Here is a 72,089-nt window from a genome sequence, read left to right on the forward strand (position 1 = left end):
AAATATAAACTCACTGCTTGCTAATCCACGTGAAAACCGGCAAGTAACTAATCCTGGTTCGCCTCTGGAGCGCGAACAATAGACGGGTCTAGACAAATAAAATAATTATTAAAACAGACCCTAACTCTAGAGAGTACTAGACACCACATATGACTAGCACAATTAACACGTAGTAAATAAACAATCCAAAGTAACACAAATATATCCAAAAGATAATAAAGCCCAATTAATATAAGTCTATTGAGTTCTCGCCTATAATTCAATTTAAAAATATTATTTAATAATTTTAAATAATAAATAATTTCCAAATAGTGGGTTAGCCGAGTTACCAATAACTACCAAGCTAACCTCACTTGTCGGGTGACCCAAGTCTAACCCTATTCAAAACGTTTATCAAATATAAACCCGAGTTTATATTTATAAAATAATTCCATAAAATAATAAGCCATTTTAAAAGCGGAACTCAATAACTTTAATTCAAAGTAACCCAAGTTACAACCCCAAAAACTTAGGTTTAATAAATCAAATAAAAGTTCAGGGACCAATTTGCACTTTAACCAATTAGGGACCAAGTTGTACTTTTGCCAATTAGGGACTAAATTGTACTTTAGTCAATTTGATTTCCAAAAATCAAATTAATTACTTTTATTTATAATTAAAACCAACTATAAAGTTATCAACCAAAAATCCACTTAATTAAGTTATAAAATAAGTTTAGGGGCTAAATTGTAATTTAGCCAACTTTTGACAAAACGACATTTGAAAGCAAATATAACCACCCGAGTAATTATATTAGCTAAAATTATAATTAATTATTGTTTTCATTATTCAATTAGTAAATCAAAAGGGATCCAAGTTATTAGGTAAAGTTAAACTTTGAGTATTTATTTGATTTAGCTAAAACATTTTGGTGACCTAGATGGCAATTTGGCCATCTCTTACCTTTTAAATTTAGAATCCCTCCAAGACTCCATTTTCTTCATGAATGAGTTACAGAAATCATTGATCATGATTTAAAAGAAACTTCAAACAATAATCTTTACAAACTCTTAATGATTTAACCCAATAATTACTTAGTTTCGATATGCCACAAACATGAATTCAAAACAAACTCAAAACGTCATCAATCCACCGTGATGATTTGTTCCAAACGATGAACAAAGGTTTCTGGAAACGATTAAACGATTCCAAACCGAGTCTAAACAACTAGCAACTAACATACCAAGCGATTTATAACAACTAAATGAATGAATTGAAGCTAAACATTAAGAAAGGGATCGGCAGCAACCCAAAACAGAACACCAAGATTCAAACATCAAACGTTACTGCCGAACCCAACCTTCAACACGAACATGGAGAACAGAAAGATAACTCCATGAAATCATAAACTAACAACAACCCAAGAATCTATAACTTCCAAACAATCAAGAACAAGGCAAAATGAAAAGAACTCCACGGCAGTAACCCATGCCAAACAAGACAGAATCTAACAAACTTAGAAAACGGAAACCGTACGGCGAATGGAACGAGATCAACGGCGTACCGTTCAGCGAAACTGAGATAGGGAGACGTAGGGAATTGAGTCCAGAACGTCTGAGATCAAGCGGAATCAATTTCGATCTAGAAACGAAAGAGAACGAACCAAATTACGTAATGTCGTTCATAAGCAAAATCTGGAAATCCAAGGAATCAGAAAGCTTACCAGAACAGCGACTTTGAAAGAAGATTACGGCTTCGTTTCTCAGCGAAAGAACGAAAGAAAAGTGGCTAGGGCTACCTTGCAGCGTGATCTAGGTTTTTCATTTAGAAGTCGACTTTAAATAACGAAGGGAAGTGAGCCGTAAATGAGATCGAAAAGGGCCACACGGAAGGGTCCATGGGCTGTTATGATTCCCGAACGGGAATGGCCTTTCAGGCCATGATTCCCGTTCGGGAATGCCTGGTCTCGAACGAGACCAGGCAAAAAAAATGAGATTCCCGAACGGGAATGAATGAAATATTTTTTTTTTTATTTTTTGATTTAAAAAAATATAATTGGTTAACCCAATAAATCACACCCAAACCAAACAACTCGAACCAAGCCACTAATATCGAAATTACTTCAAAACGACCGGGAAAAATGTCGGAATTTAAATGAAATAAAATGTAAAATTTTACGGGGTATTACATTCTCCCCAACTAATTAAAAATTCGTCCTCGAATTTAAATAAAACTATCGACATACCACAGAACATAAAGTTACACATCCAGTTAAACAAAAAGTACAAAGCCGATAAGAAAACACATCCACAAGATACCTATCGTAAATTAGGACAACAAAATATAACGAAACTGCACACGACCTCTGTCATTAAATAACAGATCAAAACCAAGAAACCAATCCACTGTCGTTGATGGTATTCCATGTCCAACGGCATACGCACGCGCGTAAGCAAAATTTAACAGGTTGCCCCTCAAAACACTTCAAAACCTTCAGTTGCAAAAACTGAACACATTCAAAGGTCACCAAAGTACTAACACAACTTCCACTAGGCATAACGATAACATAACTCTAGGGCAGTTCAACTAAGATACAACAAGCTCTACTACCCAACCCTCGGCTAATATACTAGGATAATTAAGATCCAATCTCCAATCGCATAACCGACACTGGCTCGCAATATAAGCGATCACAACACACTTATGCACCAAATCCTGTTTCTAGCAGTAGATGCTCCAACTCATAATAACACAATTTTCAACTGAGAGTCACCATTTCTATACCGGAGTGGTTTCCAAAACCAGCTCGAAACTCATCTATTACAAAATCTCCAATATCAATACATGGTTAAGCGTTAAGTTCAACTATAGCTCTACAACTCCAAACTCTTTTGCCTTAAACAAAACAATAACATTGCAATATAGTTGATAAAATCTATCGTTCCTAAACCCTTACTTCCTTTTACTTATAGCATCTCTACTTCAAAATGACCGATAACAAACCCAATAACTTCAGAAAATATTTCGGTTCCAAAACAAACATGATAATAATCATCTAATCCTAACGATTGGTACCAGCTCGATAATACTATAAACTTGTGAATCCACAACACAAAAACTCATAACGCAATTCAAGGAAAAGCGAATATCTCTCATGAATACAAAATAAATTTTATATCAATTATAAACAATATCCATCATAATGATTCTTCCAATCTCTCAGAAACATAACGCCATGACTACTCTGAACATTGACTGCATCTGACAACATAAAATTTGTCACCCTTACCAAGGGTTCAACAAATGACTCAACGATAACCATTATTACGATAATACCCTCTATAGCAAAATCAATCAACCTATTTTAGTTGTCGAAACCTATTAACCGCGATTTCGATCTTTAAATTAACTACCTCATATAACAAAATCGAATTCAAATCCTCAAAATTATTCAATCAATTGACTACAGCCTCGTATACAACGAGAGATCAATACGATCAGATTGTTAGTTATGCTCAAAACCAACTCCTGTGGGTATAAAATCTTTTAATATCAAATATTTTATACACAAAAGAATTTCCACTTTGATTAAAAGACTCTACGTCTTACACCTCCTTTTCATTCGAAATCAAAATACCCTTACCGTTAAAAAACCATCGGTTTTGCAAACCCTTGAAAAATTTCAAGACCTCCACATTTAAATCCGAAATTTCCTATTACTTTCCAATACATTTTGCAAATCTATAAAACAGTTCAATTGACAAAGATTTATGTTCTTTTTAATTCAAACTTACTAATATACTTTTTAATAATTTATACTTAAAAAAAAAACAACTGTGGCCGAATTTTCCGTATTCAAATACACATTGATGTTTCAAGCATCCAAAAATTTTTAAGTCGCTTCTAAATTTTTTTCAAACAAAAACAAAATTGAAGAAATCGCTCAAGCGAAAAATTTATTATCCCTTTTTGAATCAATTTTGACAAAAATTCTCCATTTCCTCAGAAAGATAAAATCACCAATGTAAATTTCTTGTTTATAAACATTTCTTATATCAATACACCAAAATTCTTTGGACAATCTCAAATTTGGAAAGATAACGTTTCGTTTAAAACAAAAATATAGTGTAAATACACACATGGAGCAAAATCAACATCCTTAATCCACAAATCCTTAATTATCATGAAGCTTACTATTCTAAAATACACTATACCGCACATAGCACAACTATATCTCGAATCTCAAAATCATTCTTACTCATAACCACAAGATTCTAATTCTACAGACCAATATCTTACAACATAAACGTCCAATACCCATCACCATCATCACAGAGTATTTGTCTAGCTACCTTTCGGTAACAGTTTAAAATCATTTGAAATCCAACAACTTTATAAATAAATATATCACAATGTGACTCGCGAGTTTGTTTCAAAACATCTTCCTCAAAACAATTTATCGATAAAATCCATTTTACATAATTGTGCGCCAGGGTGATGACATCTCTCATCCCCAAAGAGTTGCATCCAACCCTAATAATTTCTATGCACGTGATGCATGTACTATTATGCATGTATCAATTATTATCTTATCTTATATTTGGAGAACATACTCTGTGTTCAATGCAAATCTATTCGTGACATTCAAAATGCATGTTCATGATATGTCTGGGCACAATTACGTGTTGAAAATATTTCAAATATTTCGGTAAATCAATCTTTAAAATCCATTTCTCAATAAACATTTGCTAGACGTTACACTCTGTGAGATGCACTCGATGACCTCAAAATATTTCTCAAAAATTCCTTACTTGCACCTAGCAACATTCGATGCTATACAACAATTCCTCATAACAACTTCATTACAACTCTATTATAAAAAGTAACTAACTAACCTCAATCCAGACTGAGCATATAACCAAAGAAAATAGCACATAAAATATGTTCCTATAAAATTTACCGCCAGCTCCCGCATCGCATCATCAGACTTGATGGAAACACCAGTGTATTAATACATCGATCTATCTTTTCGGTTCAGAGTTTGCAATACCCATCCTAGGATAATCAGAAATCATCAACCAATCCAAAGGAAGTACCTCCCTTGTATTCCTCGATATCGAAACCCAAGGGTTTCGATCCACAAAACAGAAATAGTAAAACCCCGCGCAACCCAAAACCGAAACAAAAGGGAAACAAGATTTAAAAGAAGATCTTACTCAAAGGTCAAAACTATACATCAAGGTAAGCCAACCATAACCACATGATTAGATCATCTCACGTGCTACAGCGCACGAAGAGACAAAACTAAAACAATCAACTTAGTCCAACAGACAAGCGAGTTAATAAACACAAATTCTGTTCACAAGATAACAAATCTGTAAATCGCAAACCACGTAACCATGCCATTGAACACCATTAACTCAAGCATACTTAAAACAAATCAGGATATGCCACAACATTTCCTTGAAATCTCATTACAAATTTACCATGTAATTATATCGTCCTTTGATAGTACGCTTCAAAATTCGTTTTAAAATTAAAAATAAATACGAAAATTTTCAAATTTTGCTGAGCCCCAAGGTTAAAACAAAATCACATTTTGTAAAAATCTCTTCTTATTAATCAGTTGCTTTAAAACGGATACCCAAGAATTTCAGACAATAAAATTATCGAGCTAGCCGAGTCATTACAACTATCAAGCTCAACTCCTAAATTTTGGTGACCCAAGTCGAACCCAAAACAATCGTTTATAAAACGTATTTAAAATATTTATAAATCCGGAAAAGTATTTTAATAAAATTTCCATCCCTTCAAATTTTGGGAGCTCAATTTAAACCAACCGCTAAACGGTAATTTAAAACTCAAGTGAGAAATCTTTGATTTCAAACATCTATTCTGTAAATCCCAAAAATTTAAAATGCTGCCATACTACAGCATGATAAAATAACTTCAACGTTAAATTCTTAAAACAATGACTTATCTCATAAAACATCATTTGAAACCATCGCTAGTTAACACCAGACCAAACATAATATTTCAAAATATTTACTGGCAACTCAACCAAAAACCATCTTTTTAAGAATTTAGAATTAAACTTCTCTTATAATTCTATATCGAAATACAAATCGGATAAAACAATATTCTCGATAAAAATCTCTAAATCAACATGTGGTCAAACAATGCATGACCATCAAACACGTTTTAAGGTTTAACCCAAAATCTCTTTAATTGAAAAAATAAGGCTAACGTCCAACATACGATCACATTTAACATCAACAATTGAGGCCAAAGCCAAGATGTACTTTATTAACAAGGCAAAAGCAGTTCAACGCATCACGTAAAATAACTGTAACATTACCATAAATTCTAAATCGTTTTAGGCATAAACGACAAGTTTTATCAAACATCATACCCAAGTATGAGTCTTTAGGAAAATTTACCAACCTATGATTTCCCGAGAAATCAATAGTAATTATAATCACCCAAGTGAAATAATCTCTACATGATAAAACACAGCAATTAACATCCAAGTGAAATAAATTGTCAATCAAAGCATCAATACCAAATAAGGACTGACAGACATCACCTATAGGATGTAGGCTGAAGGTTTGAAAACAAATGATGACGTTTAAAAGACAAGACACGAATCCTAATTCCGCAGTAGTTCCTAAGACACAACAATACTTAACAGAGTAAACACATAGCAAGCAATGGCCTTGGTTTGAAACCAAAGCTCTGATACCAAGTTTGTCACGACCCATTTTCATGAATCGCGACCGGCGCTAGGGTATGGGTAATGTAGTACCGAAACCCGTAGCTAGCCTTTCGTTTATCACATAAACACATAAACCTGCAGAAAACCAATGCTCGGGGGCAACCGAGACTTCAGCCTAAAACTAGCAGTTATAATATTCAACAGTTAATGTAACATGCTTAATCAAATCCGAGTCTAAAATAGATTTATCATGAATTAATGTAAATAATACAGCATGCCAGAGCAATATAACCAGTCGAACCAATCCGAAAAAATAATAATAATAATAAAGACGTCTAGTTACTACTGCGGTCTATGAATAAAACAGTTTTACAGTTCTACTAAAACAAATGGAACCTCCGAGGAAAAGTAAAAGCAGCGATCACCAGACTCTCTCAGATCATAACCCTGGGGAAAATTGGGAAAACAACGGGGTCAGATATACTGAGATGAGTTCATACCACTATCTACATTTATTAAGTGGAAAACCTTTAAAACGTTTAAAGCATTTAATAACAATATTACGAATAATAGTTGGAACCCTAATCCACAATTCTACATAAATAACATAATCCAATAGGTCTGGTCCCGAGAGCTGAGCTACACCGAGTTACCACTGACCACACTTATACCAGAGTCCCGAGAGCCGAGCTACACCGAGTTACTCTACTTGGTCCCGAGAGCTATGCTCACACCGAGTTACCACATTACCATAATTACCTTTTCCAGATCTTTACCGGTGCGCACGCAGTCCTAATGATGCCCATTAGGTAGCATGTTCCAACTAAGAGCCATAATATAAAAACAGTTCGAAATATACGTACAGTATATATATTTAATATTAAAATAACAATTTACTTAATAAAGCGGTAAATAGTAAATATAAACTCACTGCTTGCTAATCCACGTGAAAACCGGCAAGCAACTAATCCTGGTTCGCCTCTGGAGCGCGAACAATAGACGGGTCTAGACAAATAAAATAATTATTAAAACAGACCCTAACTCTAGAGAGTACTAGACACCACATATGACTAGCACAATTAACACGTAGTAAATAAACAATCCAAAGTAACACAAATATATCCAAAAGATAATAAAGCCCAATTAATATAAGTCTATTGAGTTCTCGCCTATAATTCAATTTAAAAATATTATTTAATAATTTTAAATAATAAATAATTTCCAAATAGTGGGTTAGCCGAGTTACCAATAACTACCAAGCTAACCTCACTTGTCGGGTGACCCAAGTCTAACCCTATTCAAAACGTTTATCAAATATAAACCCGAGTTTATATTTATAAAATAATTCCATAAAATAATAAGCCATTTTAAAAGCGGAACTCAATAACTTTAATTCAAAGTAACCCAAGTTACAACCCCAAAAACTTAGGTTTAATAAATCAAATAAAAGTTCAGGGACCAATTTGCACTTTAACCAATTAGGGACCAAGTTGTACTTTTGCCAATTAGGGACTAAATTGTACTTTAGTCAATTTGATTTCCAAAAATCAAATTAATTACTTTTATTTATAATTAAAACCAACTATAAAGTTATCAACCAAAAATCCACTTAATTAAGTTATAAAATAAGTTTAGGGGCTAAATTGTAATTTAGCCAACTTTTGACAAAACGACATTTGAAAGCAAATATAACCACCCGAGTAATTATATTAGCTAAAATTATAATTAATTATTGTTTTCATTATTCAATTAGTAAATCAAAAGGGATCCAAGTTATTAGGTAAAGTTAAACTTTGAGTATTTATTTGATTTAGCTAAAACATTTTGGTGACCTAGATGGCAATTTGGCCATCTCTTACCTTTTAAATTTAGAATCCCTCCAAGACTCCATTTTCTTCATGAATGAGTTACAGAAATCATTGATCATGATTTAAAAGAAACTTCAAACAATAATCTTTACAAACTCTTAATGATTTAACCCAATAATTACTTAGTTTCGATATGCCACAAACATGAATTCAAAACAAACTCAAAACGTCATCAATCCACCGTGATGATTTGTTCCAAACGATGAACAAAGGTTTCTGGAAACGATTAAACGATTCCAAACCGAGTCTAAACAACTAGCAACTAACATACCAAGCGATTTATAACAACTAAATGAATGAATTAAAGCTAAACATTAAGAAAGGGATCGGCAGCAACCCAAAACAGAACACCAAGATTCAAACATCAAACGTTACTGCCGAACCCAACCTTCAACACGAACATGGAGAACAGAAAGATAACTCCATGAAATCATAAACTAACAACAACCCAAGAATCTATAACTTCCAAACAATCAAGAACAAGGCAAAATGAAAAGAACTCCACGGCAGTAACCCATGCCAAACAAGACAGAATCTAACAAACTTAGAAAACGGAAACCGTACGGCGAATGGAACGAGATCAACGGCGTACCGTTCAGCGAAACTGAGATAGGGAGACGTAGGGAATTGAGTCCAGAACGTCTGAGATCAAGCGGAATCAATTTCGATCTAGAAACGAAAGAGAACGAACCAAATTACGTAATGTCGTTCATAAGCAAAATCTGGAAATCCAAGGAATCAGAAAGCTTACCAGAACAGCGACTTTGAAAGAAGATTACGGCTTCGTTTCTCAGCGAAAGAACGAAAGAAAAGTGGCTAGGGCTACCTTGCAGCGTGATCTAGGTTTTTCATTTAGAAGTCGACTTTAAATAACGAAGGGAAGTGAGCCGTAAATGAGATCGAAAAGGGCCACACGGAAGGGTCCATGGGCTGTTATGATTCCCGAACGGGAATGGCCTTTCAGGCCATGATTCCCGTTCGGGAATGCCTGGTCTCGAACGAGACCAGGCAAAAAAAATGAGATTCCCGAACGGGAATGAATGAAATATTTTTTTTTTATTTTTTGATTTAAAAAAATATAATTGGTTAACCCAATAAATCACACCCAAACCAAACAACTCGAACCAAGCCACTAATATCGAAATTACTTCAAAACGACCGGGAAAAATGTCGGAATTTAAATGAAATAAAATGTAAAATTTTACGGGGTATTACATTCTCCCCAACTAATTAAAAATTCGTCCTCGAATTTAAATAAAACTATCGACATACCACAGAACATAAAGTTACACATCCAGTTAAACAAAAAGTACAAAGCCGATAAGAAAACACATCCACAAGATACCTATCGTAAATTAGGACAACAAAATATAACGAAACTGCACACGACCTCTGTCATTAAATAACAGATCAAAACCAAGAAACCAATCCACTGTCGTTGATGGTATTCCATGTCCAACGGCATACGCACGCGCGTAAGCAAAATTTAACAGGCTGCCCCTCAAAACACTTCAAAACCTTCAGTTGCAAAAACTGAACACATTCAAAGGTCACCAAAGTACTAACACAACTTCCACTAGGCATAACGATAACATAACTCTAGGGCAGTTCAACTAAGATACAACAAGCTCTACTACCCAACCCTCGGCTAATATACTAGGATAATTAAGATCCAATCTCCAATCGCATAACCGACACTGGCTCGCAATATAAGCGATCACAACACACTTATGCACCAAATCCTGTTTCTAGCAGTAGATGCTCCAACTCATAATAACACAATTTTCAACTGAGAGTCACCATTTCTATACCGGAGTGGTTTCCAAAACCAGCTCGAAACTCATCTATTACAAAATCTCCAATATCAATACATGGTTAAGCGTTAAGTTCAACTATAGCTCTACAACTCCAAACTCTTTTGCCTTAAACAAAACAATAACATTGCAATATAGTTGATAAAATCTATCGTTCCTAAACCCTTACTTCCTTTTACTTATAGCATCTCTACTTCAAAATGACCGATAACAAACCCAATAACTTCAGAAAATATTTCGGTTCCAAAACAAACATGATAATAATCATCTAATCCTAACGATTGGTACCAGCTCGATAATACTATAAACTTGTGAATCCACAACACAAAAACTCATAACGCAATTCAAGGAAAAGCGAATATCTCTCATGAATACAAAATAAATTTTATATCAATTATAAACAATATCCATCATAATGATTCTTCCAATCTCTCAGAAACATAACGCCATGACTACTCTGAACATTGACTGCATCTGACAACATAAAATTTGTCACCCTTACCAAGGGTTCAACAAATGACTCAACGATAACCATTATTACGATAATACCCTCTATAGCAAAATCAATCAACCTATTTTAGTTGTCGAAACCTATTAACCGCGATTTCGATCTTTAAATTAACTACCTCATATAACAAAATCAAATTCAAATCCTCAAAATTATTCAATCAATTGACTACAGCCTCGTATACAACGAGAGATCAATACGATCAGATTGTTAGTTATGCTCAAAACCAACTCCTGTGGGTATAAAATCTTTTAATATCAAATATTTTATACACAAAAGAATTTCCACTTTGATTAAAAGACTCTACGTCTTACACCTCCTTTTCATTCGAAATCAAAATACCCTTACCGTTAAAAAACCATCGGTTTTGCAAACCCTTGAAAAATTTCAAGACCTCCACATTTAAATCCGAAATTTCCTATTACTTTCCAATACATTTTGCAAATCTATAAAACAGTTCAATTGACAAAGATTTATGTTCTTTTTAATTCAAACTTACTAATATACTTTTTAATAATTTATACTTAAAAAAAAAACAACTGTGGCCGAATTTTCCGTATTCAAATACACATTGATGTTTCAAGCATCCAAAAATTTTTAAGTCGCTTCTAAATTTTTTTCAAACAAAAACAAAATTGAAGAAATCGCTCAAGCGAAAAATTTATTATCCCTTTTTGAATCAATTTTGACAAAAATTCTCCATTTCCTCAGAAAGATAAAATCACCAATGTAAATTTCTTGTTTATAAACATTTCTTATATCAATACACCAAAATTCTTTGGACAATCTCAAATTTGGAAAGATAGCGTTTCGTTTAAAACAAAAATATAGTGTAAATACACACATGGAGCAAAATCAACATCCTTAATCCACAAATCCTTAATTATCATGAAGCTTACTATTCTAAAATACACTATACCGCACATAGCACAACTATATCTCGAATCTCAAAATCATTCTTACTCATAACCACAAGATTCTAATTCTACAGACCAATATCTTACAACATAAACGTCCAATACCCATCACCATCATCACAGAGTATTTGTCTAGCTACCTTTCGGTAACAGTTTAAAATCATTTGAAATCCAACAACTTTATAAATAAATATATCACAATGTGACTCGCGAGTTTGTTTCAAAACATCTTCCTCAAAACAATTTATCGATAAAATCCATTTTACATAATTGTGCGCCAGGGTGATGACATCTCTCATCCCCAAAGAGTTGCATCCAACCCTAATAATTTCTATGCACGTGATGCATGTACTATTATGCATGTATCAATTATTATCTTATCTTATATTTGGAGAACATACTCTGTGTTCAATGCAAATCTATTCGTGACATTCAAAATGCATGTTCATGATATGTCTGGGCACAATTACGTGTTGAAAATATTTCAAATATTTCGGTAAATCAATCTTTAAAATCCATTTCTCAATAAACATTTGCTAGACGTTACACTCTGTGAGATGCACTCGATGACCTCAAAATATTTCTCAAAAATTCCTTACTTGCACCTAGCAACATTCGATGCTATACAACAATTCCTCATAACAACTTCATTACAACTCTATTATAAAAAGTAACTAACTAACCTCAATCCAGACTGAGCATATAACCAAAGAAAATAGCACATAAAATATGTTCCTATAAAATTTACCGCCAGCTCCCGCATCGCATCATCAGACTTGATGGAAACACCAGTGTATTAATACATCGATCTATCTTTTCGGTTCAGAGTTTTCAATACCCATCCTAGGATAATCAGAAATCATCAACCAATCCAAAGGAAGTACCTCCCTTGTATTCCTCGATATCGAAACCCAAGGGTTTCGATCCACAAAACAGAAATAGTAAAACCCCGCGCAACCCAAAACCGAAACAAAAGGGAAACAAGATTTAAAAGAAGATCTTACTCAAAGGTCAAAACTATACATCAAGGTAAGCCAACCATAACCACATGATTAGATCATCTCACGTGCTACAGCGCACGAAGAGACAAAACTAAAACAATCAACTTAGTCCAACAGACAAGCGAGTTAATAAACACAAATTCTGTTCACAAGATAACAAATCTGTAAATCGCAAACCACGTAACCATGCCATTGAACACCATTAACTCAAGCATACTTAAAACAAATCAGGATATGCCACAACATTTCCTTGAAATCTCATTACAAATTTACCATGTAATTATATCGTCCTTTAATAGTACGCTTCAAAATTCGTTTTAAAATTAAAAATAAATACGAAAATTTTCAAATTTTGCTGAGCCCCAAGGTTAAAACAAAATCACATTTTGTAAAAATCTCTTCTTATTAATCAGTTGCTTTAAAACGGATACCCAAGAATTTCAGACAATAAAATTATCGAGCTAGCCGAGTCATTACAACTATCAAGCTCAACTCCTAAATTTTGGTGACCCAAGTCGAACCCAAAACAATCGTTTATAAAACGTATTTAAAATATTTATAAATCCGGAAAAGTATTTTAATAAAATTTCCATCCCTTCAAATTTTGGGAGCTCAATTTAAACCAACCGCTAAACGGTAATTTAAAACTCAAGTGAGAAATCTTTGATTTCAAACATCTATTCTGTAAATCCCAAAAATTTAAAATGCTGCCATACTACAGCATGATAAAATAACTTCAACGTTAAATTCTTAAAACAATGACTTATCTCATAAAACATCATTTGAAACCATCGCTAGTTAACACCAGACCAAACATAATATTTCAAAATATTTACTGGCAACTCAACCAAAAACCATCTTTTTAAGAATTTAGAATTAAACTTCTCTTATAATTCTATATCGAAATACAAATCGGATAAAACAATATTCTCGATAAAAATCTCTAAATCAACATGTGGTCAAACAATGCATGACCATCAAACACGTTTTAAGGTTTAACCCAAAATCTCTTTAATTGAAAAAATAAGGCTAACGTCCAACATACGATCACATTTAACATCAACAATTGAGGCCAAAGCCAAGATGTACTTTATTAACAAGGCAAAAGCAGTTCAACGCATCACGTAAAATAACTGTAACATTACCATAAATTCTAAATCGTTTTAGGCATAAACGACAAGTTTTATCAAACATCATACCCAAGTATGAGTCTTTAGGAAAATTTACCAACCTATGATTTCCCGAGAAATCAATAGTAATTATAATCACCCAAGTGAAATAATCTCTACATGATAAAACACAGCAATTAACATCCAAGTGAAATAAATTGTCAATCAAAGCATCAATACCAAATAAGGACTGACAGACATCACCTATAGGATGTAGGCTGAAGGTTTGAAAACAAATGATGACGTTTAAAAGACAAGACACGAATCCTAATTCCGCAGTAGTTCCTAAGACACAACAATACTTAACAGAGTAAACACATAGCAAGCAATGGCCTTGGTTTGAAACCAAAGCTCTGATACCAAGTTTGTCACGACCCATTTTCATGAATCGCGACCGGCGCTAGGGTATGGGTAATGTAGTACCGAAACCCGTAGCTAGCCTTTCGTTTATCACATAAACACATAAACCTGCAGAAAACCAATGCTCGGGGGCAACCGAGACTTCAGCCTAAAACTAGCAGTTATAATATTCAACAGTTAATGTAACATGCTTAATCAAATCCGAGTCTAAAATAGATTTATCATGAATTAATGTAAATAATACAGCATGCCAGAGCAATATAACCAGTCGAACCAATCCGAAAAAATAATAATAATAATAAAGACGTCTAGTTACTACTGCGGTCTATGAATAAAACAGTTTTACAGTTCTACTAAAACAAATGGAACCTCCGAGGAAAAGTAAAAGCAGCGATCACCAGACTCTCTCAGATCATAACCCTGGGGAAAATTGGGAAAACAACGGGGTCAGATATACTGAGATGAGTTCATACCACTATCTACATTTATTAAGTGGAAAACCTTTAAAACGTTTAAAGCATTTAATAACAATATTACGAATAATAGTTGGAACCCTAATCCACAATTCTACATAAATAACATAATCCAATAGGTCTGGTCCCGAGAGCTGAGCTACACCGAGTTACCACTGACCACACTTATACCAGAGTCCCGAGAGCCGAGCTACACCGAGTTACTCTACTTGGTCCCGAGAGCTATGCTCACACCGAGTTACCACATTACCATAATTACCTTTTCCAGATCTTTACCGGTGCGCACGCAGTCCTAATGATGCCCATTAGGTAGCATGTTCCAACTAAGAGCCATAATATAAAAACAGTTCGAAATATACGTACAGTATATATATTTAATATTAAAATAACAATTTACTTAATAAAGCGGTAAATAGTAAATATAAACTCACTGCTTGCTAATCCACGTGAAAACCGGCAAGCAACTAATCCTGGTTCGCCTCTGGAGCGCGAACAATAGACGGGTCTAGACAAATAAAATAATTATTAAAACAGACCCTAACTCTAGAGAGTACTAGACACCACATATGACTAGCACAATTAACACGTAGTAAATAAACAATCCAAAGTAACACAAATATATCCAAAAGATAATAAAGCCCAATTAATATAAGTCTATTGAGTTCTCGCCTATAATTCAATTTAAAAATATTATTTAATAATTTTAAATAATAAATAATTTCCAAATAGTGGGTTAGCCGAGTTACCAATAACTACCAAGCTAACCTCACTTGTCGGGTGACCCAAGTCTAACCCTATTCAAAACGTTTATCAAATATAAACCCGAGTTTATATTTATAAAATAATTCCATAAAATAATAAGCCATTTTAAAAGCGGAACTCAATAACTTTAATTCAAAGTAACCCAAGTTACAACCCCAAAAACTTAGGTTTAATAAATCAAATAAAAGTTCAGGGACCAATTTGCACTTTAACCAATTAGGGACCAAGTTGTACTTTTGCCAATTAGGGACTAAATTGTACTTTAGTCAATTTGATTTCCAAAAATCAAATTAATTACTTTTATTTATAATTAAAACCAACTATAAAGTTATCAACCAAAAATCCACTTAATTAAGTTATAAAATAAGTTTAGGGGCTAAATTGTAATTTAGCCAACTTTTGACAAAACGACATTTGAAAGCAAATATAACCACCCGAGTAATTATATTAGCTAAAATTATAATTAATTATTGTTTTCATTATTCAATTAGTAAATCAAAAGGGATCCAAGTTATTAGGTAAAGTTAAACTTTGAGTATTTATTTGATTTAGCTAAAACATTTTGGTGACCTAGATGGCAATTTGGCCATCTCTTACCTTTTAAATTTAGAATCCCTCCAAGACTCCATTTTCTTCATGAATGAGTTACAGAAATCATTGATCATGATTTAAAAGAAACTTCAAACAATAATCTTTACAAACTCTTAATGATTTAACCCAATAATTACTTAGTTTCGATATGCCACAAACATGAATTCAAAACAAACTCAAAACGTCATCAATCCACCGTGATGATTTGTTCCAAACGATGAACAAAGGTTTCTGGAAACGATTAAACGATTCCAAACCGAGTCTAAACAACTAGCAACTAACATACCAAGCGATTTATAACAACTAAATGAATGAATTAAAGCTAAACATTAAGAAAGGGATCGGCAGCAACCCAAAACAGAACACCAAGATTCAAACATCAAACGTTACTGCCGAACCCAACCTTCAACACGAACATGGAGAACAGAAAGATAACTCCATGAAATCATAAACTAACAACAACCCAAGAATCTATAACTTCCAAACAATCAAGAACAAGGCAAAATGAAAAGAACTCCACGGCAGTAACCCATGCCAAACAAGACAGAATCTAACAAACTTAGAAAACGGAAACCGTACGGCGAATGGAACGAGATCAACGGCGTACCGTTCAGCGAAACTGAGATAGGGAGACGTAGGGAATTGAGTCCAGAACGTCTGAGATCAAGCGGAATCAATTTCGATCTAGAAACGAAAGAGAACGAACCAAATTACGTAATGTCGTTCATAAGCAAAATCTGGAAATCCAAGGAATCAGAAAGCTTACCAGAACAGCGACTTTGAAAGAAGATTACGGCTTCGTTTCTCAGCGAAAGAACGAAAGAAAAGTGGCTAGGGCTACCTTGCAGCGTGATCTAGGTTTTTCATTTAGAAGTCGACTTTAAATAACGAAGGGAAGTGAGCCGTAAATGAGATCGAAAAGGGCCACACGGAAGGGTCCATGGGCTGTTATGATTCCCGAACGGGAATGGCCTTTCAGGCCATGATTCCCGTTCGGGAATGCCTGGTCTCGAACGAGACCAGGCAAAAAAAATGAGATTCCCGTTCGGGAATACCAATTCCCGAACGGGAATGAATGAAATATTTTTTTTTTTTATTTTTTGATTTAAAAAAATATAATTGGTTAACCCAATAAATCACACCCAAACCAAACAACTCGAACCAAGCCACTAATATCGAAATTACTTCAAAACGACCGGGAAAAATGTCGGAATTTAAATGAAATAAAATGTAAAATTTTACGGGGTATTACAGCTGCGCAGCCAAAAGAAGTTTTAAAATCGTTTTGTTCAGTAAGTAAACTCGGATGTAAAGCCCTGCGACAAATAGTAAAAGATTCTTAATAAATAAGAATAAAAATTGTAAAAGAACCTCCAATAACAGAATAAAGCCATATTAATAATTTTTGCAGCAAGGCTAATAAAGTTAAAGGAGAATGTGAATAAGGAATTATCGCCGGAAAGTATACGCAGATAAGCTGCGATGCACTAGCAATATTTTAAGGATATAGTATTTATCCTTATGCAAGAGTAAAGGGTGAAATGACAGAGAGTCGTGTTAGGCTAAAGAAATGTAACAAGTACATAAGGATGGTATATGATTATTCTTATGTGGAAATAGATGAAGTGACAATCTGAAGTTATAATTGGAGGAGAGAGATTAACAGTAAGGAGAATGGGAAGATGGTAGTATGAATGATGAACATTAAGTGATATTTTAAGGATATATAACCTTATTAGAATCAGTGTTCAAAGACACAGAAATAGAAAAGGAAGGAATATGAAACGACGAAGCAGACGATTTTGCAAAACGTGAAGGTTTAAGGTTTGATAGAATAAGAGAGATGATGATGCTATATGACTGCTATTAAGTAAAGTTACTAATATCATCATTAAGAGTTAGAAGTTGTGTTAACAAAAAGGGAGAAAGATTAAGCGTAAAATTCTAACATAAGGAAAAGACACACGTATAGGCATACGTATCAGTAAATGTAAGAATGATGAAATATATGAAAGAAAGTATAATGAGGAAACTCATATACCCTCAAAATTTTACAAGATGATTAGAGATATGAAAAGTTTTAGAGATATGCAAGAAGGATTATCGGAAGAAAGCAGCAGTATTAGAGCTATTATAGATAGAAGAAGGACGTAATGAATACAGTAAGTAAAGAATTAAGTGATACTTCATTGTTATTGGATAGACGGGAGTGAACTGTATCTAAGGAGTCGCGATGATATACGAATGAGAGGTGGTGTTAGTATAAAGAAATTAAGTTATTAAGGATCTACTGAGTATATTAAGGATGAAAGTTAAAGATGAAGTTAATTAAAGGTTAAAGATAAGTCAATAGAAGATTCGAGGCGAACCTCAAAGGAGCAACTAAAGAGAAGAGAACAGAATAAGAATATGAGTTGTACTAAAAGGCAACTGTACAAGTCATACGACTAAAAGTAACGTAAAATAAAACGTTTAAGACAATGGTAAGGGATGAAGAATCATGACCGACAAAACGACGTGAAGTTCATAATAGATTAGAGGAGCAAATGAAAGAGAAATGGAAGATAGTGATAAATGTATCAAGTTTAGCTACGTTAAGAGAAAGTGAAAATATTTAAAATAATGCAAGTCGAGAAAGATTAATAATGCGAAATGAGATGTCAGATAATGATAGAAAGGAGTAAGAAATGACAAGGACCAGTAAGAAAGGACAGTGATAATTACAGATGATAATAAAGATCATAACTGCAGGTTGTGATTGCGAGACAAGATATTCATAGTAATATGAACAAAGTAAGTATGTCAGTAAGGATGGAAATGGCGCGTCGTGACCATTTACGTAGAAAGAAGACTAGTAGCAACCTATAGCTACTAAGAATGAAATGAGGAAACGAGAGAACATTAAATTGTGATTAGCGACAACTAGGTAGCAATGATGCAAGGACTACAATATCAAGAATACGTCCAAGGATCATATTGTTTCGGGAAAGATAATAGATAAGGCGAAGGTACCAGTAAGAGAATTCTCGACGATGTGATGGCAAGCAACTATACAAAGACAGAAAGTTATGAGAAGAGAAATAAAAGTTAAAGTACAAGAAAAGATACAACTAATATGTATTAATGGACGCTAAGGAGGCAATAAGGATAAGTTAAGATCTCAACAAGATTTATGAAAATTCGAGGACGAATTTTTATAAGGGGGAAGAATGTAATACCCCAAATTTTTTAAATTATCTAATTGGACCACGTGTCCAGTTTGGATTCGTCAGAGTGGCATTATCGGAAAGTTTTCCGATAAATAAGTTTTAGCAGGTCGGTTTTAGAAAAGATTATTGCGGAGAAAATTTATATTATATTTCAATTCTAAAGTTAGAATTGGAATTAAAAGGAAAAATGGCAAGAAAAGTCCAAAAATAAGTACAGGGACCAAAGTGGTAATTTAGCCACTTTGTATCGAAAATAGAAATATTGGATTTTGACGGGAAAGTGTTAATATCGAGCATTGTATTATTTATCGGATATAAATAATACGTATAAGTCGTAATAAAAGAGTTTATCGATTTAGCTATGGATTAAATTGTAAGAAAGATAAATTGTAACAAGGAAAGGAAGAAAGGACCAAAACAGACTTTTAGCCATTTAATATAAGGATTATCATTTGAATGAAGGAAGGCATCAGAGAGTGAGGATCCAGAAGCTTCGTTTTCCATCGATTAACTTCGTTTCTTTACGGTTTCTTCGTTCGACGTCCGATTCAAGCGATTTTTGCGTCGATCTCTTCGGAATTGAAAGCTTTATCGATCTCTAGCTTCAAATCAAGGTAAGATTTCGAGAATTGGTGCCAAATTCGGGTTTTGTGGGCTGTTTTAGTTTATAATTGAAAATTGATGATTTTGGCTCGGTTTGAGCGTTTTGGTGAAAATGAAATGATGGGTTTGGTGTGATATGAAGTTTTTGATATATGTAGTAGGTCGGGGTTTGGCGGAACGGCCCGAAAACAGAGTTTACGGGGCCGTGCATAGCGGCAGCTATGCGCCCGCATAGCAGAAGCTATGCGAGCGCATAGCCAGGCTATGCGCCCGCATAGCCAGGCTATGCGCCCGCATAGTAGCCTCGGCTATGCGGGCGCATAGCCCAGCTATGCGCCCGCATAGCCAAGCAAGGCTATGCGAGCGCATAGCCAAGCTATGCGCCCGCATAGCCCAGTCAATGCGTGCGCATAGCCGAGCCGTGCACCGCTCGCACGACGGTTTCCGTATAGGACTAAAATGGACTTTTAGCCGAGGGACCAAAGTGGACTTTTAGCCAAAAAGAAACAAGATTTCAATATTTTGAATATTAAACCCTAATAATAATTAAAGACCTAGATAAGTCAAAAAGTGAGACTTAGCTCGACGTTTTACGCGAGTAACGATAATGAAAAACGTAAAGGAAATTATATTATTCTCGAATACAAGGAATAGTATTCGATAAGTCGTGGATACGACTAAGAATTTCTGGATACGTGAATAACACTAGAATGAAACCAATACTTAAATTATGAAAGTATTATACTTATAAACATTTGAATTGCGTCTGACTATTAAACGTTAATTAATATGTATCAGACGTACGACCAGGCAGTGAGGGCACTAGAGGTGTACTAGTACGGGCATATTACCATATCGATCTTGTTGTAGAGTGGATAGCGGTCACTGTGAGTTGCATTTTACTTTTGTGTATTATATATTAAAGTTATTTTATATAAATATATATATATACTGTTTCACGCATCGCATTATATATAGTTGATTGAATGTTATATGTTTATGTAAGTTACATATACGAGAACTAGTATGCGATCCGAAGAAACTAGCTACCTATTGGGTGTCAATAGGCTGTATCATCACCAGTATCGAGTCAGTCTAGTATATTTTGCATTTGAGAAATGATTTGACACAGCTGGGAGCTGATGATGATTATGAAATTTATGTGGCTGGGCCACCAGCGAGTTAGACTCGCGATTGATATTTACGATTGGGTTTTTGATACTAGTGAGTACTCGGCTACGGTGTAGTCTAGAGTCCCCGTATCTAGTGGCTGGGCCACTAGCGAGTTAGACTCGCGATTGATATTTACGATTGGGTTAAATGATAATGATTATTCGAGAAATGTGTCGCATGCTAGGATATTAGTTTCGTACGGATCAAATACATGTTTATATGTTTTATATTATTATTTCTTGAAATGCGATGCTATGTTTTTATGATAATACCGTTAGTAAATGCACACTCACTCAGTATTTTCCCAAATACTGCCCCTCACCTTTGATGCCATACAGGTGCTTAGCTTGGGGACTTAGCTAGAGACCAATTTTGAAGTCCAGAAGTCAGCTGTATATGTTAGTTTCTGACTTCTGTGAAAGCTGCAGTAGTGGTCCTTCGTTGATAGTATAGTAACCTAGACAGCAGTTCATTTTGATTGTATATATTAACTGCTGTTATTGTTTTATATGCATTTTGATAGGCTATGTGTTTAGTATATGATCCACGGCCCCAGATGCCGGTGAGATGTTTGAAACACTAACTGATGTATATAGTACCGCGAGGCCAGTTCGTACAGGGTACGGTAACTAGAGCCCGCGAGGTTTTGAAACAGTTAGTGTAAACGTATGATTATATGTGACAGATGTATATTTGCTTCCGTTGTTTGATATTTTTTATTTGATATTATATTTGCGAAAAATTTATTATGATTTTAGGCTTGCTACGGGTTCCGGAGCTACCACTCCCGTTCCCTAGCGCCGGTTGCGGCTCAATATTTTGGGTCGTGACAATTTCGTAAAGTTTGTAAACGTTTGGCTTAAATAGCTAAAAAGGTGAAACAATAGGATTTGTTTCGTAACATTTTAAACATTTGGCTTAAATCGCTAAAAAGGGGAAATGTTTGGATTTGTTTCGTATCGTTTTAAACGTTTGGATTGGTTTCATAACGTTTCAAAATTTTGGCTTAAATTGTTAGAAAGATGAAACGTTTGGATTTGTTTCGTAACATTTTAAACGTTTGGCTTAAATCGCTGAAAAGTTGGAACATTTGGATTTTTTTCGTAATGTTTGTAAACGTTTGGCTTAAATCGCTAAAAAGGGGAACCGTTTGGATTTGTTTCGTAACGTTTTAAACATTTGGCTTATATCTCAAAAAAGGTGAAACATTTGGATTGTTTCGTAACATTTGGCTTAAATCGCTAAAAAGGTGAAACGTTTGGATTTGTTTTCTAATGTCTTAAAATTTTGGATTGTTTTTCGTAACTTTTTAAACGTTTGGCTTAAATGGCTAAAAAGTGAAACGTTTGGATTTGTCTTGCAACGTTTGTAAACGTTTGGCTTAAATCACTAAAAAGGTGGAATGTTAGGATTTCTTTCTTAACGTTTTAAATGTTTGGCTTAAATCGCTAAAAAGGGAATCATTTGGATTTATTTCGTAACGTTTTAAACGTTTGGATAAGTTTCGTAAAGTTTCAAACATTTGGCTTAAATTGTTAAAAAGGTGAAACGTTTGGATTTGTTTTGTTACATTTGTAAACGTTTGACTTAAATTGCTAAAAAGGTGAAATGTTTGGATTTGTTTAATAACGGTTGTAAACATTTGGCTTAAATCGTTAAAAAGGTGAAACATTTAGATTTGTTTCATAACGTTTTAAACGTTTGGATTGGTTTCGTAACGTTTTAAAGGTTTGGCTTAAATCGCTAAAAGGTGAAACGTTTGGATTTGTTTTGTAATGTTTGGCTTCACCTTTTTAGCAATATAAGCCAAATGTTACGAAACAAATCCAAACGTTTCACCTTTTTAGCGATTTAATCCAAAGGTTTAAAGCGTTACGAAACAAATCTAAATGTTTAAAACGTTAAGAAACAAATCCAAACGTTTAAAACGTTGCGAAACAAATCCAAACGTTTCACCTTTTTAGCTATTTAAGTCAAACATTTACAAACGATATGAAACAAATCAAAATGTTCCACCTTTTTTGTGATTTAAGCCAAACGTTATAACCGTTACGAAACCAATCCAAACGTTTACAAATGTTACGAAACAAATCCAAATGTTTCACCTTTTAAACGATTTAAGACAAACGTTTGAAATGTTACAAAACCAATCCAAATGTTTAAAACGTTGCGAAATAAATCCAAATTATTTCCCTTTTTAGTGATTTAAGCCAAACGTTTAAAACGTTACGAAATGAATCCTAACATTCCACCTTTTTAGCGATTTAAGCCAAACGTTTACAAACGTTACGAAAAAAACCAAATGTTTCACTTTTTTAGCGATTTAAGAAAAGGGTTAAATGCAAATTCATACACCAACTTTGACCTAATTTGCAATTACAACATAAACTTTTAAACTTGGCAATGTCGGTAATGAACTTTGCACTTTTGGCAAATCGATACATCGATATTCTTCCGGGACATTTCAGCTGAGTTGGAAGTCGGAATTGCCACGTAGGCTGACAAGTTAGACAATAAACGGTGTTTCAATTTGCCAAAAAATAAAAATTGATGCTTGTTTTTGTTAAAACTTTAAAATTAGTGTTGCAATTGCAAATTACGCTAAAGTTTGTGATTTCATTTGCAAACGTGGCAAATACTGAAATCCATTGTGTCAGTATACGTGTTCTTTCCGGCTTCCAACTCAGCAAAATTGTCCTGGAAAATAATCGGTGAATCGATTTGCCAAAAGGGTAAAGTTCATTACTGACATTGCCAAGTTTAAAAGTTTATGTTGTAATTGCAAATTAGGTCAAAGTTGGTGTATAAATTTGCATTTAACCCTTAAGACAAACGTATAAAACATTATGAAAACAATCCAAACGTTTCAAACGTTACAAAGCAAATCCAAATATTTAACCTTTTTAGCAATTTAAGCCAAACGTTTACAAAAGTTACGATACAAATCCAAATATTTCCCCTTTTTAGGATTTATGCCAAACATTTAAAACATTGCAAAACCAGTCCAAACATTTATAACGTTACAAAATAAATCCAAACGTTTAACGTTTTTTCGATTTAAGCCAAATGTTTACAAATGTTACGACATAAATCCAAACGTTTCACCTTTTTAGCGATTTATAAATTTAAGCCAAACGTTTAAAACGTTACGATAACATTCCAAACGTTTAATGTTACGAAACAAATCCACATGTATCACCTTTTTAGCGATTGAAGCCAAACGTTTACAAACATTACGAAACAAATCCAAACGTTTCACCTTTTTAGCGATTTAAGCCAAACATTTAAAACGTCACGAAACTAATCCAAACGTTTAAAACATTACGAAACATATCCAAACATTTCACTTTTTTTTAGCTATTAAGCCAAACTTTTACCAAACCTTTTTTTGCGATTTAGGCCAAACGTTTAAAACATTACGAAACCAATGCGAAAGTTTAAAACGTTAGAAAACAAATTTTAAAGTTTCACCATTTTAGCGATTTAACCCAAACGTTTAAACATTTCGAAACAAATTCAAACATTTCACCTTTTTAGCGATTTAAGCCAAATGTTTAAAACGTTATGAAAAAAATCCAAATGTTTCACCTTTTTAGTTATTTAAGCCAAATATTTACAAAAATTACGAAACTAATCCAAACGTTTATAACATTACGAAATATATCCAAACATTTCACCTTTTTAGTGATTTAAGCCAAGCATTTAAAACGTTGCGAAACTAATCCAAACATTTATAACGTTACAAAACAAATCCAAACGTTTTACCTTTTTTGCGATTTAAGCCAAATATTTGCAAGTGTTAAAAACAAATCTAAACGATTCACCTTTTTATCAGTTTAAGAAAAATGTTCAAAACGTTAAGAAACCAGTCCAAAATAAAATGTTACGAAACAAATCCAAATGTTTCACCTTTTTAGCGATTTAAGCCAAACGTTTCTAAACGTTGCGAAACAAATTCAAACGTTTCACATTTTTAGTGAATTAAGTCAGACGTTTACAAACGTTATAAAACAAATCCAAACGGTTTACGTTTTAGCGATTTAAGCCAAACGTTTATAACGTTACGAAACAAATCATAACGTTTCACCTTTTTAGAGATTAAAGCCAAACGTTTAAAACGTTACGAAACAAATCCAAACTTTTCGCATTTTTAACGATCTAAGCCAAACGATTAAAAGATTTCGAAACAAATCCAAACGTTTCACCTTTTTCGGGATTTAAGCTAAACGTTTAAAACGTTACGAAAACAATCGAAATGTTTAAAACGTTATGAAACAAATCCAAAAGTTTCACCTTTTTAGCGATTTAAGCCAAACGTTTACAAACGTTACAAAACAAATCCAAACATTTCATCTTTTTAGCCATTTAAGCCAAACATTCAAAACGTTACGAAACTAATTCAAATGTTTAAAACGTTACGAAAAAATCCAAACGTTTTACCTTTTTAGAGATTTGTGCCAAATATATACAAACATTACAAAACAAATACAAACGTTTCACCTATTTATCTATTTAATACAAATGTTGAAAACGTTACAAAACCAATCTAAACATTTAAAATGTTACGAAACAAATCCACACGTTTCACCTTTTTAGCGATTTAAGCCAAACATTTACAAACATTACGAAACAAATCCAAATGTTTCCCTTTTTTTAGCGATTTAAGCCAAACGTTTAAAACACTACGAGACCAATCCAAACCTTTAAAACGTTACGAAACAAATCCAAGCGTTTCACCTTTTTAGCAATTTAAACCAAACGTTTAAAAACATTACGAAACCAATCCATACGTTTCATCTTTTTAGGGATTTAAGCCAAATATTTACAAACGTTACGAAAAAATCTAAACGTTTCACCTTTTTATCAATTTAAGCCAAACGTTTAAAATGTTACAAAACCAATCCAAACGTTTAAATGTTACGATACAAATCCACACGTTTCACCTTTTTAGCGATTTAAGCCAAATGTTTACAACGATACAAAACAAATCCAAATGTTTCATCTTTTTAGCTATTTAAGCCAAACGTTTAGAGAAGTTACGAAACAAATCCAAACGTTTGACCTTTTTAGCGATTTAAGCGAAACGCTTAAAACGTACGAAACTAATCCAAACGTTTAAAACGTTACGAAACAAATTCAAACGTTTAAAACGTTGCGAAACAAATCCACATGAATCACCTTTTTAGGAATTTAAGCCAAACGTTCACAAATATTACGAAAAAAATCCAAACGTTTCACGTTTTTAGTGATTTATGCCAAAAGTTTGGAAACATTACGAAACAAATTTAAATGTTTCACCTTTTTAGTGATTTAAGCCAAACGTTTAAAACCTATGAAACCAATTCAAACATTTAAAATGTAACGAAGCAAATCCAAACGTTTCACCTTTTTAGTGATTTAAGCCAAACGTTTACAAACGTTACGAAATAAATCTAAATGTTTCTTCTTTTTAGCAATTTAAGCGAAACGTTTAAAATGTTATGAAACCAATCCAAGCGTTTAAAACATTATGAAACAAATCCAAACATTTCACCTTTTTAGTGATTTAAGCCAGACATTTACAAACGTTACGAAACAAATCGAAACATTTCACCTTTTTATTGATTTAAGCCAAACGTTTAAAACATTACGAAACCAATCCACACGTTTAAAACGTTACGAAACAAATCCAAATGTTTCACCTTTTTAGCGATTTAAGCCAAACGTTTACAATGTTACGAAATAAATCAAAACGTTTCACATTTTTAGCGATTTATGCCAAATGTTTAAAACGTTACGAAACCAATCTAAATATTTAAAACGTTACGAAACAAATCCAAACGTTTCCCCTTTTTAGCGATTTAAGCCAAACATTTTAAAAGTTATGAGACCAATCCAAACGATTGAAACGTTACGAAAAAAATCCAAACGTTACACCTTTTTAGCGATTTAAGTCAAACGTTTACAAACGTTACGAAACAAATCCAAACGTTTCCCCTTTTTAAGGATTTAAGCAAACATTTAAAACGTTATTGTAATATCCCGTAAAATTTTAGATTTTATTTTTGTAATTTCTGACGTGGTTCCGGGTGTGTTTTGAGGAGGATTTTAAGTTTTGTAAATAGTTCATGGTTCGATTCATTTTAGGTTCGGTTTCAAAAAAAAAAGGAATTCACCTTTGGACTCGTGGTTCAACCAATTGGTTGAACCACTGCCGTGTGACTCAGGTCTCAAACGAGACCTGAGAATCACGTTTGTTCCCGTTCGAGAATTCAAGAATTCTCGAACGGGAACCTCGTTCAGTGCCTGGTCTCGTACGAGACCACGCATTCTCGAACGAGAACAAGGCCATTTGGCCGTTCTCGTTCGAGAAATGAACCATGCCAATTGAGCCGTTCATTACTCGCGAAATTGCAGCGAATCTCAAATGATTTTCCTCCCTTATATATCAATCTTTAAAACCAAATTCATTCACTACAAATCCAGCAAACCCTAGCAACCATCTACTTCGTTTTCCTCTAAGAAATTCACTCCCAAATCCTCCTCCAAACTCAGCTATCCATTGGTAAGTTTTCCTAAACTTTAATTTCAGATTTGGGCTTAAAGAGAAACTTCGTTAATTGATTCGTTTGTATTCGTTTCTAGATCAAAATTGATTCTGTTTGATCCCAGAGATTCTAGACTCGCGTATCTACGTTTCCCCATCTCGACTTCGCAAAACGGTACGTGATCGATCTCGTTTCAATCGCCGTACGGTTCACCGTTTTGAAACTTTGTATAACCTGTTTCTAATGTATATTGTTGCTGCCGAATTTCCCTTACCTATATGGCCATGATTTTACTTGATTTATGGTTATGAATCTCTTGGGATGTTAGTTGTTCATCAATTGAAGCGTCCGTTTCGGTTTCGTACCTCTGTAAATCAATGTTTCCGGATACCATGAATTCTATTCCTTGTTTGTTTGTTACTGTTATATGGATATTGTTTGGAGTTTATTGTTAGATTATATTTAATGACTTAGGTTGATTGTGTAGCTTGATCAATTGATAAGTTTTGAGAGTTGAATCCAAGTTAAGGGTTATACAGTAGCTAAGATGGAATTTTGCTTTGTGAATCCTTAGGCTTGGGCGGGGAATGTGTTTTTTAAATTGAAGATGGTGGTTAAATGTTCTTATTGGTCATCTAAATTTTTTGGTTAAATCAAGTGGATCTTTAAAGTTAACTTTAACTAATAAATTGGATTTTATTTTCATTTACAAATTAAATATTAAAAACGATAATTAATTATAAATTAGTTAATAAAATTACTCGGGTAATTCTATTTCATTAAGAATATCAATTTTGCATGAAATTGGCTAAATTACAATTTAGCCCCTAAACTTATTTTATAACTTAATTAAGTGGATCGTTGGTTGGTTATTTTATATTTTGATTTAAATATAAATAAAAGCAATTAAATTTGATTTTAAATATCAAATTGTCTAAAGTACAATTTAGTCCCTAATTGGAAAAAGTGCAGTTTAGTCCCTAATTGGCTAAAGTACAATTTAGTCCCTAAACTTTTATAAGATTTATTTAATTAAGTTTTTGGGTTGTATCTTGGGTTACTTGAAATTGAAGTTATTGAGTTCCGCTTTTAAAATGGTTTATTATTTTATGGAATTATTTTATAAATATAAACTCGGGTTTATATTTGATAAACGTTTTGAGTCGGGTTAGACTTGGGTCACCCGACAAGTGAGGTTAGCTTGGTAGTTAATGATAACTCGGCTAACCCACTATTTGGAAAATTAATTATTATTTAAAGATTATTAAATAATATTTATAAATTGGATTTTAAGCGAGAACTCAATAAACTTATATTAACTGGACTTTATTACATATTGGGTATATTTGTGTTGCTTTGGATTGTTTATTCCCAACGTGTTATTTGTGCTAGTCCTATGTGGTGTCTAGTACTCTCTAGAGTTAGGGTCTGTTTTAATAATTATTTTATTTGTCTAGACCCGTCTACTGTTCGTGATTCAGAGGCGAACCAGGATTAGTTGCTTGCCGGTATTCACGTGGATTAGCAAGCAGTGAGTTTGTACTTACTATTTACCGCTTTATTAAGTAAATTGTTATTTTAATATTAAATATATAAACTGTACGTATATTTCGAACTGTTTCTATATTATGGCTCTTAGTTGGAACATGCTACCTAATGGGCATCATTAGGACTGCGTGCGCACCGGTATTGATTTGGGTAAGTTATATATGGAAAGGTGGTAACTCGGTGTGAGCATAGCTCTCGGGACCAGGTAGAGTAACTCGGTGTAGCTCAGCTCTCGGGACTCTGGTATAAGTGTGGTCAGTGGTAACTCGGTGTAGCTCAGCTCTCGGGACCAGACCTATTGGATTATGTTTATTATTTAGAATTGTGGATTAGGGTTCTAACTATTATTCGTAATATCATTATTAAATATTTTAAACGGTTTTAAAGGTTTTCCACTTAATAAATGTAGATAGTGGTATAAACTCATCTCAGTATAGCTGACCCTGTTGTTTTTCCAATTTTCCCAGGGTTATGATATGAGAGAGTCTGGTGATCTCCGCATTTACTTTTTCATCGGAGGTTTCATTTATTTTTAATAAACTGTAAAACTGTTTTATTCTTAGCAATAGTAGTAACTAGACGTCTTTATTATTATTCTAGTTTTGTCAGATTGGTCTGACTGGTTATTTACTGCTCTGGCATGTTAAACGATTATTCAGAATTATTTATGTTAAGCCGAATTAATATTATTATTGGAAAGCATGTTATTTTAATTGTTGAATATTATAACTGCTAGATTTAGGCTGAAGTCTCGGTTGCCCCCGAGCATTGGTTTTCTGCATGTTAAAGTGTTTATATGTTAAATGAAAGGCTAGCTACGGGTTTTGGTACTACATTACCCATACCCTAGCGCCGGTCGCGATTCATGAAAATGGGTCGTGACAGTTATGAATCCAATCCAAACGTTTAAAACGATACGAAACAAATCTAAACGTTTCATCTTTTAAGTGAATTAAGCAAAAGGTTTATCAATGTTACGAAACAAATCAAAATGTTTTACCTTTTTAGCGATTTAAGCAAAACATTTATAACGTTATGAAACCAATCCAAACGTTTAAAATATTACAAAACAAATCCAAACGTTTCCCCTTTTTAGCGATTTAAGCCAAACATTTACAAATCTTAGGAAACAAATTCAAACGTTTCTCCTTTTTATCAATTTAAGCAAAACGTTTCAAACGTTACGAAACCAATCCAAACATTTAAAACGTTAAGTAACAAATCCTAAAGTTTCACCTTCTTAGCGATTTAAGTCAAACATTTACAAACGTTATGAAATAAATCTAAACGTTTCACCTTTTTATCAATTTAAGCCAACATTTGTAACGTTACGAAACAAATCAAACGTCTAAAATGTTACGAAACAAATCCAAACGTTTCACCTTTTTAGCGATTTAAGCCAAACGTTTACAAACGTTACGAAATAAATGCAAACATTTCACCTTTTTAATGATATAAGCCAAATACTTAAAACGTTACCAAACCAATCAAAACGATTAAAACGTTACGATACAGAGATAGCGTCATCAGCCTCATCATTTTGCTGAGCGCAGCACGAGTACGGGTATTCATTTCTAAGAATGAAACAAAAATCTTTAATACAAATAAAAATTTAACCATATAATCACAACATGGCGAATCATCCAACAAGTAATCACCCAAGTGAAAACAATCATATAATAAGCAATAAAGCAAATAAATTCACAGGACTAACTCACGACATTCCTATAGGAGTAGGCAGAAAGTTTTGAAAACAAAAGATGACGTTTCAAAGACAAGACTCGAATCCTAATTCCGCAGTAGTTCCTAAAACAATTTAATCACTTAACATGCCAAAATAATTAACACTTAACAAATAAAAGGTCTTGGTTTCAAACCAAAGCTCTGATACCAAGTTTGTCACGACCCATTTTTGTGAATCATGACCGGCGCTAGGGTATGGGTATGGTCGTACCCAAACCCGTAGCAAGCCTTGCGGATAACAGATAAATATTAGAAACAACTATGTACCTTCATAAAACGACATGCTCGAGGCAACCGAGACTCCAACCTCGTCTAGCAGTACATATAAGCAACATATATTCAAAATATACTTAATCTCAATTTAAACTCCAACGGCATGGCAAATAATATATAATACCAAATTATTAGTGTAGTCATGCCAAAGCTGATAAAATAATAGTTAGCCTATACCAACAAATGATAGTCTAAAACAATAAGCATAAGACTAAGTCATAAATAATCTGATACTACTACTGCGGTCTAAGAGTTTAAAACAGTTCGACTCTTTTATTCTGAAAATAAAATAAAGAACCTCCGAGAATGAAGAAACGGAGATCAACCAATGCTCAAATCATAAACTTGGAAAATTTGGAAAAACAACTGGGTTAGATTTACTGATTAGAGTTTATACAACCATTTACATTTATTAACTTAAAAACCTTTAAAACATTTAATAAAACATTTTCATTATGGATTATCAATAAAACTCTAAACCACAATTCTAAATCCATTGTCGTGTCGGTGAGACGTATCTCAATAACCGATCCCCGACTATCACTTAATAAATAATGAGACCAGGAGACGTATCTTCCACCGGTGCTGTCACGATCCAATTTCATGAATCGTGACCGGCGCTAGGGTATGGGTATGGTTGTACCAAAACCCGTAGCAAGCCTTGCGGAAATCAATTAAGCATTTAAACCTGCAGAAAACTGCTCGGGGGCAACCGAGACTCCAACCTAGGTCTAGCAATTTATATTACAGTTCTAATATAAATAACTTAAATATCTTAAATATTCCACTGCATGCCTTAAATATAACAATGTCGTCATCCAGAGTAATCATGCCAAATATAAATAATCGAATATATCGACAATTCCAAAGTGTAATATCAAATGAAATAAATAAACTAGTTCTACTGCGGTCTAAGAGTTCGAAAACAGAAACTAGTTTAATAACATAAAAACCTCCGAGGAATCAAAAGAATCGGAGTGGACCAGCTTTCAAATCATAAACCTGGAAAATTTGGGAAAACAACGGGGTCAAATATACTAAGATGAGTTCGCAATACTATTTACATTTATTAAGTTTAAAACCCTTAAATCAAAACATTTTTATACTAATATAATATGATTATGGAAAACAGTATTGAAATGATCCCAGCGTAAGTATGACATAGCATACCGATAAACCCAGAGTGGACGGGAACAAATCCTCGTCATATATTTATACCAGCGTAAGTAAGACATTAGTCTGCCGATCCCGGAGTACTTACCGGTGCACACAGTCTCGATAAAAGCCTATCAAGTAGCTCGTTTCAATCCAGATCCATAATCGCTTAAAACAGTTCAAAAGTATTTATAATACTAAAATAAATTGCGGTACTTAATAAAGCGGTAAATAGCACTACAAACTCACTGCTTGCTTATCCACGTGATCTTGGCAAACAGCTAACCCTGCGTAGACTCCGAAGCACGAGCAGTCGACGGGTCTAAAATAATAAATAGGTTAATATCCGTACGACCCCTAACTCTAAGATCACTAGACACCACGTAGGACTAGCACAATTAAATAACCAGATAAATCACAGAGAAACATAATCTCGAATAAATTATATTACCGTAATTAAATCAAGCCTATTGGGTTCATATTTAAAATCACCCGAAAATATTAATTAAATAATATTTAATTAATAAATAAAATCCTTTCCTTAAATAGTGGGGTAGCCGAGTTTCTTAAAACTACCAAACTAATCCCACATGTCGGGTGATCCAAGTCTAACCCAACCCAACCATAAAACCAGAGTTATAAACCACAGTTTATAATTTAATATTTAATAAAATATTAATCGACATTAAAATAGAACTCAATAGCTTGAACCCCAAGTAATTAATTATTACCGGCAAATCTCTCAAATAATTAAATAACAAAATAAAATTAAAATATCACTTTCGCCAGCAAAGCCAAGATCTCAAATTACTAATTAAATAACAATTAATTATAATTATTAATTTAATTTTTAAATAACTCAAGTATTATTTTTAGGTCCAAAAATAAATATGACTATTTTGACAACTTTTAAATTAACTGAAATCCCCGATTCTCATTTAATATTGTCACTTATAAAATCATATATATAATCTATACTAAATATAATATTAATTTAAATTAAAATATTAATGCCTAAAGTAAATTTCAATTTATAAAATAATAATATTTAAACCGCTAAATAAATAAGTCGAAATCAATTTCATAATTTAATATTTAAAATCAATATAAAATAGTTAATTAAGTAACTTAAAGTATTAAATAAATTAGAATCAAATAACCTTGTGGCCTAAGAGAACATTTAACCAAAACTAAATCCTAGAAGCCAATCATCTATTGCCACCAAGTCATCTTCTACATTTGCAACTACATAAGCAACCCAAAATATGCAGAGAAAAGAAACGAAATGCAGAAACCAAATTTAAACAATCTTAATGATTAAACTTCATATTTCTTTATAATTCAAACTACCCAAGATATAATATCAACTCCAACAATTGCAAGAACCCGATAACCACTGAAACAAGATTAACAAAATCAAGAACTCATAAGCCGAAACCAAGAACAACGAAGAGTAATTCAAACCGAACCCTCAAAACACCAATTAACATATTCCAACTGATAAGCCCAATTATAACAGCCCTAAAACCTCAAACTCAATCAATGAAACAAAAAGATGAATGGCAGTAGTAATTCCAAAACAAAAACAGTTTATAATCAATGAAATTCAATAAGACGGCGGCGATTGATACGGGTTCGTTTACGTACCGTTTGACGAACGAAAGGTGTAGAAACGTAGATGCGTGAGTCTACTTTCACGGGAAACAAACGGAATTGATTTCGACCTCCGAACGGCTGCCAAACGAATCAAATTTCAGAAGGGTCGAATTAAAATTAAAACAGAAATTTCCAGAAAACGGTAAAACGGCGGCGATTGGTACGGGTTTGTTTACGTACCGTTTGACGAAACAAAAATTGGGATTTGTAGATACACGAGTCTTCTATCTCTGGAAGAAATCGGAACCTATTTCGGTTCAGAAACGAGAGAGCAATCAGTAATGAACGGAGATGTCGTTTTTTAACAAAACTGAAATTTAAAACTAAAAACTTACCGATGACAGTGTGAGTTTGAGTGATGATTGAGAGATGGATTCTCAATGAAAACGAGAGAGGAAAGCGGCTAGGGTTTGTGCGTAGAGTGGTGAAGATTTTTGATTTAGAAAACGGGTTTTAAAACGCAAGGAATTCCGAGAAATCAGGGGGCAAAACTGCCCCCTTGATTCCCGTTAGCAGGTCTCGTACGAGACCTGCTAACAAAGAACGGGTCTCGTACGAGACCGGGTCTCGGTTCAACGAGACCTGGTCCAACCAATTCTGGTTGGACCGAAACTCAACCCGAACCTTTTTTTTTTTAAATAAATATTTTCAAAACCCGGACTTTAATTTATCCGTTTTTAAACCCGGATTAAAATTAACCCATTTTCGAATCCAATCACAAAACGAGTCTAATTTACGTAAACTATTAAAATGTTATCGGAAAATTTTACGGGATATTACATTCTCCCGAAATTATTAAAAATTCGTCCTCGAATTTAACACAATAAACACATTGCACTTAAGATAACACAAACACAAATAAATCTTACAAAAATTTCACACAACAATTAATTTTCGTACCTCAAGGAAAAAAAAAGGATAGTCATTCCGCATATCCAACTCGGTCTCCCACGTGCACTCCTCAACAGAATGGTTCCGCCAAAGAACCTTGACCATCAGAATCTCCTTGTTCCGTAACTTACGAACCTGTGTATCAACAATCTCTACAGGCTGCTCCTCGTAAGATAACTCATGGTCAATCTCAACACTCTGCGGTACTATCACGTGAGAAGGATCAGAAATACACTTCCTCAACATGGAAATGTGAAACACTGGGTGAACCAACGACATATCTGGTGGCAATGCTAACTTGTACGCCACTGCTCCAATGCGCTCAATGATTTCATACGGACCAACATACCTCGGTGCTTTCCCCTTAACACCGAAACGCACAACGACCTTCATAGGCGAAACCCGAAGAAACACGAAATCTCCAACCCGAAACTCCATGTCTTTTCTCTTCGGATTAGCATAACTCTTATGCCGACTAAAAGCTGTCTCCAATCTCCGCTTGATCAATGGTACCTTTTCTGAGGTAATCTGAATAATCTCTACTCCCGAGAGCTTGCGCTCGCCAACCTCCTCCCAACAGATAGGAGATCGACACTTGCGCCCGTACAAAGCCTCATAAGGTGCCATCTCGATACTAGCGTGGTAACTGTTGTTGTAGGAAAACTCAATCAAAGGCAAATGAGTATCCCAGCTACCCTGAAAATCTAGAACACACATCCTGAGCATATCCTCCAAAGTCTGAATAGTCCTCTCAGACTGACCATCAGTCTGAGGATGAAAAGCAGTACTGAAATCCAATCTCGTATCTAAAGATTCCTGCATCGCCTTCCAAAACAGAGAGGTGAAAACTGAACCTCTGTCCGAAACTATCGACACTGGTACACCATGGAGACTCACAATCCGATCGATGTACAACTGTGCCAACTTCGAAGCCTGATAAGTAATCTTGATCGGTAAGAAGTGAGCTGACTTGGTCAAACGGTCAACTATCACCCAAATCGAATCATACCTCTGTCGGGTACGTGGCAAACCAACCACAAAGTCCATAGCGATTCGCTCCCATTTCCACTCTGGAATAGGTAGCGGTTGCAGATATCCAAACGGTCTCTGATGCTCTAACTTTACCTGCTGGCAAGTCAAACACTTAGACACAAACTCTGCAACATCCTTTTTCATTCCGCTCCACCAGTACGTACCCTTGAGGTCATGGTACATCTTGGTAGAACCCGGATGAACACTGTAAGTTGACTTGTGCGCTTCCTCCAGAATCTGGTCTCTCAAACCATCCGAATCCGGAACACACAGTCGAGAACTGTACCTGAGAACTCCATCCGCTAGAATAAACTCAGAATTTCCATCCAGATGGATCTCATCCATAATTCGTTTCAATTGTGGATCCTCAGCTTGTGAAGCTTTGATCCTATCAATCAACACTGGTTGCACCTGCAACTGTGCCAATAAACAACCTCTCTACGAAACCTGAAAATCCGTATCCCGAAGCTAACAGACTATGCCACTCACGAACCATGGGTCTCCTCCCAACCTCAGAAATATGGGCCAAACTGCCCGAAGACTTGCGACTCAACGCATCGGCTACCACATTAGCCTTACCCAGATGGTACTGAATAGAACAATCGTAGTCTTTCAGTAACTCCAACCATCTCCGCTGTCTCAGATTCAGCTCACGCTGATCAAAAATGTACTTCAGACTCTTATGATCAGTGAAGATCTCGCAAGTCGCACCGTACAAATAGTGCCTCCAAATCTTGAGAGCAAAAACCACAGCTGCTAACTCCAGATCATGAGTAGGATAATTCACCTCATGCTTCTTTAGCTGGCGAGAAGCATAGGCAATCACCTTACCATGTTGCATCAGAACGCAACCCAAACCGATACGGGAAGCATCATAATACACAGTGAATCCCTCGATGCCAGATGGCAAAGCCAACACAGGAGTTGTAGTCAAAATCTCTTTGAGCTTCTCAAAGCTCGCCTCGCACTTGTCAGTCCACTCAAACTTAACACCCTTCTGTGTCATTTTAGTCATCGGTGCAGATATTCTGGAAAAATCCTGCACGAACCGACGATAGTAGCCAGCTAACCCCAGAAAATTTCTGATCTCGGTAACTGACCTTGGCCTCTGCCAATCCATAACCGCCTCAATCTTCGTCGGATCAACCTTGATCCCATCCTTTGACACCACGAGTCCTAAGAAAGTAACTTGATCCAGCCAGAATTCGCACTTCGAGAACTTAGCATACAGTTGATGATCACGCAAAGTCTGTAGTATCGTTCTCAAGTGGAAAGCATGCTCCTCCTCACTCCGAGAGTAAATCAGTATGTCATCAATAAACATAATAACGAACTGATCCAGAAACGGCTTGAATACCCGGTTCATCATATCCATGAACGCTGCTGGTGCGTTAGTTAACCCAAAAGACATGACCAGAAACTCGAAATGCCCATACCGCGTTCTGAAAGCAGTCTTAGGCACATCGACGTCTCGAATCTGAAGTTGATGATAACCGGATCTCAAGTCAATCTTCGAAAAGCACTTAGCACCCTCCAACTGGTCGAACAAATCATCAATACGAGGAAGAGGATACCGGTTCTTGATCGTAACCTTGTTCAGCTGTCTGTAGTCAATACACAGCCGAAATGACCCATCCTTCTTCTTGACAAACAACACAGGAGCACCCCACGGAGAAGTACTCGGTCTGATAAAACCACTATCAAGCAATTCCTGTAACTGTTCCTTCAGCTCTTTCAGCACTGCAGGAGCCATCTGATACGGAGGTATCGAAATAGGAGCTGTTCCCGGAGCAACATCGATACAGAACTCAATGTCACGATCAGGTGGTAATCCAGGCAACTCCTCTGGAAATACATCAGTGAACTCATTCACTATCGGAACACTATGCACATCGCCACTGTCACCCTCTAAATCACGAACCAATGCTAAGAAAGCCTGGCAACCCTTGCCCATCATACGCTTGGCCTTGAGCGCCGAAATTAGATTCTTAGGTGCTTCTGTCTTTTCCCCTTGGAAGGAAAAAGGCATATCACCAGGAATCCCAAACAATACCGACTTCCCTCGACAGTCGATAGAAGCAAAATGGCGTGAAAGCCAATCCATCCCTAAGATGACATCAAAAGATAACACGTCAAGCATAATCAAATCAGCTCTAAGATCCCTACCATGTATAACCATAGAGCAAGACGGAAAGACCACGTCCACCACAACACTATCAGACAAAGGCGTAGATACAGATAAAGGCTCTAACAACCTAGATGGTGTCACACCCAACTTAGCAGCAAAACTCGAAGAAACAAAAGAGTGTGTTGCACCCGCATCAAATAAGACCAAGGCATCTACAAATGAAATGGGAATAGTACCTTGCACCACGGCGTTTTATGCACGAGCATCCTGAGGAGTCAGAGCAAATACTCTGGCCTGACCCTGTCCCTACTGCGGTGCCTGAGAAGAATTGTAACTACCCGAGCCTCTACCACCGTTCCCACGGCCACCAAAACCACGCCCTCCTGAACCACGGCCCCGCTGGCCACCAAACGAAGAGGCAGGTTGAGAATACCCTGGCGAAGGAGTGAAAACAGGTCTCTGCTGCTGAAAGAACGGCTGAGCAACACTAGCCGATGACATCTGCTGTCCAGATGACGAACACTCCCTAGCAAAGTGACCCTGCTGGCCACAAGCATAGCAACTACCTGGTGCCACTGTGCACTGTCCCGAATGTCTGCGCCTGCAGTTCTGACAAAACGGGACGCTAGAAGTACCACTGTATCCGCGATCAGATCCACGGCTACTCCCACTGTAACCAGAACTGTGAGAATACGATTGATAACCTTTTCGAACACCCCCTTTCTGACTCTTCTACTGGGAAGGCTTGTGCTGATAGCTGCTGCTACCACTCTGCTGCCCACTACTCTGAACAACACCGTTCGCCTTCTTCGTCTCATTCATTCTCCCAAAGTGCAGTAAATTTGCCTCCATCCGACGGGCACTGTCCACTACAGCAGAAAATTCCTTGGTCGTCTCAGTCAGAAGGCTAATAAAGTCAGCACCCAGACCCTTTATGTATCTGTCGTTCACCCTCTGCTGTTCAGTCTGCAGATCTGGGGCAAAGCGACTCAAATATCACAAACTCAGTAGTGTACTCATGTACTGATCTGTCTCCTCTCCTCAGAACCAGCAGTCTGAAACTGAAACCCTCTGTCACTGAGAAAGGTAAATAAAATTGCTTGAATTGTGTCACAAAATCCGCCCATGTAATAGTAGCCATAACTGCGTGAATCTCCCTGCGAAACCAGTCATTTGCAGCACCCATCAAGGACATCTCCACTAGCATAGCGGTCTGTCTCTCAGAAGCCTGTAGTCTCTGAGCATTCCGCTCAACCTCCTCCAGAAAATCTAGGGCGTCGCCGTCGCCCGCAAACTCAGTCGGCTTCAGCCTCAGATAAGCCAACACCAAGTCTCTATCAGTGATTCCAGCACCACCAACCGCAACACCACCAGCCTGTGGTACCTGTTGCTGCACAATCTGTCCCAGCATAGCATACTGGTTCTGCATGGCGATCTGTCCCGCCTGCAGTTGCACTTGATTATTATGGAGTGCAGTGATCCCAGCCAGAAATGTCGTGAAGTCAAACAGATCAATAGGAGCTTGTGGTACACCTGGTGCCTGAACGCCTGCACCACCACGTCCCCTACCTCTGCCTCCAGCAGCCTGACCTCTGCCACCCCGACCTCTTCCAGCTCGGCCTCTACCAGCCGGAACTCCACCTGCACGTCCCCTGCCAACTTGAACCTCTAGTTCATGCTGGTCAACCTCAATCGACATAGTGTCATCAGCTTTAGCCTCAGCCTGAGCTGCAGCACGCCCACGAGTGTTCATTCCTAAGAATGAAACAACAAATCTCAAACAATGCCCAAATGGCAACACCCAGAGTATAATTTAATAGTTCACAAATCAACAATTTATCCAGAGTAATAACACTAACATTCCAGAGTAAAGCAAAAATTTCGCAAATAAAACATTAGTAACACATAAGACCGACTCAAACATCCCTAAAGATGAAGGTAGAAAGTTTTGAAAACAAAAGATGACATTTTAAAAGAAAAAATTTGAATCCTAATTCCGCAGTAGATCCTATGATACAACCGTAACACTTATCATGCCTTAAAGCAATAAACACATAACATGCAAAAAATTTGGCCTTAGTTCGAAACTAAAGCTCTGATACCAACTTTGTCACGACCCAATTTCATGAATCGTGACCGGCGCTAGGGTATGGGTATGGTTGTACCAAAATCCGTAGCAAGCCTTGCGGAAATCAATTAAGCATTTAAACCTGCAGAAAACTGCTCGGGGGCAACCGAGACTCCAACCTAGGTCTAGCAATTTATATTACAATTCTAATATAAATAACTTAAATATCTTAAATATTCCACTGCATGCCTTAAATATAACAATGTCGTAATGCAGAGTAATCATGCCAAATATTAATAATCGAATATATCGACAATTCCAAAGTGTAATATCAAATGAAATAAATAAACTAGTTTTACTGCGGTCTAAGAGTTCGAAAACAGAAACTAGTTTAATAACATAAAAACCTCCGAGGAATCAAAAGAATCGGAGTGGACCAGCTTTCAAATCATAAACCTGGAAAATTTGGGAAAACAACGGGGTCAGATATAATGAGATGAGTTCGCAATACTATTTACATTTAATAAGTTTAAAACCCTTAAATCAAAACATTTTTATACTAATATAATATGATTATGGAAAACAGTATTGAAATGATCCCAGCGTAAGTATGACATAGCATACCAATAAACCCAAAGTGGACGGGAACAAATCCTCGTCATATATTTATACCAGCGTAAGCAAGACATTAGTCTGCCGATCCCGAAGTACTTACCGGTGCACACAGTCTCGATAAAAGCCTATCGAGTAGCTCGTTTCAATCCAGATTCATAATCGCTTAAAACAGTTCAAAAGCATTTATAATACTAAAATAAATTGCGGTACTTAATAAAGCGGTAAATAGCACTACAAACTCACTGCTTGCTTATCCACGTGATCTTGGCAAACAGCTAACCCTGCGTAGACTCCGAAGCACGAGCAGTCGACGGGTCTAAAATAATAAATAGGTTAATATCCGTACGACCCCTAACTCTAAGATCACTAGACACCACGTATGACTAGCACAATTAAATAACCAGATAAATCACAGAGAAACATAATCTCGAATAAATTATATTGCCGTAATTAAACCAAGCCTATTGAGTTCATATTTAAAATCACCCGAAAATATTAATTAAATAATATTTAATTAATAAATAAAATCCTTTCCTTAAATAGTGGGGTAGCCGAGTTTCTTAAAACTACTAAACTAATCCCACATGTCGGGTGATCCAAGTCTAACCCGACCCAACCATAAAACCAGAGTTATAAACCACAGTTTATAATTTAATATTTAATAAAATATTAATCGACATTAAAATAGAACTCAATAGCTTGTACCCCAAGTAATTAATTATTACCGGCAAATCTCTCAAATAATTAAATAACAAAATAAAATTAAAATATCACTTTAGCCAGCAAAGCCAAGATCACAAATTACTAATTAAATAACAATTAATTATAATTATTAATTTAATTTTTAAATAACTCAAATATTATTTTTAGGTCCAAAAATAAATATGACTATTTTGACAACTTTTAAATTAACTGAAATCCCCGATTCTCATTTAATATTGTCACTTATAAAATCATATATATAATCTATAATAAATATAATATTAATTTAAATTAAAATATTAATGCCTAAAGTAAATTTCAATTTATAAAATAATAATATTTAAACCGCTAAATAAATAAGTCGAAATCAATTTCATAATTTAATATTTAAAATCAATATAAAATAGTTAATTAAGTAACTTAAAGTATTAAATAAATTAGAATCAAATAACCTAGTGGCCTAAGAGAACATTTAATCAAAACTAAATCCTAGAAGCCAATCATCTATTGCCACCAAGTCATCTTCTACATTTGCAACTACATAAGCAACCCAAAATATGCAGAGAAAAGAAACGAAATGCAGAAACCAAATTTAAACAATCTTAATAATTAAACTTCATATTTCTTTTATAATTCAAACTACCCAAGATATAATATCAACTCCAACAATTGCAAGAACCCGATAACCACTGAAACAAGATTAACAAAATCAAGAACTCATAAGCCGAAACCAAGAACAACGAATAGTAATTCAAACCGAACCCTCAAAACACCAATTAACATATTCCAACTGATAAGCCCAATTATAACAGCCCTAAAACCTCAAACTCAATCAATGAAACAAAAAGATGAATGGCAGTAGTAATTCCAAAACAAAAACAGTTTATAATCAATGAAATTCAATAAGACGGCGGCGATTGATACGGGAAACAAACGGAATTGATTTCGACCTCCGAACGGCTGCCAAACGAATCAAATTTCAGAAGGGTCGAATTAAAATTAAAACAGAAATTTCCAGAAAACGGTAAAACGGCGGCTATTGGTACGGGTTCGTTTACGTACCGTTTGACGAAACAAAAATTGAGATTTGTAGATACACGAGTCTTCTATCTCTGGAAGGAAGCGGAACCTATTTCGGTTCAGAAACGAGAGAGCAATCAGTGATGAACGGAGATGTCGTTTTTTAACAAAACTGAAATTTAAAACTAAAAACTTACCGATGACAGTGTGAGTTTGAGTGATGATTGAGAGATGGATTCTCAACGAAAACGAGAGAGGAAAGCGGCTAGGGTTTGTGCGTAGAGTGGTGAAGATTTTTGATTTAGAAAACGGGTTTTAAAACGCAAGGAATTCCGAGAAATCAGGGGGCAAAATTGCACCCTTGATTCCCGTTAGCAGGTCTCGTACGAGATCTGCTAACAAAGAACAGGTCTCGTACGAGACCAGGTCTCGGTTCAACGAGACCTGGTCCAACCAATTCTGGTTGGACCGAAACTCAACCCGAACCTTTTTTTTTAAAATAAATATTTTCAAAACCCGGAATTTAATTTATCCGTTTTTAAACCCGGATTAAAATTAACCCATTTTCGAATCCAATCACAAAACGAGTCTAATTTACGTAAACTATTAAAATGTTATCGGAAAATTTTACGGGATATTACAGGTGCCCTCACTAAGGTGAGACGTATCTCAAACCTACCTCAATACAATAATCATTACCGGTGCGCACTCAGTCCCGATGATGCCCATCGAGTAGCACGTTCCAAATAAAATCCACAATGCCGAAAAATAGTTCAAAAGCTGCTTATAAACACACACACACACACACACACACACACACACACACACACACATATATATATATATATATATATATATATAAAATATAACATTTGCTTAATAAAGAGGTAAATAGAGATATAAACTCACTGCTTGCTAAATCCACGTGATCCTGACAAGCACCTAACTCTGGTTCGCCTCTGAAGTACGAACAGTCGACAGGTCTAAATAAAATATTAAAATTATAATTAAAATCAGACCCTAACTTTAAGGAGTACTAGACACCACATAGGACTAGCACAACACATTACCAAGCCGCATTTAATAAACACTTATATTAAATGCATTCCAAATATAACCCAAGTTATATAGTACAAATCATATAAACATATTTAGAATGATTCGTAAAATAATTTAAATAAACCAAAGTTAAAATCCATATCAGTGAGTCTGCCGAGTTATTTAAAACTACCAAACTTCTTCTTACTTGTTGGGCGACCACAATCTAACCCAAACCAAAACTTTATTAAATTTATAAACCCGAGTTTATAAATTCAAAAACTTAATAAATTAACTATTCATTTTAAAAAAAAAATAGAATTCAATATCTTCTTACTTGTTGGGCGACCACAATCTAACCCAAACCAAAACTTTATTAAATTTATAAACCCGAGTTTATAAATTCAAAAACTTAATAAATTAACTATCCATTTTTTTTAAAAATAGAATTCAATATCTTCAAATCCAAGTAACCCAAGTTACAATCAAAACTTAACCATTTTAAGTTTAATAAAGTTTAATGACTAAACTGCACTTTAGTCAATTTGATTTTTGAAATCAAATTTAATTACTCATTTTCAATTTACTAAATTATAACTCAAAACAAGGATCCAAAAGATAAAACTTAACTTAAATAAGTTTTTAGAAACTTTAGGGGCTAAATTGCAATTTAATCAAATTGGCATATTAGCCAAAATTGAATATAATTACCCGAGTAATTATAACTTAAATTGTAAAATACTTATCATTTACACTTTACTAGTTTATAAGTCAAATTCAAATTTAAAAGTTATAAATGAAACAATAACATTAAATAAATGACTAGAGGGATTATTAGGTTAAGGCAAAACAAAAGTGACAATCACAATAGCCATATAACCATCTCTAACAATTCACATAACCATTCATGTTGCTACTGTTACGAATACAGTAACCCTCCTATACCAATTTCAAGTTATAGCAACGGCGATCTTCGACGACCTCAAGCATGAAAACATCATTCAATGCTAAACAATATAACCTCAAGCATGAAAATGAAAGCATAACAATCTAACATTCAAAGAACAATGGCAGAAGCGATGAATTTGAGCCAAACGATCAATAATGAATAAGTAAGTCGATAGCACACAACAATGAGATTCTAGCGACAACATAGGACACCCTAGAATCCATGAATCCATCGGCATGAAAAGCAAGAAGCAAGACAGTCGTCATAGACAATGAAAACAAGGAATCATAACGGCAATAAACGGAGGGATTCTTACGTACCGTATATGATTTCGAAGCGTTAGGATTCAAGAGATCGATGAATAATGAGGAACCATTGAAAGAAAACTCAGATTAATGCTAAAACAAACGAGATATAATCATGAACGATAATTACGATATCGAAACGAACAACAAGTTAAATGTGATCTTACCAAATTCAAGTGAAAGAGAGGATGAATGGTTGATGAGATTTCAGTTTTGCTAAGGGAGATGGAGGCTGAGTTTTTGTTTAAAAGAATGAAATATTTAGGTTTGAGAAATAAAAAAACGTGATTGCAGCGTTTTTAAAGGGGGAGGGAATGGTTCAAATTGTATGTATATAAGGAAAACATAAGTTTCATGTCATTACTGCAACTCATTATGAAGGATTGCATGGGCTTTTGGCCAAGGATATTGAATGGCCCAACATTCACGTGGAAAATAAATAGGAGGAGAGCATGCATGGGCTTTATCATGCTAAGAAGAAGAATGGCCAACGTTGTATTGCATGGCATTCAAGATTTATATTTCATAAAATTTCTTTTTTCTTTTTTCTTTTTCCTTTTTTTTTCTTTTTCTTTTAAAATCTAATAATAGACACTAAACACGAATCAAACCACGATCCAATCAACGAGTGACTAAAATTAAATTAAATAATAATAATAATAATAATAATAATAATAATAATAATAATAATAATAATAATAAATTACTTAAAACTTGACGGAATGCAAAAATTTATAATAAAAATACAAAAAAAGTAATTTAAAAATACGGGATATTACATTCTCCCCAACTTATTAAAAATTCGTCCTCGAATTTAGAACGCAAAACTCAAAGCATAACAACACGTAAGGCACACAAAATCCAACAACGATAGCGCATAATCAAAGATACACGTACCTCAAGAAAAGAGGAAAGGATAACGTTTCCGTATATCGGACTCCGTCTCCTAAGTGCACTCCTCAACAGAATGATTCCGCCACAGAACTTTGACCATCGGAATCTTCTTGTTCCGTAACCTACGTACTTGCGTATCGAGATTCTCAACTGGCTATTCATCATAGGACAGCTCCTGGTCAATCTCAACGCTCTGAGGCACAATCACATGTGAAGGATCTGAGATGCACTTCCTCAGCATGGAAACATGAAATACAGGATGCACTAAAGACATGTCTGGCGGCAGAACCAGACGATAAGCCACAACTCCAATCTTCTCTGAAATCTCATAGGGACCAATGTACCTCGGTGCCAACTTTCCCTTGACACCAAAACGAACCACTCCTTTCATAAGCGAAACCCGAAGAAACACAAAGTCTCCCACCTGAAACTCGATGTCTTTTCTCTTCGGATCAGCATAACTCTTATGCCGACTAAAAGCTGTCTCCAACCTCCGTTTTATCAACGGTACCTTCTCTAAGGTAATCTGAATAATCTCAGCACCAGACAAATTTCGCTCGCCAACCTCTTCCCAGCAGATAGGAGATCGACACTTGCATCCGTACAAAGCCTCATAAGGTGCCATCTCAATGCTCGCATGATAACTATTGTTGTAAGAAAACTCAATCAACGGAAAATGAGTATCCCAGCTACCATGAAAATCAAGAATGCACATCCTGAGCATATCCTCTAATGTCTGAATAGTCCTCTTAGACTGACCGTCAGTCTGAGAATGAAAAGCTGTACTGAAGTCCAAACGAGAACCCAAGGACTCCTATAATGCTTTCTAGAACCTCAAAATGAAAATAGAACCTCTGTCTGAGACAATCGAAACCGGTACACCATGCAAACTGACAATCCTGTCGATGTACCACTGAGCCAACTTCGAAGCAGGGTACGAAACCTTGATCGGAAGGAAATGAGCTGACTTGGTCATACGGTCAACTATCACCCAGATGGAGTCGTACCCCTATCGAGTACATGGTAAACCAATTACAAAATCCATGGCAATCCGCTCCCACTTCCACTCTAGAATAGGTAGTGGCTGCAGATATCGAAAAGGTCTCTGATGTTCCTATTTCACCTGCTGGCAAGTCAGACACTTGGAAACGTACTCTGCAACATCCTTCTTCATTCCGCTCCACCAATACGTATCCTTGAGGTCATGGTACATCTTGGTACATCCCGGATGAACATTGTAAGCTGACCTATGCGCTTCCTCCAGAATCTGGTCTCTCAGACCATCCAAATCTGGAACGCACAGTCTATAACCAAACCTGAGAACTCTGTCAACAAAAACAAACTCGGAATTCACGTCCAGATGGATCTCATCCATAATACTTTTAAATTGTGGATCCTCAGCTTGTAAAGTTTTAATCCTATCAATCAAAACCGGCTGCACCAGTAGATGTGCCAACAAACTACCATTCTGAGAAACATGAAAACCATAACCCGAAGCTATCAAACCATGCCACTCTTAAACCATGGGTCTATGCCCAACCTCATAAATATGGGCCAAACTGCTTGAAGACTTGCGACTCAACGCATCGGCTACCACATTAGCCTTACCAGGATGGTACTGAATAGTACAATCGTTGTCTTTCAGCAACTCTAGCCACCTCCTCTGTCTTAGATTCAATTCTCGCTTATCAAAGATGTACTTCAGACTCTTGTGATCAGTGAAGATCTCGCAAGTCGCACCGTACAAGTAGTGCCTCCAGATCTTCAGAGCAAAAACCACAGCAGCTAACTCCAAGTCATGAGTAGGGTAATTCACCTCATGCTTCTTCAGCTGACGAGAAGCATAGGCGATCACCTTTCCATGTTGCATCAACACGCAACATTAGCCAATCCGAGAAGCATCGTAGTACATAGTAAAACCCTCAATGCCAGAAGGCAGTGCCAAAACAGGAGCTGTAGTCAGAATCTCCTTCAGCTTCTCGAAACTTGCCTCGCACTTGTCTGTCCACTCATACTTAACACCCTTCCGTGTCAGCTTAGTCAAAGGTGCAGATATCCGAGAGAAGTCCTGCACGAACCGACGATAGTAGCAAGCTAACCCAAGAAAACTCCTAATCTCGGTAACTGACCTCGGCCTCTGCCAATCTATGACCGCCTCAATCTTCTTTGGATCAACCTTGATCCCATACTTCGACACCACGTGTCCTGAGAAGGTAACCTGTTCCAGCCAAAACTCACATTATGAGAACTTAGCATACAACTGATGTTCTCGCAAGGTCTGTAGTATAGTCCTCAAGTGATAAGCATGCTCCTCCTCACCCCGAGAATAAATCAGAATGTCATCAATGAAGACGATAACAAACTGATCCAAAACCGGCTTGAAAACCTGATTCATCATGTCCATAAACGATGCTGGTACGTTAGTCAACCCAAACGACATGACCAAAAACTCGAAATGCCCATAACGTGTTCTGCAAGCAGTCTTAGGCACATCGACATCCCGAATCCGAAGTTGATGATACCCGGATCTCAAGTCAATCTTGGAAAAAACCTTCGCACCCTGCAACTGATCAAACAAGTCGTCGATGCGAGGAAGAGGATATCTGTTCTTGATGGTAGCCTTATTCAACTGCCTGTAGTCGATACAAAGCCAAAAGGAACCATCCTTCTTCTTAACAAACAGAACTGGAGCACCCCACAGCGAAGTACTCGGTCTGATAAAGCCACTGTCCAAAAGTTCTTGTAACTGCTCCTTCAACTCCTTCAGCTCAACAGGAGCCATCCGATATGGCGGTATCAAAATAGGACCAGTTTCAGGAACAACATCAATGCAGAACTCGATATCCCGATCAGGTGGTAATCCAGGCAACTCCTCTGAAAAAACGTCAGTGAACTCGTTTACTATAGGGACAGTGTTCAAACTGCCCACCTCAGCATCCATATCACGAACCACAGCTAAAAAAGCTTGACAACCCTTACTCATCATCGGCTTTGCCTGGATCGTAGAAATCAGATTTTTCGGTGTCTCTGCCTTCTCCCCTTGAAAAGAAAAGGATAGATCACCTGGAATCTGAAACTCAACCGACTTACCTCGAAAGTCGATCGAAGCATAATGGAGTGCCAGCCAATCCATCCCCAAAATCACGTTAAATGAAAGTACATCCAAAACAACAAAATCAGAACGTAAGTCTCTTCCATGGATAACCACGGAACACGATGGATATACAACGTCCACCACCACACAGTCAGACAAGGGAGTAGAAACAGATAAAGATTATAAACTTGTTGGTGTTACACCCAACTTAGCAGCAAAACACGTAGACAAAAAAGAGTGGGTTGCACCCGCATCAAATAAAACAAGAGCATCTACAAAAATAATCTGAATAGTACCTTGCATAACTGCGTTAGATGCATGAGCATCCTGAGGAGTCAAGGCAAAAACTCTTGCCTGACCCTGACTCTGCTGCTGAGAACTCTGTCCAGTACCATAGCTGCTAGAACCTCTACCGCCGTTGCCACGGCCTCCAAAACCACCACCTCCAGAACCTCGGCCCCGGTGGCCACCAAAAGAAGCGGTAGGTTGAGAAAACCCTGCCGTTGTAGAGAACGCTGGTCTCTGACTCTGATAGAATGGCTGAGCAACACTAGCTGCCGACATCTGCTGCCCAGATGCCTGACACTCTGTGGCAAAGTGACCCGGTTGGCCACAAGTAAAACAAACCCCTGGTTCTAAACGATACTCGCCCGAATTTCTACGTCTGCAATTCTGGTAGAAAGGAAAACTAGCACCTCCACTGTTACCGCGCCCAAAACTGCGGCTGCTACCGCTGTTGCCTGAACTGTAGGTGCATGGCTGATAACTCTTCTTGACACCTCTCTTCTTGTTCTTGTACTGAGAAGATGTCGATTGGTAGCTACCACCACCACTTTGCTTTCTAGGGCCAGAAGACGTCTTAGTCTGAGAAGAACTAGAAATCTCCGGAAACTGCAACAGCGAGCTCTCTAGACGACGAGCACTGTCCACTACGTCTCTAAAGTCTCTGAGTGTCTCAGTCAGCAAACTCACAAAATCGCGCCCTAAGCCCTTTGCGTATCTGTCGTTCACTCTTTGCCGATCTGCCTGCATGTCCAGAGCAAACCGACCCAACCTCACGAACTCCGTCGTGTACTCGGATACTGACCTATCATCTCTAGAAAGTGTCAGCAGTCTATCTCTATGACCCTCTGTCACGGAAAATGGCAAGAAGAATCCTCTGAATTTCACCACAAAGTTAGCCCATGTGATAGTAGCCATCTCAGGATGAATGTCTCTACGAAACCAGTCCCCAGCTGAACCCTTCATAGACATTTCGACTAGAACGACGGTCTGACGCTCAATAGCCTGTAGTCGCCGAGCATTCTGCTCAACCTCCTCGAGAAAATACAGCGCGTCTCCAGAATCGTCAAGCTCTATTGTCTTCAGCCTCATGTAAGCTGAAACCAAATCCCTGTTAGTGGTCCCGACACCACCAACTGCTGCAACACCAGCCTGTGGTTGCTGCTGCTGAACAATGTGACCCAAAACCGCGTACTGATCCTGCATAGCGACCTGTCCCGCTTGTAGCTGAACCTGGTTGAGTTGTAAAGCAGCAACTCCAGCCAAAAATGTATTGAAGTCAAAATCATCCAACTCAGGTTGTGCCATACCTTGTGCTTGAGCACCCCCTGCAGCACCGCGTCCTACGCCTATGCTTCTACCTCTGCCAGCTTGACCTCGGCCACCTCGACCTCGACTAGCTCGACCCCGACCAGCTGGGCCTCTGCCTGCTAGTCCTCTACCAGCTTGAACCTCTGGTTCAGTCTGGTCCACCTCCATAGAGATCGCGTCATCAGCCTCAGCATTTTGCTAAGCCGCAGCACGAGTACGAGTATTCATTCCTAAGAATGAAACAAAAATCTTTAATACAAACAAAAATTTAACCATATAATCACAGCATGGCGAATCAGCCAACAAGTAATCACCCAAGTGAAAACAATCATATAATAAGCAATAAAGAAATTAAATTCACACGACTGACTCACGACATTCCTATAGGAGTAGGCAGAAAGTTTTGAAAACAAAAGATAACGTTTCAAAGACAAGACTCGAATCCTAATTCCGCAGTACTTCCTAGAACAATTTAATCACTTAACATGCCAAAATAATTAACACTTAACAAATAAAAGACCTTGGTTTGAAACCAAAACTTTGATACCAAGTTTGTCACGACCCATTTTCGTGAATCATGACAAACGCTAAGGTATGGGTATGGTCGTACCAAAACCCGTAGCAAGCCTTGCAGATAACAGATAAATATCATAAATAACTATGTACCTGCATAAAATCACATGCTCGGGGGAAACCGAGACTCCAACCTAGTCTAGCAGTTCATATAAGCAACATATATTCAAAATATACTTAATCTCAAATTAAACTCCAAGAGCATGGCAAATAATATATAATACCAAAATTACTGTAATCATGCCAAAGCTGAAAAATAATAGTTGGACTACACAAACAAATGATAGTCTAAAACAATAAGCATAAGACTAAGTCATAAATAATATGATACTACTACTGCGGTCTAAGAGTTTAAAACAGTTCGACTCTTTTATTCTGGAAATAAAATAAAGAATCTTAGAGAATGAAGAAACGGAGATCAACCAATGCTCTAATCATAAACCTGGAAAATTTGGAAAAACAACGGGGTCAGATTTACTGAGTAGAGTTTATATAACCATTTATATTTATTTAGTTAAAAATCTTTAAAACGTTTAATAAAACATTTTCATTATGGATTATGAATGAAACCCTAAACCACAATTCTAAATCCATTGTCGTTTCGGTAAGACATATCTCAATAACCGATCCCCGACTATCACTTAATAAATAGTGAGCCCAGGAGACGTATCTTCCACCGGTGCCCTCACTAAGGTGAGACGTATCTCAAACCTACCTCAATACCATAATCATTACCGGTGCGCACACAGTCCCGATGATGCCCATCGAGTAGCACGTTCCAAATCAAATCCACAATGCCGAAAAACAGTTCAAAAGCTGCTTATACATATATATATATATATATGGATTAATTTCATAAGAAATGATGACCATTACACAAAATTTTATTTTAATCACGACTTTTAAAAGTTGTCGTATAAAACCATAAACTTTTATTTTTTTCAGATCTATCATCAAATTAATTTTCAGTGAATTTTTGCTAATATGGCAACCAGAATCTAGCTAATTTGAAAAAAAAATGAAAGGTAAAAATTCAAGGAAAATAATCGGTGATTGATTTGAAAAGAAATGAAAGGTCATGGTTTTATATGACAACTTTTAAAAGTCGTGATTAAAATGAAACTTCGTGTAAAGTTCGTGATTTTTTATGAAATTAACTCTATATATATACAAAATATAATATTTGCTTAATAAAGAGGTAAATAGAGATATAAACTCACTGCTTGCTAAATCCACGTGATCCTGACAAGCACCTAACTCTGGTTCGCCTCTGAAGTACGAACAATCAACGGGTCTAAATAAAATATCAAAATCATAAATAAAATCAGACCCTAACTCTAAGAAGTATTAGACACCACATAGGACTAGCACAACAAAATATCAAGCCACATTTAATAAAAACTTATATTAAATGCATTCCAAATATAACCCAGTTATAGAGTACAAATCGTATAAACATATTTAGAATGATTCGTAAAATAATTTAAATAAACCCAAGTTAAAATCCATATCAGTAAGTCAGTCGAGTTATTTAACAATTGAAACCATTTAGGTTGAAAGCCATAGTGCTAATACCTAAAGCAGTGTAAATTATTGGGTTTGTTTATTTCCCTCAAGTGTCTATTGATGTGGTAAGTAGTTTTCAATTTAATATATATACCATTTTTCAATAATAGATACTGATGCAAGACAAGATAAGATCGATTTTCTCATATAGGAAAGTCTCGATGATCCTAATCAAAATCTATTTTTTAGGTACAACAAAAATTTGTATTATCAAATGATATTAGAGGGTTTTGCAGTTCCTGCAACTGATTCAGCTTCCGCTTCTGGGAGATCAAACGGAGCTCGTTGTTGGTGGGCTGATGACAACTCATCTTTTTCGGGCTCCTGTGATGGGTAAATCCCCATGAAAAAGGGGCAACTTTCGTGTAGTTTGTGATTGGGATGTTGCAGCAGACCGCTGACGGATCGAAGGAGAAAGGTTGTTTACCCGAATTCAGAGGGAAAAGCAATGGGAACGACGGAACCTCTAAATACATAAGATTTTATTGAAAACAAACCTTAATGATTTATTAGGGAGGATAGCGAAAGGGTCCCACTCGTTATCAATGGGATCAGGGATACTTTCAGCAAGAAATAATCGCTCTTTTGATTTTGGAAAATAAAAATATATTTATCATGGATAAGTGGAAAAATGCCTTTCATTTCTCTTTTAATTTAAGGGCATTCGATGCCATCTCATCCTTTCCTGTCTTCTTCGAAACTATGGATCATTTCATGAACTACCAAGCTTCTTCCCACTTGTTGGGCGACCACAGTCTAACCCAAACCAAAACTTTATTAAATTTATAAACCCGAGTTTATAAATTAAAAAACTTAATAAATTAATTATCCATTTAAAAAAAAAAAGAATTCAATATCTTCAAATCCAAGTAACCCAAGTTACAATCAAAACTTAACCATTTTAAGTTTAATAAAGTTTAATGACTAAACTGCACTTTAGTCAATTTGATTTTTGAAATCCAATTTAATTACTCATTTTCAATTTACTAAATTATAACTCAAAACAAGGATCCAAAAGATAAAACTTAACTTAAATAAGTTTTTAGAAACTTTAGGGGCTAAATTGCAATTTAGTCAAATTGGCATATTAGCCAAAATTGAATATAATTACCCGAGTAATTATAACTTAAATTGTAAAATACTTATCATTTACACTTTATTAGTTTATAAGTCAAATTCAAATTTAAAAGTTATAAATGAAACAATAACATTAAATAAATGACTTGAGGGATTATTAGGTTAAGGAAAAACAAAAGTGACAATCACAATAGCCATTTAACCATCTCTAACAATTCACATAACCATTCATGTTGCTACTGTTACGAATACAGTAACCTGCCTATACCAATTTCAAGTTATAGCAACGGCGATCTTCGACGACGGCACAACACCGAAGGACAACTCACAACCCGGCAACATCATCGGATAAACATCATTCAATGCTAAACATTATAACCTCAAGTATGAAAATTAAAGCATAACAATCTAATATTTAAAGAACAATAACAGAAGCTTAATTGAAGCGATGAATCCGAGCAAAACGATCAATAATGAACAAGTAAGTCGATAGCACACAACAATGAGATTCTAGCGATAACGTAGAACACCCTAGAATCCATGACTCCATCGGCATGAAAAGCAAGAAGCAAGACAGTCGTCATAGACAATGAAAACGAGAAATCGTAACGGCGATAAACTGAGGGATTCTTACGTACCGTATGTGATTTCAAAGCGTTATGATTGAAGAGATCGACGAATAATGAGGAACCGTCGAAAGAAAACTCAGATTAACGTTGAAACGAACGAGATATAATCATGAACGATAATTACGATATCGAAACGAAGAACAAGTTAAACGTGAACTTGCCAAATTCAAGTGAAAGAGAGGATGAATGGTTGATGAGATTTCAGTTTTGCTAAGGGAGATGGCGGCTGAGTTTTTGTTTAAAAGAATGAAATATTTAGGTTTGAGAAATAAAGAAACGTGATTGCAGCGCTTATAAAAGGGGAGGGAATGGTTCAAATTGTATGTATATAAGGGAAACATAAGTTTCATGTCATTGCTGCAATACTCATTATGAAGGATTGCACGGGCTTTTCGCCAAGGACATTGAATGGCCCAACATTCACGTGGGAAATAAATAGGAGGAGAGCATGCATGGGCTTTATCATGCTAAGAAAAAGAATAGCCAATGTTGTGTTGCATGGCATTCAAGATTTATATTTCATAGAATTTCTTTTTCCTTTTTCCTTTTTTTTCTTTTTCTTTTAAAATCTAATAATACACACTAAACACGAATCAAACCACGATATAATCAACGAGCGACTAAAATTAAATTAAACAAAAATATATAATAATAATAATAAATTATTTAAAACTTGACGGAATGCAAAAATTTAAAATTAAAATAAAAAAAAGTAATTTAAAATTACGGGATATTACATTTAGTGATTTAAGTCAAACGTTTACAAATGTTACGAAACAAATCCAAACGTTTCACGTTTTTCTAAATTTAAGCCAAATGTTCAATATGTTATGAAACCAATCCAAACGTTTAAAACGCTACGAACCAAATCCAAACTTTTCACCTTTTTAGCAATTTAAGTCAAATGTTTACGAACATTATGAAACAAATCCAAGCGATTCACCTTTATAAGAATTCAAGCCAAACGTTTAAAACGTTACGAAACCAATTCAAACGTTTAAAACGTTGTGAAACAAATCCAAACATTTCCCCTTTTTAGCGATTTAAGCCAAACATTTACAAACATTCCAAAATAAATGCAATTGTTTCACGTTTTTTGCGATTTAATCCAAACGTTTAAAACGTTACAAAACCAATCCAAACGTTTAAAACATTACGAAACAAACCAAACGTTTCATCTTTTTAGCGATTTAAGCCAAATGTTTACAAACCTTATGACAAAAATCCAAATGTTTCACCTTTTTAAGGATTTAAGCCAAACATTTAAATATTATGAAACCAATTCAAACGTTTAAAACGTTACGAAACAAATCCAAACGTTTAAAACGTTACGAAACAAATCCATACGTTTCACCTTTTTAGTGATTTAAGCCACACGTTTTCAAACGTTTCGAAACAAATCCAAACGTTTCTCCCTTTTAGCGATTTAAGCCAAACGTTTAAAACGTTACGAAACCAATCTAAATGTTTAAAATGTTATGAAACAAATCCTAACGTTTCACCTTTTTAGCGATTTAAGCCAAACATTTACAAACTTACGAAACAAATCCAAACGTGTCCCCTTTTTAAGGATTTAAGCCAAACGTTTAAAACGTTACGAAACCAATCAAACGTTTAAAACGTTACGAAAAAAATCCAAATGTTTCCCCTTTTTAGTGATTTAAGCCAAACGTTTACAAACGTTATGAAACAAATCTAAACGTTTCGCCTTTTTAACGATTTAAGCCAAACGTTTAAAAGACTACTGAACCAATCTAAACGTTTAAAACGTTATGAAACAAATCCAATCGTTTCCCCTTCTTAAAGATTTAAGCCAAACGTTTGCAAACGTTACGAGACAAATCCAAACGTTTCCCCTTTTTAGCGATTTGAGCGAAAAGTTTAAAACGTTACGAAAACTAATCCAAACGTTTAAAACATTCAAAACAAATCCAAAATTTTCACCTTTTTAGCGATTTAACCCAAACATTTACAAATGTTACGAAACAAATACAAACATTTTACCTTTTTTGCAATTTAAGCCAAACGTTTAAAACGCTACGGAACCAATCCAAACGTTTAAAATGTTACGAAACAAATCCAAACGTTTAACCTTATTAGTGATTTAAATCAAACGTTTACAAACGTTACGAAATAAATCCAAACGTTTCACCGTTATAAGGATTTAAGCCAAACATTTAAAACATAATGAGACCAATACCAAATGTTTCACCTTTTTAGCGATTTAAGCCAAATGTTTAAAACGTTACGGAAACAATCCAGTCGTTTAAAACGTTTCGAAACAAATCCAAACTTTTAACCTTTTTAGCGATTTAAGCCGAACGTTTACAAACATTAAGAAACAAATCCAAATGTTTTACCTTTTTAAGGATTTAAGCCAAACGTTTAAAACGTTACGGAGCCAATCTCAATGTTTAAAATGTTACGAAACAAATCCAACTGTTTCACCTTTTTAGCGATTTAAGCCAAACGTTTACAAATGTTACGAAATAAATCCAAACATTTCACCTTTTTAGTGATTTAAGCCTAATGTTTAGAACATTACAAAACCAATCCAAATGTTTAAAATCGTTATGAAAAAATCCAAACGTTTCTCCTTCAGCGATTGAAGCCAAACATTTTAAACGTTACGAAACCAATCCAAACGTTTAAAACGTTACAAAAAAAATCAAAACGTTTCACCTTTTTAGCGATTTAAGCCAAACATTTATAAACGTTAAGAAACAAATCCAAATGTTTCCCCTTTTTAGCGATTTAAGCTAAACGTTTACAAACGTTACGGAACAAATCCAAATGTTTCACCTTTTTTTATCAATTTATGCCAAACGTTTAAAACGTTACGAAACAAACCCAAAAGTTTCACCTTTTTAGCGGTTTAAGCCAAACGTTTACAATCGTTACAAAACAAATCCAAATGTTTCACATTTTTTGTGATTTAAGACATACGTTTATAAACGTTATGAAACAAAACCAAACGTTTCACCTTTTTAGCGATTCAAGACAAATGTTTAAAACGTTACGAAACCAATCAAAACGTTTAAAATGATATGAATAAATTGAAACATTTCAACTTTTTACCAATTTAAGTCAAACATTTACAAATGTTACCAAACAAATCCAAACGTTTCACCTTTTTAGTGATTTAAGCCAAAATTTTTAAAACGTTACGAAATCAATCCAAACGTTTACAAACATTAGGAAACTAATCCAAACATTTTCCCTTTTTAGCAATTTAAGCCAAACGTTTACAAACGTTACGAAACAAATCCAAACATTTCACCTTTTTAGCAATTTAGGAGAAACGTTTATAACGTTAAGAAACCAATCCACATGTTTAAAACATTACGAAACAATTTCAAACATTTCACCTTTTTAGCAATTTGAGACAAACGTTTACAAACGTTACGAAATAAATCCAAACGTTTGACCTTTTTAGCAATTTAAGCCAAAGGTTTAAAGCGTTACGAAACCAATCAAAAAGTTTAAAACGTTACGAAACAAATCCAAAAGTTTCACCGTTTTAGCAATTTAAGCCAAACGTTTACAAAAGTTACGAAACAAATCCAAACGTGTCACCTTTTTAAGTATTTATGCAAAACGTTTAAAACGTTACGAAACCAATCCAAATGTTTAAAACGTTATGAAATAAATCCAAACGTTTCCCCTTCTTAGTGATTTAAGCCAAACGTTTACAAATATTGAGAAACAAATCCAAACGTTTCACCTTTTTAGCGATTTATGCCAAACATTTAAAACTTTACAAAACCAATCCAAACGTTTAAAACGTTACGAAACAAATTCAAACATTTCCCCTTTTTAGCGATTTAAGCCAAACGTTTACAAACGTTACGAAACAAATCCAAACATTTCAGCTTTTTAACGATTTATGCCAAACATTTAAAACGTTACGAAACCAATCCAAACTTTTAAAACTTTCCGAAACAAATTCAAACGTTTCCCCTTTTTAGCGAATAAGCCAAACGTTTTGAAACCTTACGAAACAAATTCAAATGTTTCACCTTTTTATCTATTTAAGCCAAACGTTTAAAACGTTAGGAAACCAATCCAAACGTTTAAAATGTTAGAAATAAATCCAAACGTGTAATACCCCGTAAAAATTTTGAAATTTATTTATGAGTTTCCGGTATTAAACTCGAGAGTCATTTTATGTTATGGCAGTTTTTGGTTGGATTATTTTTGCTTTGGTTTGGGTTGGGTTCGGCCCAAGACCTATGTGTTTGGCCAAGAGGTTCGGCCTTGGGCCAAACCAAAAATTTTTATCTTTCGGCCAACATAGATCTCGTACGAGACCTGTGCTTGACATGGCCGTTCTCATTTGAGACCAGCAAGGTCTCGAACGATACTGCAGCTTAATTGTCGGTCTCGAACGAGACCTCAACATATTTGATGGGCTCGAAAAGCTTTGGCCCTTGTTTCCCTCCCTTCTCATTAAAGATTCTACCCTAGATTCTCAACTATTTAAATCGTTTTTTTAACCCTAATTTATTACAACATTTCATACAAACCCTAGCCACTTTCCCCACTCAATTTCACTGAGAATTCTTGTCTCAATCATGAATAACACTTTAGTGTTTATCGGTAAGTTCTTGAACTTATATTTCAGTTTTGGTTCAAAATCGAACTCTCCGTGTTTTGATCTGTTCGTAACCATTTCAGATCCAAATTAAGTTTTGATTCGTCCTAGTCGAAGTAGACTCAAGTCTCTACGAATCCCATCTTTAGTCTTGCAAAACGGTACGTTATCCTTTCCGTTATAGCCGCCGCCGTTTTACCGTTTTCTAGTAATATTATTGTTTTGAACTCTAAAACGATACGTTCGTTTTTTGATCCGTTCACAGCCGTTTGAAGATCGAATTCAGATCTGTTTTGTTTCCGTCGAAGTAGACTCATTCCTCTACAACTTTGCTTTTCGAACTCCGTCAAACGGTACGTAAAACTATTCGCTAGAGTCGCCGCCGTCTTATCGCTTTATTTGAGTCTTAACTCTGAATGTTTAACATTTGTTGCTGCCGAATTCTTCCATTCCCTTTTGAACTGATCTTTGTGTTTTGTTGATTATTATATATTGCTTGATTAGTCGATAATTGAGTTTATGAGGTTTAAGGTTGACTTCTTCGTCGGTTTTCTTGTTTCTGTCGAAACATTGATGTTGCTATTCTTAGGATTATTGCTTTGATTAATTGAGTTTTTCTTGGTTATGATCACTGTGGGTGATTTTTTGTTATTGATATATGTTTAGGTTATGAGATTTTTAAGTTTTTTAAGGTTTGATTAAGAAATTATGAGAAGTTGAGCTTGTTTTCGGTTTCTGCATTTGTTAATGTTTTGGGTTGTTTTGGTTATGAAAATGAAGAAGATGATCAGGTGGCGATATGTGACTGGCTTAGCTTGATTTACTTTTGGCTAAAGGTTCTTTTAGGCCACTAGTTTATTTGGTGTTAAATTGTTTAATCACTTAAGTTACTTTATTAATTATTCTATATTGATTTTAAATATTAATATAAGGAATTGGTTTCGATTTATTAATTAGCTATTTAAATAATATTATTATTTATAGTTTTAAATTACCTGGTAATATTATTTTTAGATCTAGAAATAATATTACTCCTATTATAAATTAATGAATTTAATTTAAATTATTTATTTGATTTGTATAAAGGGGAATTTGATATTTTTATTTAATGTATAATTTTAGAGAATTTGACTTAGCATGCGAATTTGACTAAATTTATAATTTAGCCTTTTAATTATTTATTGATTTATTTAATGAGATAGTTTGCCGGTAATCTTTAATTACTTGGATTTCAAGCTATTGAGTTCCATTTTGATATTAATTAATATTTTATTTAATTATAATTATAAACCGTGGTTTATAATTCTGGAATATCAGTTGGGTCGGTTTAGACTTGGGTTGCCGACATGTGGGTTCAGCTTGGTGATTTTAAGAAACTCGGCTGACCCACTATTTGAGGAATTTATTTAAGTTATGATTTAAATATTATTTTAATAATATTTTCGGATTGGATTTTAAGTGTGAACTCAATAGTCTTGAATTATTATGGCATTATAATTTATTGAGAATTATGTTTCTCTGTGATTTTATCTGACTTATTAATTGTGCTAGTCCTACGTGGTGTTTAGTATTCTTACAGTTAGGGGTTGGAGTGATTTTAACTTATGATTTATTTTTAGACTCTTCGACTATTCGCGCTCAGGAGTCAAATCAGGGTTAGCTGTTTGCCAAGATTCACGTGGATAAGCAAGTAGTGTGTTTGTAGTGCTACTTACCGCTTTATTAAGTACCACATCTTATTTTAGTATTATAAATGTTTTTGAACTGTTTTAAGCGTTTATAGATCTGGATTGAAACGAGCTGCTCGATAGGCTTGTATCGAGACTGTGTGCACCGGTAAGTACTCTGGGATCGGCAGACTAATGTCTTGCTTACGCTGGTATATGACGAGGATTTTTTCCCGTCCACTCTGGGTTTATCAGTATGCTATGTCATACTTACGCCGGGATCATTTCAATACTGTTATTCCATAATCATAGTATATTAGTATAAAAGGTTTTGATTTAAGGGTTTTAAACTTAATAAATGTAAATAGTATTGCGAACTCATCTCAATATATCTGACCTCATTATTTTCCCAAATTTTCCAGGTTTATGATTTGAAAGGTGGTCCACTCCGATCCTTTTGATTCGTCGGACGTTTTACGTTATGTAAATTAGTCACTGTTTTTGGAACTCTTAGATCGCAGTAGAATTAAATTATATATTACTTTGGTTATTGCACTTTGGGATTGTCGATTTGTCCGATTGCGAACTAAATGATTCATGAAATTAGGCCGTGACAAAACGTTTAACCTTTATAGCGATTTAAGCCAAATGTTTACAAAGGTTAAGAAAAAAATCCAAGCGTTTCACCTTTTTAGCGATTTGTGCCGAACGTTTAAAACGTTACGAAACCGATCCGAATGTTTCACCTTTTTATCAATTTAAGCCAAACGTTTAAAATGTTGCGAAACCAAACCAACCGTTTAAAACGTTACAAAACAAATCCAAACGTTTAACCTTTTTAGCGATTTAAGCCAAATGTTTAAAACGTTAAGAAACCAATACGAATGTTTAAAACATTACAAAACAAATCTTAACGTATCACCTTTTAAGCGATTTAAGCAAAATGTTTTCAAACTTTACGAAAAAAATCCAAACGTTTCACCTTTTTAGGGATATAAGCCAAATGTTTAAAACGTTATGAAAGCAATCAAATGTTTAAAACGTTACGAAACAAATCCAAAAGTTTCCCCTTTTAGCAATTTAAGTCAAACGTTTACAAACTCTATGAAACAAATCCAAACGTTTCACCTTTTTAAGGATTTAAGCTAAACATTTAAAACGTTACGAAACCAATCCAAATGTTTAAAATATTAGAAAAGAAATCCAAACGTTTACAAACATTACAAAACAAATCCAAATGTTTCACCTTTTTAGCGATTTAAGCCAAACGTTAAAAACGTTTCAAAACCAATCCAAACGTTTAAAACATTATGAAACAAATCCAAACGTTTCACCATTTTAGCAATTTAAGCCAAACGTTTACAAACGTTACGAAACAAATCAAAATGTTTTACCTTTTTAAGGATTTAAGAGAAACATTTAAAACGTTATAAAACCAATCAAAACGTTTCACCTTTTTTGTGATTTAAGCCAAACGTTTACAAACGTTACGAAACAACTCCAAATGTTTCACGTTTTTTGCTATTTAAGAGAAACGTTTAAAACGTTACGAAACCAATCCAAACGTTCAAACCTTATGAAATAAATCCAAATGTTTCACCTTTATAGCGATTTAAGCCAAATGTTTACAGACGTTAGGAAATAAATCCAAATGTTTCACCTTTTTAGCGATTTAAGCCAAACGTTGAAAAAGTTTCGAAACCAATCCAAATGTTTCCTCTTTTTATCAATTAAAGCCAAATGTTTAAAACGTTGCGAAACGATTCCAAACATTTCAAGCGTTAGGAAACAAATCAAAAATTTCACCTTTTTTGCGATTTACGTCAAACGTTTAGAACGTTATAAAACCAATCCAAACATTTAAAACGTTACGAAACAAATCCTAACGTATCACCTTTTTAACGATTTAAGCCAAACGTTTACAAACGTTATGAAACAAATCCAAACATTTCCCCTTTAAGGATTAAAGCCAGATGTTTAAAACGTTATAAAACCAATAAAACGTTTAAAATGTTACGAAACAAATCCATATGTTTCCCCTTTTTAGAGAATTAATCCAAACGTTTATAAACGTTATGAAACAAATCCAAACGTTTCACCTTTTTAGCGACTTAAGCAAAACGATTAAAAGATTACGAAACCAATTTAACTGTTTAAAACGTTATGAAACAAATCCAAATGTTTTCCCTTCTTAAAGATTTAAACCAAACGTTTACAAACATTACGAAACAAATCCAAACGTTTCAACTTTTTTTTAGTTTAAGCCAAACATTTAAAACGTTACAAAACCAATCCAAACATGTAAGACGCTATGAAACAAATCCAAACATTTCTCCTTTTTAGCGATTTAAGCCAAACGTTTACAAAAGTTACGAAACAAATCCAAATGTTTCACCTTTTTATAAATTTAAGCCAAATGTTTAAAATGTTATGAAACCAATCCAAACGTTTTAAACGTTTAAAACAAATCAAAACATTTCACCTTCTTAGCGATTTAAGCCAAATCTTACAAACGTTGCGAAACAAATCCAGACATTTCACCTTTTTAGCGATTTAAGCCAAACGTTTAAAACGTTATGAAACCAATCCAAACGTTAAAAATGTTACGAAACAAATCCAAACATTTTACCTTTTTAGTGATTTTAGCCAAATGTTTACAAACGTTACGAAACAAATCCAAACGTTTCCCCTTTTTATAAATTTAAGCCAAACGTTTAAAATGTTACGAAATCAATTCCAACGTTTAAAACGTTACGAAACAAATCGAAACGTTCCCCCTTTCTAGTAATTTAAGCCAAACATTTACAAATGTTACAAACCAAATCAATGTTTCACAAGGATTCAAGCCAAACGTTTAAAATGTTAGTAAACCAATCCAAACGTTTAATACGTTATGAAACAAATTCAAACGATTCCCCTTTTTAGCGATTTAACCAAACGTTTACAAACGTTACGAAACAAATCCAAACGTTTCACCTTTTTAGCCATTTAAGCCAAACATTCAAAACGTTACGAAACCAATCCAAATGTTTAAAACGTTACGAAACAAATCCAAATTTTTCACCTTTCTAGCGATTTAAGCCAAACGTTAAAAACGTTACGAAACAAATCCAAACATTTTACCTTTTTATTAATTTAAGCCAAACGTTTAAAACTTTACAAAATCAATCCAAACGTTCAAAACGTTACGAACAAATCAAAATGTTTCACCTTCTTAGCGATTTAAGCCAAACCTATACAAACGTTACAAAACAAATCCAAACGTTTCACGTTTTTAGCGATTTAAGCCAAACGTTTAAAACGTTACGAAACCAATCCAAACGTTTAAATTGTTACGAAACAAATCCAAACATTTCACCTTTTTAGTGATTTAAGCCAAATGTTTACAAACGTTACGAAAAAAATCCAAACGTTTCACCTTTTTTGTCACGACCCATTTTCATGAATCGAGACCGGCGCTAGGGTATGGGTAATGTAGTACCAAAACCCGTTGCTATTCTTTCAATTAACATACAAACACATAAACCTGCAAAAAACCAATGCTCGGGGGCAACCTAGACTTCAGCCTAAATCTAGCAGTTATAATATTCAACAGTTAATATAACATGCTTATCCAATTCCGAGTCTAAAATAGATTTATCAGAAACCAATATAAATAATGTAACATGCCAAAGCAATATAACTAGTCGAACCAATCCGAAAAAAACTATAATAATAATAAAGACGTCTAGTTACTACCGCGGTCTAAGAATAAAACAGTTTTACAGTTTAACAAAAATAAATGGAACCTTCGAAGAAAAGTAAATGCGGAGATCACCAGACTCTCTCAGATCATAACCCTGGGAAAAATTGGGAAAACAACGGGGTCAGATATACTAAGATGAGTTTATACCACTATCTACATTTATTAAGTGAAAACCTTTAAAACCGTTTAAAACATTTAATAATAATATAAAGAATAATAATTGGAACCCTAATCCACAATTCTAAATATAAACATATTCCAATAGGTCTGGTCCCGAGAGCTGAGCTACACCGAGTTACCACTGACCACACTTATACCAGAGTCCCGAGAGCTGAGCTACGCCGAGTTACTCTACCTGGTCCCGAGAGCTATGCTCACACCGAGTTATCACATTTCCATATATACCTTACCCAAATCAAAACCGGTGCGCACGCAGTCCTAATGATGCCCATTAGGTAGCATGTTCCAACTAAAAGCCATAATATAAAAACAGTTCGAAATATACGTACAATATATATATTTAATATTAAAATAACAATTTACTTAATAAAGCGGAAAATAGTAAGTACAAACTCACTGCTTGCTAATCCACGTGAAAACCGGTAAGCAACTAATCCTGGTTCGCCTCTGAAGCACGAACAATAGACGGGTCTATATCCTAACTCTAGAGAGTACTAGACACCATATATAACTAGCACAAATTAACACGTCAAAATAAAACAAGCCAGAACACACAAAAATTCCCAATAGGTAATAAACATTCAATTAACACAAGTCTATTGAGTTCTCGCTTAAAATCAGATTTACAAGTATTATTTAATAATCTTTAAATAATAATTAATTTCCAAATAGTGGGTTAGCCGAGTTATCATTAACTACCAAGCTAACCTCAGTTGTCGGGTGACCCAAGTCTAACCCGACTCAAAACATTTGTCAATATAAACCCGAGTTTATATTTATAAAATAATTCAATAAAATAATAATCCATTTTAAAAGCAGAACTCAATAACTTCAATTCCAAGTAACCCAAGTTACATCCCAAAAATCTAACCATTTTAAGTTTATCAAAGTTTAGGGACTAAAATGTACTTTAGCCAATTAGGGACTAAAATGTACTTTAGCCAATTAGGGACTAAACTGTACTTTAGCCAATTTGATTTTCAAAATCAATTTAATCACTTTTGTTTATAATTAAAACAAAGTATTAAGTAATCAACCAAGAATCCACTTAATTAAGTTATAAAATAAGTTTAGGGGCTAAATTGTAATTTAGCCAATTTCATGCCAAATTGATATACTTATTTAAATAAGATTACTCTAGTAATTATATTAACTAAATTTATAATTAACATTCGTTTTCAATATTTAATTTATAATCAAAATAAAATCAAAGTTATTAGTTAACGTTTAACCTTAAGGATTTATTTGGTTTAAGTAAAAGACTTTGGTGATCATAATGGTTATTTGACCATCACCTTCCTTCTAAATTAAACATCATTCCCCGCCACTCTTAGACTCTCAAAAACTCCATTTTCAAGCCTCTGGACATGATTTTTAATCTCCAAACCATTAAGACTTCATACTATAACCACATCATTCATCAATATCAATAACCCAACATATCAAAAGCAAAACCGTAGTGATTAATTCAAGCACAAGTGAATGGCAGTGAACGAGGTCAAAACATCCATAACCAAACGGCGATTTAACACAACGGCATAACATCAATCAATCAATTCCGCTAACCCGATAAACTAAGGATGCTAATAAACATACAAGAAATCCAAATCAATGACCAAGACAATGAAATCATAAATGGCAGCAACAATAAAATCAAGAACAGTTAAAGCAAACCATAAAACGGAAACCGTACGGCGAATGGAACGAGGTCAATTACGTACCGTTTTACGAAAATGAGGTGGGGGATCGAAGGCACACGAGTCTAGAACGTCTGGAAACAAACGGTACTGATTTCGATCTAGAAACGAGAGAGAACAACTCAAATTATGGAACGCCGCTCATAAACAAAAATTGAGATTTAAGGAATAAGAAAGCTTACCGGAACATCGACCTTTGGAGGACGATAACTGTTTCGTTTCTCAGCGAACGAGCAAGAGGATGACGGCTAGGGTTAAAGGGAAGTGTGGTGTAGATTTTCTATTTAGAAAGCGTCTTTAAATATCGAATGGATTTAGGTTAAAATCGTGATGGAAGAGGGCCGGATGCGAGGCTCACAAGGGCTGTGATGTTCTCGAACGAGAACAACCAATTTGGGCTTGGTTCTCGTTCGAGAACTCCTGGTCTCGTACGAGACCAGGCCCCAAGGCAAAATTCTCGTTCGAGAATCTTAAGATTCTCTAACGAGAATTTAATGAAAACAAGGGTCTCGTACGAGACCCTTAAATGACATGGAATCCATTTTTTTTATTTTAAAAACAAACCGAACCTAAAAACGAATCAAACCACGAACTATCCACAAAACTTAAATTACTCCTCAAAGCACACCCGGAAACACGTCGAAAATTATATATGAAAATACGGGTTATTACATTCTCCCCAACTAATTAAAAATTCGTCCTCGAATTTAACACAACAACCAATTAACACCAGAATAACACGTACACAAATAAAAACTCATAAAATCACATGATATCAAAATATCGTACCTCACGGGAAAAGAAAAGGATAGCGATTTTTCATATCCAACTCGGTCTCCCAAGTGCACTCTTCTACAGTATGATTGCGCCAGAGAACTTTGACCATCAGAATCTCCTTGTTCTGCAGCTTACGCACCTGCGTATCAACAATCTCAACTGGCTGTTCCTCATAGGACAGCTCCTGGTCAATCTCAATACTCTGAGGCACAATCACGTGTGAGGGATCAGAAATACACTTTCTCAACATAGAAACATGAAACACAGGATGTACTAACGACATATCGGCGGCATAACCAGACGATAAGCCACAGCTCCAATCCTCTCTAAAATCTCATATGGACCAATATACCTCGGTGCCAACTTTCCCTTGACACCAAAATGAACCACGCCTTTCATAGGCGAAACCCGAAGAAACACGAAATCACCAACATGAAACTCAATGTCTTTTCTCTTCGGATCAGCATAATCTTATGCCGACTAAAAGCAGTCTCTAACCTCCGTTTGATAAACGGTACCTTCTCTGAGGTAATCTGAATAATCTCTGCTCCCGAGAGTGTACGCTCTCCAACCTCCTCCCAACAGATAGGAGATCTACACTTGCGCCCGTACAAAGCCTCATACGGCGCCATCTCGATACTCGCGTTGTAACTGTTGTTATAAGAAAACTCAATCAACGACAAATGAGTATCCCAGCTACCCTGAAAATCGAGAATACACATCCTGAGCATATCCTCCAACGTCTGAATAGTCCTCTCAGACTGACCGTCAATCTGAGTATGGAAAGCTGTACTGAAATCCAACCGAGAACCCAAAGATTCTTGTAACGCTTTCCAGAACCTCGAAGTAAACACAGAACCTCTGTCTGAAACAATAGAAACCGGTACACCATGCAAACTGACAATTATGTCGATGTACAACTGAGCCAACCTCGAAGCAGTATACGAAACCTTGATCGGAAGAAAATGAGCTGACTTGGTCATACAGTCAACTATCACCCAGATGGAATCGTACCCCTGTCGAGTACGTGGTAAACCAACCACTAAATCCATGACAATCCTCTCCCACTTCCACTCTGGAATAGGTAGTGGCTGCAGATAGCCAAAAGTTCTCTGATGCTCCAGCTTCACCTGTTGACAAGTCAGACACTTAGAAACATACTCAGCGAAATCCTTCTTCATCCTGCTCCACCAGTAGGTACCCTTAAGATCATGGTACATCTTAGTAGAACCCGGATGAACACTATAAGCAGACTTGTGCGCTTTTTCCAGAATCTGGTCCCTCAAACCATCTGAATCCGGAACACACAATCTCGAACCATGTCTCAGAACACCATCCACAAAAGTAAACTCAGAATTTCCATCCTACTGAACCTCCTCTATAATCTGTTTCAACTGTGGATCCTCAGCTTGTAAAGCTTTGATCCGATCAATCAAAACAGGTTGCACTTGTAACTGTGCCAACAAACAACCAGCCTGAGACAACTGAAAACCATAGCATGAAGCTATCAACTGTGCCACTCTCTAACCATGGGTCTACGCCCAATCTCAGAAATATGAGACAAATTGCCCGAAGACTTGCGACTCAACGCATCGGCTACAACATTAGCCTTACCAGTATGGTGCTGAATAGTACAGTCGTAGTCTTTCAGCAACTCTAACCACCTCCTCTGTCTCAAGCTCGACTCTCTCTAATCAAAGATACACTTCAGACTCTTATGATCAGTGAAAATCTCACAAGTAGCACTATACAAATAACGTCTCCAGATTTTCAGCGCAAAAACCACAGCTGCCAACTCTAAATCATGAGTAGGGTAATTCACCTCATGCTTCTTCAACTGTCTGGAAGCATAGGCAAGCACCTGTCCATGTTGCATCAGAATGCAACCCAAACCAATCCGAGACGCATCACAATACACTGTGAAACCGTCAATGCCAGAAGGCAATGCCAAAACCGGAGCTGTAGTCAAAATCTCCTTGAGCTTCTCAAAGCTCCCCTCGCACTTGTGAGTCCACTCAAACTTAACACCCTTCTGTGTTAGTTTAGTCAACAGTGTAGATATTCTGGAGAAATCTTGCACGAACCGACGATAGTAGCCAGCTAAACCCAAAAAACTCCTGATCTCGGTAACTGACCTCGGCCTCTGCCAATCCATAACTGCCTCAATCTTCTTCGGATCTAACCTTGATCCCATATTTCGACACTACGTGTCCTAGAAAGGTAACCTGATCCAACCAAAACTCACATTTTGAGAACTTAGCATACAACTGATGCTCACGCAACGTCTGTAGTATAATCCTCAAATGGTAAGCATGCTCCTCCTCACTCCGAGAATAGATCAAAATGTCATCAATGAAGACGATAACAAATTGATCCAAAAACGGCTTGAACACTCTGTTCATCATATCCATAAACGCTGCTGGTGCGTTAGTCAGACCAAAGGACATAACCAAAAACTCAAAATGTCCATACCGCATCCGAAAAGCAGTCTTAGGCACATCCACATCACGGATCCGAAGTTGATGATACCCAGACCTCAAATCAATCTTGGAAAAACACTTCGCACCTTGCAACTGGTCAAACAAATCATCGATGCGAGGAAGAGGATATCGGTTCTTGACAGTAGCCTTGTTCAACTGTCTATAGTCGATACACAGTCGAAAGAAACCGTCTTACTTCTTTACAAACAGAACTGGAGCACCCCACGGAGAAGTACTCGGTCTGATGAATCCACTATCCAACAATTCTTGTAACTGGTCCTTCAACTCCTTCAACTCTGCATGAGCCATCCGATACGGCGGTATCGAAATCGGAGCTGTACTAGAAACCGCATCAATGCAAAACTCAATATCACGATCAGGTGGTAATCCAGGCAATTCCTCTGGAAATGCATCAGCAAACTCATTCAGTATCGGAACACTATGCATATCATCACTACCAGCCTCCAAATCACGAACCACAGCAAGAAAACCCTGGCAACCCTTGCCTAACATCCGCTTCACCTTGATAGCGGAAATCAGATTCTTAGGTGTCTCCGCCTTTTCTCCCTTAAAGGAAAAAGGTAGATCACCTGGAATCCTAAACTCGACTGACTTCCCCCGATAGTCTATAGAAGCAAAGTGGCGTGACAACCAGTCCATCCCCAAGATAACATCAAAAGAAAGAACGTCAAGTACAATCAAATCAGCACATAATTCTCTACCCTGAATAACCACTGGAAAAGAAGGATAAACGACGTCCACTACTACACCTTCAGACATAGGTGTAGACACAGCTAGAGGTTCACTCAAAACAGATGGTGCAATACCCAATTTTCCCGCAAAACAAGTAGAAACAAACGAATGGGTTGCACCCGCATCAAATAACGCCAAAGCACCAGTAAAAGAAATCGGAATGGTACCTTGCACCACAGCATTTGATGCACGCGCATCCTGAGGAGTAACTGCGAACACTCTGGCCTGACCCTGCGGCTGCTGCTGCGAACTCTGCCTAATACCATAACTGTTGGAACCTCTGCCACCGTTACCACGGCCACCAAAACCTCTGCCACCAGAACCACGGCCCCGCTGGCCACCAAAAGATGCTGCAGGTTGAGAATACCCTACAGACTGTGTAAACGTAGGTCTCTACTGCTGGTAAGACGACTGCTTCACACTGGAGTTAGACACCTGCTGCCCAGATGTCGGACACTCCCTGGAAAAATGACCCGGCTGGCCACAAGAGAAACAACCTCCAGGAGCTAACTGGCACTGACCATAGTGCTTGCGTCTGCAGTTCTGGCACAAGAGAAACAACCCCCACTAGGAAGATCACTCTTTCCCTTCTGATTCTGGAAAGGGTCAGAGATCGTCCCAAACTGAATCAACAAATTCTCCATCCGTCGAGCACTATCCACTACCCGAGCAAACTCCATGTCTGTCCCTATCAGCCAAGGAAGAAACTCCGAGCCTAAACCCCTAACATAGCGGTCGCTCACTCGCCCTCGATCACCCTGTAGATCTGTAGCAAACCGCCCAAAACGGAAAAACTCTGTAGTGTAGTCTGTCACTGATCTATCCCCTTTCTTCAAGTTTAGCAGCTTTTCTATGAAATTCTCAGTAACAGATAAGGGTAGATAGTAACCTCTGAACCTGTTCATAAAATTAGCCCAAGACAATGTAGCCATCTCTGGCCTGATGTTATCGCGAAACCAGTCCTTAGCTGGACCCTTCAGCGACATCTCCACAAGCATCACTGATTGACGATCAGTAGCTTGAATCCTCTGACTGTTGTACTCAAACTCCTCCAAAAAATCAATAGCATCCCCAGTACCATCAAAAGAAGTCGGATTCAACTTCGCATAGGTCATCACCATCTCTCTGTCTGTCGGGATGTGATCGGCACCAGCAAGTCCAGCCATACCAGCTACAGAACCAGCTTGAGATTGCTGCTGCTGCGCTAACTGACCCAGTACAGTACACTGGTTTTGCAGAAGAGCCTGGTTGTTCTGCATCTCGACAATTTCAGCCAAGAAAGTAGTGAAGTTGAACGCCTGCATATTCGGTGCTTGTTGCACCTCCGGTGCCTGCTGCACATTCGGTGCCTGAACACCTGCTGCACCACGTCCTCTAGCTCCACCTCTACCAGTACCAGCTCCTCTGCCTCTACCTCTACCTCTGCCAACACCTCTACCTCTACCACGTCCAGCATTGGCCGGAACTGGTGGTACGTTCTGATCGACTTTCATGGAAATCGCATCATCAGCCTCAGCTTCTTGCTCTGCCGCAGCACGAGCACGAGTACGAACAACGCTGTCCATATCCTAAGGATTGAACAAAAGCAATTTAAATAACACATAATTCATACCCAAGTATGAAACAAACAAGTAACGTTTAGGATTTCCCGAGAAATCAACAGCAATAAAATATTCACCCAAGTGAAATAACATTAACAATTAACAGCATCAAATCAACATATAATGACTGACTCGACGCAATCCTATTGGTGTAGGCAGAATGTTTTAAAAATCAAAGATGACGTTTTTAAAGACATGACAGAAACCTATTGCCGCAGTAGTTCCTAAGACACAACCATACTTAACAGAGTAAACACATAGCAAGCAAATGGCCTTGGTTTGAAACCAAAGCTCTGATACCAAGTTTGTCACGATCCATTTTCATGAATCGCGACCGGCGCTAGGGTATGGGTAATGTAGTACCAAAACCAGTAGCT

At 35.8% G+C, this 72,089-nt stretch overlaps 2 long non-coding RNA genes across 3 annotated transcripts; both read right to left on the minus strand.

Annotated features, from left to right (window-relative positions):
• Positions 1–31,861: 31,861 nt before the first annotated feature.
• Positions 31,862–35,355, minus strand: LOC126667316 (uncharacterized). Its single transcript, XR_007638147.2, has 4 exons — positions 34,225–35,355; positions 34,036–34,122; positions 32,638–32,710; positions 31,862–32,235 (listed from the first exon to the last, which is right to left on the minus strand). It is a non-coding gene; the product is annotated as an uncharacterized LOC126667316 (long non-coding RNA).
• A 4,462-nt stretch (positions 35,356–39,817) lies between these two features.
• Positions 39,818–45,304, minus strand: LOC126667315 (uncharacterized). Of its 2 annotated transcripts, XR_008790185.1 has the most exons (4): positions 44,960–45,304; positions 44,808–44,885; positions 41,022–41,094; positions 39,818–40,619 (listed from the first exon to the last, which is right to left on the minus strand). It is a non-coding gene; the product is annotated as an uncharacterized LOC126667315 (long non-coding RNA). The 2 variants fall into 2 exon arrangements; XR_008790184.1 differs by lacking the exons at positions 39,818–40,619; positions 41,022–41,094 and adding an exon at positions 43,377–43,483.
• Positions 45,305–72,089: the final 26,785 nt, after the last annotated feature.

This window comes from Mercurialis annua, linkage group LG2 (genome assembly GCF_937616625.2).
Source record: "Mercurialis annua linkage group LG2, ddMerAnnu1.2, whole genome shotgun sequence".
NCBI classification, from domain to species: Eukaryota; Viridiplantae; Streptophyta; class Magnoliopsida; order Malpighiales; family Euphorbiaceae; genus Mercurialis; species Mercurialis annua.